Here is a 72,089-nt window from a genome sequence, read left to right as displayed (position 1 = left end):
GGGAGGAGCAAAATACATAAAGGTGATTGAGAGGTATAAACTTCCAGTTATAAAATAAATAAGGAAGAGAGGTGAAAAGTACAACATAGAGATTAAAGTCAATAAAATTATAATAATGTTGTATGTTAACAGCTGGTGACTATACTTCTTGGTGTACACTGAGTATAGAATTGTGAAACCTCTGTGTTGTACACATGAAACTAATATAACACTATGTCAACTACGCTTCCGTAATAAAAATAAAAGTAATAAAAATACTTATCTCAAAGAGTTATTTAAAAAAAAGAATGTTATCTCACATTTTAAACTTTAGAAATGAGAGACTTTAATCAACTAGAAATTGAAAAGTCTGTGTTACAAATTGATGAGTAAGTGATAAATATTGTAATGATTAAAACAGTTTCTCAAAAAGAAATAGTCCTCACAGAATGGTACATTTTTTAACAGGGACATACCTGTATTAACATACCATAATCATCCAAAGTCCTTAATCTTAGGTTCACACATTCTATGGGTTTGGACAAATGTATAATGACATATGTCCATCATTATATCTATAGAGAGTATCCATATATCCATAAAGAGTATTTTCATTGTCCTAAAAAAATCCTCTGTGGTCTGCCTATTCATCTCTCCCTCATCTCATCCCTGGCAACCACTGATCTTTGTGTCTCCCTAGTTTTGCCTTTTCCAAAATATCAAAAAGTTGGAATCATGCAGTTTGCAGCCTTCTCAGAATGGCTTCTTTTACATACCAAAAATACATGTAAGGTTCTCCCAAAAAGTCTTTTCATGGCTTTATATAATTATTTATAAAGCTGTTAGAAACATCTGTTTACAGTTTGTGTGTGTGTGTGTGTGTGTATGTGTGGACATAAGTGTTCAACTCTTTTGAGTAAATGCCAGGGAAAGCAATTGCTAGATTATATGGTAACAGTACGTTTACTTTTGTAAGAAATTGCCAAACTCTTCCAAAGTATCTGTGCCATTCTGCATTCCCATCAGCAATGTTGGAGAATTTCTTTTGTTTCTTATCCTTGTCAGCATTTGGTATTATCAGTGTTCTAGAAATTGGCCATTTTTGTTGATATGTAGTGGTCTCTCATTTTAATTTGCATTTCCCAGATGATATATGATGTGGAGCATCTTTTCATACACTTATTTGCCATCTGCACATATTCTTTGGTGAACTCTCTCAGACTTTGGACCACTTTGAGTTGGGTTGTTTATTTTCTTATTGTTGAATTTTATGAGTTCTTTGTATACTTTTTAAACAGTCTTTTATCAGATGCATCTTTTACAAATATTTTCTCCCAGATAATGGCTTGTTGTCTAATTCTCTTCATACTATTTTTAACAGAAAAGATTTTAATTTTAATGAAGTCTAGCTTATCAATTATTTCTTTCATAAGTCATGTCTACACCAGTGTTTTTTAAAATTACAGATGTTTTCGGGGCGCCTGGGTGGCTTGGTCAGTTGAGCGTCCGACTTCAGCTCAGGTCATGATCTCACTGTCCGTGAATTCGAGCCCCGCGTCGAGCTCTGTGCTGACAGCTCAGAGCCTGGAACCTGTTTCAGATTCTGTGCCTCCCTCTCTCTCTGCCCCTCCCCTGTTCATGCTCTGTCTCTCTCTGTCTCAAAAAAAAATAAATGTTAAAAAAAATTAAAAAAAATAAAATAAAATTACAGATGTTTTACACTAGTGGATATTGAAATCATTTATTAAATCACAGTAAGAATCTAAAAAGGAAAACATTAGATAAATAATTTCTTGTAAAAATGGTAAGCACTGTTTTGGGAAACTTACTTTTATTATATATAGATATAGATATATACACATACACACATCCCTACCAAAGAAAGGTGTGATGAGGTATAGAAAATATAGTGTTTACTATAGGTTGCAGGTGAAATATTTGAAAACATATCTCAGCATTCACAGGCAAAACATAGATATTTATTCACAGAAAGGCATAATATGGGGCCTGGCACTGAATCCCCCACCAAGGTGGTAGACAGATGCTGGTCAGCAGACAAAACTTATAGCATCTAAGTGGGCAAGTTTGGCATTTTCTAGTCTATTTTTTTGAGTACCATGCATATACATCCATCCATGACCACTGGAACTGCTGTACTGTCCACTAATTGGGCTCTGAAAGAATCCTACTTCCCACAGCAGGTTAATTAGCTATGGTCCCCATTAGTATACTATTTTGGTTTCCTTTTAGACTCTGACTTTCTATCTAAATGTCACATATTTTATATGACCCCCTTAGATCCCACAGCCTGCATTTCTATTGCTTATTCATAGTTGGCTTTATCTGTTCTTGACCCATTCTGGGATTATTAATTATAACATGGCCATTTCCTCAGCTTTGACCCAAGTCTCTTAAGAATTCAATACCCATCAATGTCTTCCCGTTGACTCATATGTACTATAACCAGGAAAAATTTTACCCTCACCAACTGTTGACAATTGCTGCTCTACAGAGTTGCTCTCTCACACTGAGATACTAAGCACGATTTTCTAGGATTGTGGTCAACTTCATTCATAGTTTGGGTAAGTAGAATGGAGGTTCGATATGAAATAGCACAATTTTCCTGATAAGTTAATGTGTGTTAGAAACTATAATTCATCACCTAGAGGAGACTAGAAAAGGCAAAGCAAAGCAGGTAAAGTGAGTGTGTGCTGGGTAGTGAGAGAAGAGGTAGAAAAGGTTGGCTTCTGGAACCTAATCAGAAAGGTACCAGAACAGAATTTTACTACTCTGAGTTGAACCACACTGCCATGTATGGTACAGGTGGTTAAGTTAGTGGTCCCTGGGTTCAGGAGTTCTGACGTGGGGTTTTCTCATATGAATGGCTGCCTATAGGAATATTTTGTGACTCAGAGGAAGTCTGAAAATTATAGATCAACTTAACAAGAGCCTACAAGTCATCACTTGAATTAGAACTACAGATCAGACAAATATGAAGCATGGCTCCATATCAAAGATTAATTAACACTACATTAGAACTCCCTACCACTTCCTGTCTCTGCCTAAATTATACCAGTTTATGCCAACAACAGACACTGATGTAGATCATCGATTATTCAATTAAAAGACTCAATTATGTTAGAATTGAGGTGGGCAGAGTGGTGAGAGTGGGAAGCATGGACCAACTGGAACAAGTCAGGGACCAGTGACAGAGAGAAGACACATCTGAAATGAGTTACCAAGAGGGTGGATAGGTGGAATAAAGTTTAGTGTTGGCTCAAAGCTGAGAGGCAAAGAAGACAGGAAGGAGGGTCTGTGCTCAGACTCTAGTTGTTCTAGGACCAGAAATGCTTATGAACAACATGCTGGGTCCAATATCACCTTGTTTTAATATCTTGAGCAGACCACTTATCATCTTATCAGGCCACTAATCATATAATGAATGCAAAGGAAGGTGGGAACTGAACTAATTAATAAGTCAAAGATCAATAAAGATAAGAGCAATCCTGGGCAAACTAGAGGCTGATAAGAGAGTAGAAAAGGCAGATGCTGACATCTTATACTATTCCACTATTAGAACTGTGGACTCCCTGGGAGCACCTAAACTACTGTTAGAAATATTCAGATCCAGATTAGGTAACTGGGGAAGATGGCAGCATAGGAGGACGCTGGGCTCACCTCGTCCTGCTGGTCACTTAGATACCACCCACATCAGCCTAAATAACCCAGAAAACCATGAGAAGACTAGCAGAATGGACTCTCTGGAGCCAAGCATAGACAAGAGGCCCATGGAAGAGGGTAGGAAGGGCCCAGAAGTGGTGTGTGCTATAGGGACTGGTGGGAGGGAGCTGGGGCAGTGGAGGGGCAGCCCACCTGGCAAGGCAGAGCCCCTCAAGTCTGGCCTGCAAAAGCAGAGGAGCTGGACTCCATGACTTCTGACAGCCAGTGGGACTTAACATCTGGAATGTGAAAAGTCAACAGCTCTGCTCTCAGATGATGGGGAGGGCAAGAGGACACCGGGAGGGAGAGTTATTGAGCCCCAGAAGACAGAGCTCAGCTCAGCGGGGGAACAAAGGCCCTGCTGGCAAGCGCCATCCCTTCTCCCATCCCTCTAGCCGACATACCAAAGGGAGCCAGTTCCCATCACCAAACTTGCTTGCACTGCACAAATACCTGACGCTGTGCTTCTATGGATCCACCCCTCCGACGGGCCTGCCTCCCTGTGCTGCAGGGCCCCTCCTGCAGGGGACCACCAATGGCAAAGTGAGCTAAGCCCACCCCTCCCACCCCTGTGCACATTTCGGATCCACCCCTGCTAATACGCCCTTGACCAGATCCCATCGAAGCAGCACCACAAATCTGGCAGTGGGCAAGCAGCCCAGACAGGGGCCACACCACTCTATAGTGAGTCCTGCCCCTGGGAGAGGGGAAGATAAGGTACACACCAGTCTGACTGTGGCCCCAGTGGTGGGCTGGAGACACACATCGGGTCTGACTGCAGACCGGCCCACCAACACAAGTTACTGCAGACAGCACAGGGGAAGTGCCCTGCAGTTTGGAGCTACCACAGGGACTACCCAAAATGACAAAACAGAAGAATTCTCCTCAAAAGAAACTCCAGGAAGTAGCGACAGCAAAAAATTGATCAAAAATTATTTAAGCAATATAACGGAACAAGAATTTAGAATAATAGTCATAAAATTAATTGCTGGGCTTGAAAAAAGCATAGAGGACAGCAGAGAATCTATTGCTACAGAGATCAAAAACTAAAAAATAGTCATGAGGAACTAAAGAATGCTACAAATGAGGTGCAAAATAGAATGGAGGTGTCCATAGCATGGGTTGAAGAGGCAGAAGAGAGAATAGGTGAATTAGAAGATAAAACTATGGAAAAACAGGAAGCTGTGAAAAAGATTAAAAAATCCAGGAGTATGAGGGGAGAAATAGAGAACTAAGTGATGCAAACAAATGGAACAATATCTGTATCATAGGAATACCAGAAGAAGAAGAGAGAAAGGGGCTGAAGGTGTACTTGAACAAATCATAGCATAGAACTTCCCTGATCTGGGGAAGGAAACAGGCATTGAATCTAAGAGGCACAGAGAACTCCCTTCAGACGTAATTTGAATCGGTCTTCTGCATGACATAGCATAGTGAAACTGGCAAAATACAAGGATAAAGAGAGAATTCTGAAAGCAGCTATGGATAAACAGGCCCTGACTTACAAAGGTAGACACACAAGGGTAGTAGCAGACCTATCTACTGAAACTTGGCAGGCCAGAAAAGAATGGCAGAAGTCTTCAATGTGATGAACAGAAAAAATATGCAGCCAAGAATCCTTTATCAAGCAAGTCTGTCATTCAGAATAGAAGGAAAGATAAAGGTTTTCCCAAACAAACAAACAAACAAAAACTGAAGGAATTCATCACCAAACCAGCCCTACAAGAAATCCTAAGGGTGATTCTATGAGTGAAATGTTGCAAGGACCACAAAGTACCAGACATCACTACAAGCATGAAACCTACAGACATCACAATGACTCTAAACCCATATCTGTCAATAATAACACTGCATGTAAATGGACTAAATGCTCCAACCAAAAGATATAGGGTATCAGAATGGATAAGAAAACAAGACCATCTATTTTCTATCTACAAGAGACGCATTTTAGACTGCAGGACACCTTCAGATTGAAAGTGAGGGGATGGAGAACTATCATGCTAATGGAAATCAAAAGAAAGCTGGAGTAGCCATACTTATATCAGACAAACTAGACTTTCATTTAAAGGCTGTAACAAGAGATGAAGAAGGGCGTTATATAATAATTACAGTGTCTATCCATCAGGAAGTACTAACAATTATAAATGTCTATGCACCAAATATGGGAGCCCACAAACATATAAAACAATTAGTCACAAACATAAGCAACCTTATTGATAAGAATGTGGTAATTTCAGGGGACTTTAATACCCCACTTATAGCAATGGATAGATCACCTTGACACAGAATCAATAAAGAAACAATGGCCCTGAATGATACATTGCATCAGATGGACTTGACATATATATTTAGAACTTTGCATCCCAAAGCAACAGAATATACTTTCTTCGCCAGGGCACATGGAACATTCTACAAGATAGAACACATAGTGGGTCACAAAACAGCCCTCAATAAGTATAAAAGAATTGAGATCATACCATGCACACTTTTAGGTCACAATGCTATGAAACTTGAAATCAACCAAAGGAAAAAGTCTGGAAAACATCCAAAAGCATGGAAGTTGAAGAATACCCTACTGAAGAATGAACGGGCCAACCAGGCAATTAAAGAAGAAATTAATAAATACATGGAAACAAATGAAAATCAAAATACAACAATCCAAATGCTTTGGGATGCAGTGAAGGAAGTCCTGAGAGAAAGATACATCGCAATCCAAGCAAGTCTAAAGAAATAAGAAAAATCCCAAATACAAAACCTAACAGCACACCTAAAGGAAATAGAAGCAGAACAGCAAAAAGACACCCCAAACCCAGCGGAAGAGAAATAATAAAGATCAGAGCAAAAATAAACAATATAGAATCTAAAAAACAGTAGAGCATTTCAATGAAACCAAGAGTTGGTTTCTTGAAAAAATAAATAAAATTGATAAACCGCTAGCCAGGCTTCTCAAAAAGAAAAGGGAGATGACCCAAACAGATAAAATCATGAATAAAAGTGGAATTACAATTCCATCCCTCATGAATACAAGAAATTGTCAGGGAATACTTTGAAAAACTATATGCCAACAAAATGGACAACCTGAAAGAAATGGACAAATTCCTAAGCACGCACACGCTTCCAAAACTCAAACAGGAATAAATAGAAAACTTGAACTGACCCATAACCAGCAAAGAAATTGAATCAGTTATCAAAAATCTCCCAACAAAGAAGAGTCCAGGACCAGATGGCTTCCCTGGGGAATTCTACCAGACATTTAAAGCAGAGATAATACCTATCCTTCTCAAGCTGTTCCAAAAAATAGAAAGGGAAGGAAAACATCCAGACCCATTCTATGAAGTCAGCATTACTTTGATTCCCAAACCACACAGAGACTCAGCAAAAAAAAAAAAAAAAAAAAAAAAGAGAATTATAGGCCAATATCCCTGATGAATATGGATGCAAAAATTCTCAACAAGATACTGGCACATTGAATTCAACAGCATATAAAAAGAATTATTCACCATGGTCAAGTGAGATTCATTCCTGGGCTGCAGGGCTGGCTCAATATTCACAAATCAATCAATGTGATACATCACATTAATACAAGAAAAGAACCATATGATCCTGTCAATAGATGCAGAAAAAGCATTTGACAAAATTCAGCATCCTTTCTTAATAAAAACCCTCGAGAAAGTCGGGATAGAAGGAATATACTTAAACATCATAAAAGCCATTTACAGAAAGCCCACAGCTAATATCATCCTCAATGGGGAAAAACTGAGAGCTTTTTCCCTGAGATCAGGAACACGACAGGGATGCCCACTCTCACCGTTGTTGTTTAACATAGTGTTGGAAGTTCTAGCATCAACAATCAGACAACAAAAGGAAATCAAAGGCATCAAAATTGGCAAAGATGAAGTCAAACTTTCACTTTTTGCAGATGACATGATACTCTACGTGGAAAACCCAACAGATTCCACCAAAAGTCTGCTAGAACTGATGCATGAATTCAGCAAAGTCGCAGGACACAAAATTAATGTACAGAAGTCGGTTGCATTCTTATACACCAATAGGGAAGCAACAGAAAGAGAAATAAAGAAACTGATCCCATTCACAATTGCACCAAGAATCATAAAATACCTAGGAATAAACCAAACCAAAGATGTAAAAGATCTGTATGCTGAAAGCTATAGAAAGCTTATGAAGGAAATTGAAGAAGATACAAAGAAATGAAAAAACATTCCGTGCTCATGGCTTGGAAGAATAAATAATGTTAAAGTGTCAATACTACCCAAACCTATCTACACAGTCAATGCAATCCCAGTCAAAATTGCACCAGCATTCTTCTCAAAGCCAGGGCGAGCAATCCTAAAATTTGTACGGAACCACAAAAGACCCTGAACAGCCAAAGTAATAGTGAAGAAGAAAACCAAAGCGGGAGGCATCACAATCCCAGACATTAGCCTCTACTACAAAGCTGTCATCATCAAGACAACATAGCATTGGCACAAAAAAAGACACATAGACCAATGGAATAGAATAGAGACTCCAGAATTGGACCCACAAATGTATGGCCAACTAATCTTTGACAAAGCAGGAAAGAGTATCCAACGGAAAAAAGACAGTCTCTTTTACAAATGGTGCTGGGAGAACTGGACAGCAACATGCACAAGAATGAAACTAGACCACTTTCTTACCCCATTCACAAAAAGAAACTCAAAATGGATGAAGGGCCTGGATGTGAGACAGGAATCCATCAAAACCCTAGAGGAGAAAGCAGGAATAAACCTCTCTGACCTCAGCCGCAGCAATTTCTTACTGGGCACCTCTACAAAGGCAAGGGAATTAAAAGCAAAAATGAACTACTGGGACCTCATCAGGATAAAAAGCTTGTGCACTGCAAAGGAAACAGTCAACAAAACTAAAAGGCAACCGACGGAATGGGAAAAGATATTTGCAAATCACATATCGGACAAAGGGCTAGTATCCAAAATCTATAAAGAACTCACCAAAACTCCACACCCGAAAAGCAAATAATCCACTGAAGAAATGGGCAGAAGACATGAATAGACGCTTCTCTAAAGAAGACATCCGGATGGCCAACACGCACATGAAAAGATGCTCAACGTCACTCCTCATCACGGAACTACGAATCAAAACCACACTGAGTTATCACCTCATGCCACTCAGAGTGGCTAAAATGAACAAATCAGGAGACTATAGATGCCAGAGAGGATGTGGAGAAACGGGAACCCTCTTGCACTGATGGTGGGAGTGCAAACTGTTGCAGCCGCTCTGGAGAACAGTGTGGAGGTTCCTCAAAAAATTAAAAATAGATCTACCCTGTGACCCAGCAGTAGCACTGCTAGGAATTTACCCAAGGGATACAGGAGTGCTGATGCATAGGGGCACTTGTACCCCAATGTTTATAGCAGCACTCTCAACAATAGCCAAATTATGGAAAGAGCCTAAATGTCCATCAACTGACAAATGGATAAAGAAATTATGGTTTATATACACAATGGAATGCTACTTGGCAATGAGAAAGACTGAAATATGGCCTTTTGTAGCAACGTGGATGGAAACGGAGAGTGTTATGCTAAGTGAAATAAGTCAGGCAGAGAAAGACAGACACCATATGTTTTCATTCATATGTGGATCGTGAGAAACTTGACAGAAGATCATGAGGGAGGGGAAGGGGGAAAAAAAGTTACAGCGAGGGAGGGAGGCAAACCATAAGAAACTCTTAAATACTGATAACAAACTTATGGTTGTGGGGGTTGGGGGAGAGGGGAAAGTGGGTGATGGGCATTGAGGAGGGCACCTGTTGGGATGAGCACTGGGTGTTGTATGGAAACCAATTTGACAGTAAATTTCATATTAAAAAAAAAGAAATATTCAGATCCATATATATTTCGGCATTTTCAAGCGTGAGATAATATGCTTGCATATATTTGTGTTAGCTATTCTTTTCAAATGTCTGTGGGGACTATAAGATTAATCAAGTATAAATTAATTTAAAAGATATATTGTGATATTGAATTCATAGGAGTTTATTGCCATTAGCTATTCTCTCAGTACTTGCAAATACTGAAATATACCCACTAGCAGATATCAGAAATGTTTGATGTTAGAAAACATTCTCCATAGCCACATAGCTGAGAACTAACGCTTTAAAAGAAAAAAACAGAGGCACTATCACCCCAAAGCGAAAAAACTAGAATTGGGGGCGGGGGGGAGGGGCGTGAAGGCAGTGTGGTAAAGCGGAGAGAACTCAGGCCCTGCCATCAGATGCCTTCTGCACCATCTCCCAGCTCTGGGATCTTAGGCAAATTTTGTCTCTTTCTATGGCTGTTTCATCAGTGTTAAAAACAGAGTATTAGCCAAATGAAGAGTGTTGTTGCAAGGATTAATGACAATATATGCAAAGAATCTGGCACATAACAGCTACTCACTAAATTGTATTCATTATAGCTACTTCAAAAGAGATGGTAATTAATTCTAAGAAACAAAAGAGATTCAAAACAAAGGAAATGAAAAAATGCTAAAAATTTGATCAGAGGATTGTAAATACAGAGTCAAAGTATATAGAAATATAACTTTACTCCCGGATCTGCCACAGAGGAGGTGAACATATATTACATTTAACGTGTTGATTCCAGATGCTTCTTCAGTAGAATAAAGTAGATGGACTCAGTTTTAGGTCCTATGATTTTCCTTAAGTTACTTTTAGGGAGAATAAGACGGTCAATCCCAGATACTAGCATTGCTTGAACTACTGAGTGACTGCTGCACACTCTTTGCAGCTGTGTGATCTCTGCTTCTCCCCCACCACCCTCCTACCCAGGGCCTCAAAGAACCCACAAGGAGGGACCAAGACTGTAGCAAGTCTGGTTGCAACCACATAAAGCTCCCAGAGTTCTCTCCGATTTGCTCATGTGGATTCAGAATGAATCTCCCAGCCATTACTGGTGATTAGTTCCCCGTGTTACAAAAAAAATCCATGATTCCTAAGTACTGTGCTTCCTAAATATTATGTTGTACCCTAAATACAATTAAATAATTGCCTCACAATCACAACCCCCCTTGATTCCCACCGTGTCTGTTTGCTTACTTCCCCTCTGTGTCCTCTTTCTTTCCACACCCGCTTCTTGTTACTTCACAGTACCTGTAATTCCTGCTTACTAATAGCTGTAAAAATAATGCTGTACGATTGTACCACAACAATATTGTAAACGCATTCTATAATTTGTGTAAACTCCTACCTGTTGACTTTTATCAGGTTCCCAGTTTTTATTTCTATGAATAATACCCAGCCCAAAAAATCAATTTATATGTGTGTTTATGTATTAATGCTTTTATTTCTATTGGATAGATTCTCATTGTATAGTATATGTACTTAAAAGATAGGTTTTTAATTTAAAATTGTTTTTAATGTTTATTTATTTTTGAGAGACAGAGACTGAGCATGAGGGGGGTAGGAGCCGAGAGAGGGAGACACAGAATCCGAAGCAGGCTGCAGGCTCTGGTCAGCACGGAGCCCGACGTGGGGCTCGAACCCCCAAGCTGTGACATCATGACATGAGCCGAAGTCAGACACTTAACCAACTGAGCCGCCCAGGAACCCCTCTCTTTTTTATTTTTAATGTTTATTTTTGGGAGGGGGGGAGAGAGAGAGAGAGAGTGACTGACCACGATCAGTGGAGAGACAGAGAGAGAGGGAGAGAGAGAATCCCAAGCAGGCTCTGTGCTTTCAGTGCAGAGCCTGACGTGGGGCTCAAACCCACAAATGGTGAGGATCATGACCTGAGCTGAAATCAAGAGTCAGACACTCAACCGTCTGAGCCACCCAGGTGCCCCAGGTTTTTAATTTTAGTAACTGCTGCCCAATTGATTTCCACAAGAGCCTACAACAATGTATATTTCCACCATTAATGTCTGAAAATGTTTTTTTTTTCAATGATCTCTACCAGCAGGTGTTATATTCTTTTTGTAATTTTTGCCAGTATGATGAGTGTGAAGGAAGTTTTTCAATATTACTTTACTGTGATTTTTCTAAAATTTTTGTATGGGCAGGGGGGATGGCTCAGCTTATTTTCATAGATGTATTTGTGATTTGAATTTGCTTTTTTCTAAAATGCCTGTTTAGAACTTGTGTTTATTTTCCTAGTGGATATTTCTTTGATTATAGTTTAAGAATTTTTTCTATGTGATATTCATCATAAACTATGTATACTGCCATATACTTTGAAAATATGTTCCTAAATGTTTACCTACTGATTTTGCTTTCAAAATTTTATAGAGTCAAATATGGCTATATTTTCTCTTAAAGATACAGCATATTTTTTATTTTATAGGTTCTACCCCAAGTTCCCTAAATTTCTTGAAATATTATAATCTTTATTCTTTAACATTTAAATTATAATGTTGCTAAAAATGCTTTGAATGTAGTGTAAAATACAAAATCAAAGGCATTTGTTTTTAGATGGTTAACCATTTGGGCCAGAATCATTTATACATCGAAACAATATATTCCTACCAAGCTGATTGTCCAGCTTTGTAATATATTACAATCATGCCAATATACAAATATATTTGCCTGATTACTGGAAGGCTAAGGTAATCGTCTACTGTTTTTACTATAGAGATTGGAGGCAGCTGGTTGTTTCCAGTTCTCAACTCTCTCTTGCTGTGTAACCATACAGTGCACAGGAGTGAGTAGCACATTTCCCACACCTCACTGATATTGGGCCTGGCCATGTGACTTGTTTCGGTTAATACAAGTTGGACAGAAGTGACAGTGTGCTAGTTTCAAGTCAAGACCTTTGTCCTTCTATGAATCATCATAGGAAGAACATATCCCACATGCTCTAAGAAGAATGTGAAGACATATGGAACAGACCTGAAACCAACTTGAAACCTGAATTCAAGTTTAGCCAATATGAAGCATAAAGTAAAGACATCCCAGTCAACCCACAGATATTTGAGAATAAATTCTTGTTGTTGTAGTTTGTTATGTATCATCATGGCAACAAAATACAAGTGGTACAGTATGACTATACTATCACTTAATAGGTAACAAGGGAATCTGTACCGATTCATTTTTATGTATGTTTAGCTATATTCAGATATATATTCTTTCATAAAAACTTTTATATAAACTTTCATATTAAACTTTATCACATATAATCCAAAGGTTAAAAAAAAGAAAACCCATAAATTTAAGTTGCTATTTGTAATTATATTGCATACCTTTTCATTTTATTCAGATCCTTTTTTTTTTTCATGTTCTGTAATGTAACTTCATAGTTTTCTTGGAGTCCTTTATCACATAGTTTGCCTCTATGAGAAATGGATTATTTCCAACACAATGACACTAAACCCATATATTTCAATAATAACACTGAATGTAAATGGACTAAATGCTCCAATCAAAAGACATAGGGTGTCAGAATGGATAAAGAAACAAGACCCATCTATTTGCTGTCTACAAGAGACTCATTTTAGACCTGAGGACACCTTCAGATTGAAAGTGAGGGGATGGAGAACTATCATGCTACTGGAAATCAAAAGAAAGCTGAATACCCATACTTATATCAGACAAAGGAGACTTTCAATTAAAGGCTGTAACAAGAGATGAAGAAGGGCGTTATATAATAATTACAGTGTCTATCCATCAGGAAGTACTAACAATTATAAATGTCTATGCGCCAAATATGGGAGCCCACAAACATATAAAACAATTAGTTACAAACATAAGCAACCTTATTGATAAGAATGTGGTAATTGCAGGGGACTTCAATATTCCAATTACAACAATGGATAGATCATCTAGACACAGAATCAATAAAGAAACAATGGGCCTGAATGATACATTGCATCAGATGGACTTGACAGATATATTTAGAACTCTGTACCCAAGGCAACAGAATATACTTCCTTCTCGAGTGCACATGGAACATTCTCCAAGACAGACCACATACTGGGTGACAAAACAATCCTTAATAAGTATAAAAGAAATGAGATCATACCATGCACACTTTCAGACCACAATGGTATGAAACTTGAAATCAACCACAGGAAAAAGTCTGGGAGACCTCCAAAAGCATGGAGGTTAAAGAACATCCTACTAAAGAATGAACGGGTCAACCAGGCAATTAGAGAAGAAATTTAAAAATATATGGAAATAAAATGAAAATACAACAATCCAAACACTTTGGGATGCAGCAAAGGCAGCCCTGAGAGGAAAATACATTGCAGTCCAGGCATATCTCAAGAAACAAGAAAAATCCCAAATACAAAATCTAACAGCACACCTAAAGGAACTAGAAACAAAATACCAAAGACACCCCATCCAGCAGAAGAAGAGACATAATAAAGATCAGAGCAGAAATAAACAATATAGAATCCAAAAACAAAACACAACCAAAAAAAAAGCAGTAGAGCAGATCAATGAAACCAAGAGTTGGTTTTTTGAAAAAATAAATAAAATTGATAAACCTCTAGCCAGGCTTCTCAAAAAGAAAAGGGAGATGACCCAAATAGATAAAACCATGAATGAAAATGGAATTATTACAACCAATCCCTCAGAAATACAAGCAATTTATCAGGGAATACTACGAAAAAATTATATGCCAACAAACTGGACAACCTGGAAGAAATAGACAAATTCCTAAACACCCACACACTTCCAAAACTCAAACAGGAAGAAATAGAAAATTTAAACAGACCCATAACCAGCGAAGAAATTGAATCAGTTATCAAAAATCTCCCAACAAAGTAGAATCCAGGACCAGATGGCTTCCCTGGGGAATTCTACCAGACATTTAAAGCAGAGATAATACCTATCCTTCTCAAGCTGTTCCAAAAAATAGAAAGGGAAGGAAAACTTCCAGGCTCATTCTATGAAGTCAGCATTATTTTGATTCCAAACCACATGAGACCCAGCAAAAAAGAGAATTATAGGCCAATATCCCTGATGAATATGGATGCAAAAATTCTCCACAAGATACTAGCAAATCAAATTGAACAGCATATAAAGAGAATTACTCACCACGATCAAGTGGGATTCATTCCTGGGCTGCAGGGCTGGCTCAATATTCACAAATCAATCAATGTGATACATCACATTAATACAAGAAAAGAACCATATGATCCTGTCAATAGATGCAGAAAAAGCATTTGACAAAATTCAGCATCCTTTCTTAATAAAAACCCTCGAGAAAGTCGGGATAGAAGGAACATACTTAAACATCATAAAAGCCATTTACGGAAAGCCCACAGCTAATATCATCCTCAATGGGGAAAAACTGAGAGCTTTTTCCCTGAGATCAGGAACACGACAGGGATGCCCACTCTCACCGTTGTTGTTTAACATAGTGTTGGAAGTTCTAGCATCAACAATCAGACAACAAAAGGAAATCAAAGGCATCAAAATTGGCAAAGATGAAGTCAAACTTTCACTTTTTGCAGATGACATGATACTCTACGTGGAAAACCCAACAGATTCCACCAAAAGTCTGCTGGAACTGATGCATGAATTCAGCAAAGTCGCAGGACACAAAATTAATGTACAGAAGTCGGTTGCATTTTTATACACCAATAGTGAAGCAACAGAAAGAGAAATAAAGAAACTGATCCCATTCACAATTGCACCAAGAATCATAAAATACCTAGGAATAAACCTGACCAAAGATGTAAAAGATCTGTATGCTGAAAACTATAGAAAGCTTATGAAGGAAATTGAAGAAGATACAAAGAAATGAAAAAACATTCCGTGCTCATGGCTTGGAAGAATAAATATTGTTAAAGTGTCAATACTACCCAAACCTATCTACACAGTCAATGCATTCCCAGTCAAAATTGCACCAGCATTCTTCTCAAAGCCAGGGCGAGCAATCCTAAAATTTGTACGGAACCACAAAAGACCCTGAACAGCCAAAGTAATAGTGAAGAAGAAAACCAAAGCGGGAGGCATCACAATCCCAGACATTAGCCTCTACTACAAAGCTGTCATCATCAAGACAACATAGCATTGGCACAAAAAAAGACACATAGACCAATGGAATAGAATAGAGACTCCAGAATTGGACCCACAAATGTATGGCCAACTAATCTTTGACAAAGCAGGAAAGAGTATCCAACGGAAAAAAGACAGTCTCTTTTACAAATGGTGCTGGGAGAACTGGACAGCAACATGCACAAGAATGAAACTAGACCACTTTCTTACCCCATTCACAAAAAGAAACTCAAAATGGATGAAGGGCCTGGATGTGAGACAGGAATCCATCAAAACCCTAGAGGAGAAAGCAGGAATAAACCTCTCTGACCTCAGCCGCAGCAATTTCTTACTGGGCACCTCTACAAAGGCAAGGGAATTAAAAGCAAAAATGAACTACTGGGACCTCATCAGGATAAAAAGCTTGTGCACTGCAAAGGAAACAGTCAACAAAACTAAAAGGCAACCGACGGAATGGGAAAAGATATTTGCAAATCACATATCGGACAAAGGGCTAGTATCCAAAATCTATAAAGAACTCACCAAAACTCCACACCCGAAAAGCAAATAATCCACTGAAGAAATGGGCAGAAGACATGAATAGACGCTTCTCTAAAGAAGACATCCGGATGGCCAACACGCACATGAAAAGATGCTCAACGTCACTCCTCATCACGGAACTACGAATCAAAACCACACTGAGTTATCACCTCATGCCACTCAGAGTGGCTAAAATGAACAAATCAGGAGACTATAGATGCCAGAGAGGATGTGGAGAAACGGGAACCCTCTTGCACTGATGGTGGGAGTGCAAACTGTTGCAGCCGCTCTGGAGAACAGTGTGGAGGTTCCTCAAAAAATTAAAAATAGATCTACCCTGTGACCCAGCAGTAGCACTGCTAGGAATTTACCCAAGGGATACAGGAGTGCTGATGCATAGGGGCACTTGTACCCCAATGTTTATAGCAGCACTCTCAACAATAGCCAAATTATGGAAAGAGCCTAAATGTCCATCAACTGACAAATGGATAAAGAAATTATGGTTTATATACACAATGGAATGCTACTTGGCAATGAGAAAGACTGAAATATGGCCTTTTGTAGCAACGTGGATGGAAACGGAGAGTGTTATGCTAAGTGAAATAAGTCAGGCAGAGAAAGACAGACACCATATGTTTTCATTCATATGTGGATCCTGAGAAACTTAACAGAAGACCATGGGGTAAGGGAAGGGGAAAAAAAAGTTATAGAGGAAGGGAGGCAAATCATAAGAGACTCTTAAATACTAAGAACAAACTGAGGGCTGATGGGGGGGGGTGGGGGAGAGGGAAAAGTGGGTGATGGGCATTGAGGAGGGCACCTGTTGGGATGAGCACTGGGTGTTGTATGGAAACCGATTTGACAATAAATTGTATTTAATATAAAAATATATTTAAAAAAAGAATTGGATTATTTCCCAATTCTATTTCTATCTTGTTACTGCCTGTGAAGATGAAGCTAATAATTTCTGCCTATTAACCTTATTTCTAGCTACGTAATCAAATTTCCATATTAAACCTACTAGTTTTCTTTACTAGAATATTCGGTTTTTAAGGTATCCAGTCATGTCAGTAGGATAAAACATAATTGTATCTCTTTTTTACAGTAGTTAAATTTAGTAGTTAAATTTCACTTTATTGTCTTACTGTGGTCAATGTAATGCAAAATCTTGGTGAACATTATAGAAGGCAACATAATTCCAATTTGGATGAGGAGCTAAAGATATAAATAGGAATATAAATATACTGTTATATTAGAACTGTATTTAGGATTTAGCAATGATAAACTATGTATCATAATAGACTGCAATAAAAGAAAAAAACTTTTAAAACGCAAGATATTTCATGGTTCATCACTAAGTGTTCTACCAGGGGAGTCCTATTACTTACAAAATATCCATGTGAATTAAGCTGTTTTGTTCCTCTAGCCCTAAGATTTTAATCCTGATAATACTTCATTCAAAGCAACCCTGTTATTTGGGGCAGGAGAAAAATCAAGATGGGCCTGGAAAATGTTGCTAGGAAAAAAAAGATGCTTTTAAAATGCCTGAGGTAGTGCTGAAGACACAAAGGAACATCTAAAGGGTTTTCCAGTGGCCAGTTGTAACAATAAGCATCAAAAGGAAAATTAAAATTTTAGTTGACTGGAATAGGTTGTGTTTGGAAAAATCCATCCATCTATAATGATACTCAAGAAGAAAAATGGAAATGGAAATGTAAAAATAATTGATGAATTTATATAGTTTTAATGAGAGAATTTGTGCAGGTCTTCTGTTTAATCTAAATATACATTTAATTTTAGACAATATATACACATTTTTTTTTACCAGTCTAAGTACAGTGGACAACAAAAACTGGAAACAGATTGAATATCAGAGAATTTGGCCCCAAAAGGGGGTGGGGACACATATATATAGGCATACTTCAGAGACATTGTGCTTTTGGTTCTAAACCACTGCCATAAAGTGAGTCAAATGATTCTTTTGTTTGTTTCCCAGGGCTTATAAAAGTTATGTGTTTACTGTACTCTATTAAGTGTTCAATAGTATTACCTCTAAAAAAAAAAAAAAAAGTATATACCTTCATTTTAAAAAAAATGCTAGCCATTATCTGAACTTTCAGTGAATTGTAATCTTATTGCTGGTAGAGGGTCTGGCCTCCATGTTGATGGCTGCTGACTGATCAGGGTGGTGGTTGCTGAAGGTTGTGGTGGCTGTGGAAATCTCTTTTACATTTGTGGGGAGAGGGGCAGAGGGAGAAGAAAAGAGAATCTTAAGTGGGTTCCACACCCAGCACTGAGCCCAATGCGAGGCTGGATCTCACCACCATGAGATCATGACCTGAGACGAAATTAAGAGTTGGATACTTAACTTTATTAAGCTACCCAAAAACTCTGAAAATTTCTTAAAATAGGACAACAATGAAGTTTGCCACAGCACTGGGCTTTTCCTTTCACAAACAATTTCTCTGTAGCATGTGATGCTTTTGGACAGCATTTTACACACAGAACATCTTTCAAAATTGGAGTCCATCCTCCCAAACCCTAGTGCTGCTCAATCAACTAAGAATATTTATGTAATATTCTAAGTCTTTTGTTGTCATTCCAACAATCTTTACACCATCTTCACCAGAAATAGGTTCTATCTCAAGAACCCACTTTTTTGTTCATGCATAAGAATCAACTTTTCATCTGTTGAAGTTCTATCATGTAATTGCAGTAATTCAGTCACATCTTCAGGCTCCACCTCTAATTCTAATTATCTCACTATTTTCACCACTTTGGTTACTTCCTCCACTGAAGTCCTGAACCGTACAAAGTCATCCATGAGTGTTGGAACTAACTTCTTCCAAACTCATGTTACTGCTGATATTTTGGCCTCTTCACATTAATAATGAACACTCTTAATAGCATCTAGAGTGGTGAATACTTCCCAGGTTTTCAATTTACTTTGCGCAGATCAGAGGAATCATTATCCGTATGGCTATAGTCTTAAAAAATGTATTTCTTATCTAATAAAACTTGAAAGTCAAAATTACTCCCTGATCCATGGGCCATGGAATGGATATTGTGTTAGCAGGAATGAAAACAACGTTAGTCTTGTTTTACATCTCCACCAGAGCTCTTGGGTGACCGGGCACATTGTCAATTAATGATAATATTTTGATAGGAATCTTTTTTTTCTGAGCAATAGGTCTCAACTCTGAGGTTAAAATGTTTAGTAAACCATATTGTACACAGATGTGCTGTCATCCAGGCTTTGTTGTTCCATCTATACAACAGAGGCAAAACAGACTTAGCATAATTCTTAAGGGCCCTGAGATTTTTGTGATGGTAAATGAGCATTGCTTCAATTTAAAGTCCCCAGCTACATTAGCCCCTAACAAGAGTCAGTCTGTCCCTTGAAAGTCCCTTGAAGCCAGGCACTGACTTTTCTTCTCCAGCTATGCAAGTCCTAGATGGTATCTTCTTACAATAGAAGGCTGTTTTGTCTACATTGAAATTCTGTGGTTTAGTGAAGACAGCTTCTTTAATTATCTTAGTTATATTTTCTGGAGAACTTGCTGTAGCTTGTACATCACCACCTGCTGCTTCACCTTGCACTTTTCTGTGTGGAGACAGCTTCTTTCCTTAATCCTCATGAACCAACCTCTTGTAGCTTCAAACTTTTCTTCTGCAGTTTCCACATTTCTCTCAGCTTTCAAAGAACTGAGGAGAGTTAGGATCTTGCTCTGGATTAGGCTTGGCTTACAGGAATGTTGTGGCTGATTTGATCTTCTATTCAGACCACCAACACTTTTTCTCTATCAGCAATAAGAGTGTTTGTTTGTTTGAATTATTTATGTGTTCATTGGAGTAGCACTTTAAATTTCCTTTAAGAACTTTTTCCCTTGTATTCACAACTTGGTTAACTGTTCGGTACAAGAGGCCTGGCTTTTGGCTTATCTCAGCTTTTGACATGGCTTCCTCACTAAACTTAATCATTTCTAACTTTTGATTTAAAGTGAGAGATGTTACACTCTCCTTTTACTTGAACACCTAGAGGGCATTGTAGGGTTATTAATTGGCCTAATTTTAATAGTGTTGTGTCTCAGGGAATAGGGAGGACTGAGGAAAGGGAAAAGGAGAATAACAGCTTGTTGCAAAAACAGTCCAAACACACTTATCAAAAGTTTGCTGTCTTACATAAGCATGGTTTATGGTGTCCCAAAACAATTATAATAATAGCATTAAAAATCACTAGATCAAAGATCACCATAACAAATATGATTTAAAAAAGTTTAAAACATTGAGAAAATTACCAAAATGTGACTCTGAGACATGGAATAAGCACATGCTGATGGAAAAATGGTAACAATAAACTTGCTAAACAGGGCTGTCACAAACCTTCAATTTGAAAAACAACACACACACACACACACACACACACACACACACACACACACAATATTATCTGCAACATGCAGCAAAGCACAATAAGATGAGACATGCTTGTATGGAGAAAATTTTACATTTCTTCTGAGAAATAAAAAACTAAATGAAACAGCATGCCGTATTTCTTGATAGGAAGACTCAATACCATAAAAGTATCAATTTTCCCCATTTTACTCTATAAATGTATTACAACCCCAATAACAATAAAGGTAGTTTTATTTTTGTTGAGCTTGGCAAATTAATTCTAAAGTTCGTAATGAAATTACCCTTAAAATGAAGAAGAATTTTGGAAGTATATTTCTAAGACCTTTTAAAACAAACTGTTAAAACAAACAGTAAGTTTAAACATTTAGAAAGTGCCAGAAAAATATGCAAATCATGGGGACTTCATAAATGATAAAGATGGAATTTCAAATTAATGGAGGAAATTATTCATGAGTGGAATTGGAGAACAGGAAAAATATTTGGAAAAATATAAAATTTGATCCCAAATGCACCAATTACATTCAAATAAATGTTAAAATGTAAACATTAAATTTAAAACTTAAATCATAAAATTGTTATCTTATAAATAGCCTTTCTCAAGTTAAAGAAATTCTTTCTTTGCCTGGTTTTCTGGGCATTTTATTTGTTTGCTTTTTGTTTTTTAATAGATGCTGAATAATTTTCAGAGTTGTTTTTATTTTTGTTTTGCCTGAGATCAACCAAGTTGACTTTTTCACTTTAATATATATTAATATGTGAATGATATTTCTAGGTTTTATCTGAACTATTCTTCATTTCTGGGATAAATGAAACTTGGTTGTGGTTTACTAAAATTTTAATACATTTTATTAGTTGGTTTACACATATTTTCCTTGGAAATATATCTATGATCATGACAATGAGTGGCATTGATCTCTGATTTTTGTTTTTCATAGTGAGTTTGGCTTAGTTTCAAAGTCAGACCAACATAAGAAACAAAAAAATCTCCTTTTTCTATTCTCTAGGAGAGTTTGTATAAAATAAGAATCAATTGTCCACTGTTTGGTAGAAGGCATATATATAACTATCAGGATTTTATTTGTTCTTTATGGGAAAATTTTAACTTTTGATATGATTTCTTTAATAACATTGGGACTATTCTGGCTTTCTATGTTATCTTGAGTAAATTTTGGAAAATTATATTTTTCTATGTAATTGTCAATTTCATCAAGTTCTGTACTCTTCCATAACTGCTGTGAAACAAAATATCTCCAAACATAGTGGATTAAAACAACACAATAATTTATTGTGCTCACTAATCTGCAATTTGGGTAGGGTTTAGTTGGATGGCTTGTCCACACGGCATTATCTGGAGAGGCTAACTGAAGCTAAATGGTTTGCTTCCAAGATGGCTCACTCACACGGCTACTAAGCTCTCTGCTGGGGCCTGAGCCGGGGCTCTTGGACTGATGCCTCCCTTATTCTCCATGTGGACATCTCACAGAATTGCTTGGATTTAATAAAGCAAAATGGATTGGTTCCAGGCATGAGTGTTCCAAGAGACAGCAAATGGAAGCTGCCAGTCTCCTACAGTCTGAGTCTGAGAAAAGGAGAACACTATTATTCTCCAATTCAGTTGGTCAAATTATCATAGAGTCTATCCAGAATTAAGGACAACAGACGTAGATCTTTTGATAGGAAGACCAAGAAAATTTTATTCTATCACATTTACTCACATAAAATTATTTTTATAGATTTATTATCCTTTAAGTATCCTGTCCGTAGTAACATTTCACTTTCATTTTTATTAGTGTTTATTTATTCTCCCCACCACCTTTTTTTAAATTCTTTCCAGTTAATTTTTATCTTACACTCTTTTCATGGAATCAAATTTTAGCTTAGTTGATTTTTTATAATTCTGCCATTTTATTACTCTCTTTTTTATTGTTTTATTTCATGTATTTTTCTGAGGTAAATTCTGCCACTATTCTTATTTCTTCTTTTGGATGACTTTTAACACAAGCATTTAATAAGGTGATATATTTTCCCACATGTTCTCTTTAAGTAAATGCAGAAAAGGGATACCATAACAAGCCTGTATGCTATCTTTTGAAAAACTTCTTACAAATCTGGGCCTTGACTAGTGTAGAAGAACGTGGATTTTGAGAGTGTTCCCACCACTAATTGATGAGTGGCTCACTGTGCCTAAACTGTGCAAACAATATGGCTTATTCTGAACATTGGCTTTCATCATTTGGGTACCTGCCAGGCAAGGGGTACCTATGTAACTAGTTCACAATAAAAACCCTGATTACTGGGTCTCTAATGAGATTCTCTGATGGTCAACATTTTATATGTATAGTCAAAATAACGTTAAGTATGTTCTGCATGATTCCACTGTGAACACATCCTTGGAAACTTGCTCTTGATATCTCTTGCCCCAACTTTGCCAATTATACTTGGTACGGTTTGTTATAACAAATCATAGCCATAAGCACAACTATATGCTGAGTCCTGTAACTCTTCCTAATTACTGAAACTGAAGGTCATCTTGGTGGCCCCCAACATGATAGCATTTTAGCTTCATTCTACATATTTTGATATACAGTTTATTCCTAACCACTCATTACTTTCTATTTCCCACTATGATTTTTTTTTCTTGGACCCGTATTTATTTGGAAAAAGATTTTAAATATGGATTTATAATCTTTTTCAAGTATTTTTATTATCAATTGCTAATCTAGTTGCATTGTGGTCAGAGAGCTGAAAGAAGGTATGATCTTTCTGATATTTTGGAGACTTGCTTCCAGGCCTACTATACATTCAGTTTTCATAAACAATGCGCATGTGCTTGAAGAAAAAAAAGTATATATTGTCAAATTATTACTTGGGGTCACCAAAGGCCAATGATGTTATGAATCAGGCCTACAAAATAAAGACCCCATATGAGCTACTATTTCCCACTTACAATGCCCTGTGCATCTCTTTTTCCCTGCCCGTTTCTGACTTACACTGTTTTATAATAAAACCAGTAATCTAGGAAGCGAACAGAGGGATTTTCCCAGATACAAGTGTTCTTTCTTCTTTCACCTCTGTTATCTTCCAAAGCCACATACCACTCTTGTCTCCAGAGCAGTAAAAAGATTCTGCTCCAACTGTCTTCAAGATATGACAGGGCTCTCCCACAGTAGAATCTAAGCTAGAAATCTTAGGGCAAGGAATTTAAAAAAGAGATTTGCCATGCTCGCTGTCCCTGAAAACCAGGGTAAAACATAAAAGAGTAGGGATTACTCCAAGGTGGCCTTGGGAAACCTCTGGCCCCCACACACTCTAGCTCCAGCCATCCCTCTAGGACGGACTCAGTGTGAAGCACCACAGGGCACCCCAGCCCATGCCTACTTCAATGCCAGCTGTCCCACTGGGTGCCCTCAGTGCAGAGTGCCTTGGGATACGTTGGCCCATGCTCACTTCACCTCCAAACGCCCCACAAATGTGGCCCCAGTACAACATACCCCAGGACCCTGGGACAGCCTATGCACCAGCTCCTACTGTCCCACCATGGCAGCCTTGATGCAATACACCCCAGGAATGGCTGGTGTGCACCTGCTTCAGCCCCATCTATCCTTTGACAGCATGGCCCTATTTGGTGTACTCTTGAGAACTCTCCCACTCCAGTCCCAGACAAAGTTGGCCCAGACACAATGCAACCTAGGATGCTCTGCCCAGGTCTGTGCCCTCTCCACCTGCAGCCAGATACCTGTCAAAGCTGCTAGGCACAAGAAGTCTATGCAGAAAATACTCTTATGCAAGGCTACCCCCATGAAGCCCAGCAGAAGTAATTCACAGCAACATACACAGAAAGGCAAACAAAATGAGGAGACAGAGGAATGTGTTCCAAAAGAAACACAAACTAAAACCCCATTAAGGAAAAAAAAAAAAAAAACTAACAAAACTGAGGTAAGAAATTTGCCTGATGAAGAGTTCAAAGTAATGGTCATAATGATACCTCACGAACTCAAAAGAAGAATGAAGAAACACAGTAACAACTGCCACACAGAGTTGGAACATACATGATAGAACCAGAGCTAAAGAATAAAATACCTGAAATGAAAAATACACTACAGGGAATACAAGCATTAGATGATACACAAGAATGGATCAGCGATAGGGAGCATAGAATAGTGTAAATCACCCAATTAGAACAACAACAAATTTAAAACACAAAAATAGGTTAAAGGACCTCTAGAAATCAAGCATACTAAACTCCCATTATAGGCGCCCCAGGAGAAGAGAGAGAGAAAGGACAAAAAAAACTTATTTGAGAATATAATGGCTGAAAATTTTCCCAACCGATGGAAGAAAACAGACATCCAAGTCCAGGAACTGCAGAGAGTCCCAAACAAGATGCTCACCAAGACATGTGATAATTAATATGGCAAAAGGCAGAGATATAGAGAGAATCTTAAAGACAACAAGAGAAAAATAAATAGTTACACACAAGAGAACCTCCCTAAGACTATGAGCTGATTTTTCAGTAGAAACTTTTCAGGCCAGAAGAGAGTGGAAGGAAAATTTATAATTCATAACTGAACAAGAAATAGAGTTTCCCAAACAAGCAAAAACTAAAGTAATTCATTACCACTAAATTGCCCCTATAAGAAATGTTAAAGGATCTTCTTTAAGCAGAAAAGGCCATAACTAGAAATTAGAAAATACATAAAAGAAAAAAATATCACTGGTAAAGGCAACTATATGGTAAAGAGAGTGGATCGACCACTTAAAAAGTTAGTATGAAGGTTAAAAGACAAAATAGTTAGGGGCACCTGGGTGGCTCAGTCGGTTGAGCGTCCAACTTTGGCTCAGGTCATGATCTCGTGGTCTGTGAGCTTGAGCCCCATGTCGGGCTCTGTGCTGACAGCTCAGAGCCTGGAGCCCGCTTCAGATTCTGTGTCTCCCTCTTTCTCTGTCCCTCCCCTGCTCATGCTCTGTCTCTCTCTCTGTCAAAAATAAATAAATATTAAAAATTAAAAAAAAGACAAAATAGTTAAATCAGCTATAACTACAATAAGTAGTTAGGGATATACAAACTAAAAACAAGTATAAAGTATAATGTAAAAAAACATAAAACTTGTGTAGAGGAGTAAAAATGTAGGGCTTTTAGAAACCATTTGAATTTAAGTGACTATCAGTTTAAAATAGGCTGATATATATTTGGTTAATATATATGAACCTTATAGTAACTACAAACCAAAAACCTGTAATAGATACACAAAAAAATGACAGCAAGAAACCTAAACATAACATTTAGCGAAAGTCACCAGAGGGCCAAGTAAATAAATCAGAAATGAAAGAGGAAAAGTTACAACTGACAATATAGAAATATAAAGGATCAAAGAGAACAAAGAGACTATCATAAACAATTATACACTAACAAACCAGAAAACCTAGAAGAAAGCGATAAAGTCCTAGAAAGACACAACATTCTAAGATTGAATCCCGATGAAACAGAAAATGTGAATAGATAGATTAAAAGTAATGAAATTGAATCAATAATTTAAAAACTCCCCAAACCAAAAGTCCAGGACCAGATAGCTTCACATGTAAATTCTACCAAACATTTAAAGATTGAGTATCCACTCTTCTCAAACTATTCCAAAAAATTGAAGAGAAAGGAGTACGTCTAAACTCATTCTTTGAGGTCAGCATTACCTTGATATCAAAACCAGAAAAAGACACCACAGAAAAGAAAATTATAGGCCAATATTCCTGAAGAACATAGATACAAAAATCCTCTACAAAATATTAGCAAACCAAATTCAACAATACATCAAAAGGGCCACAGTATGATCAAGCAAGAAAGGTTCAACACCTACAAATCAAAGCACATTAGCAAAACCAAAGATAAAAATTATGATTATCTCAATAGATGCAGACAAAGTATTTGACACACTTCAACATTTATGATAAAAATTCTCAACAAAGTAAGTACAGAAGGAACGTACCTCAACATAAAGGCCATATATGACAAATCCCCAACTATCGTCATACTCCTGAAAGCCTGAAGCTTTTCCTTTAAGATCAGGAACAAGACACTCTCACCACTTTTATTCAACATAGTATTGGAAATTTTAGCTTAGCAATTCAGCAAGAAAAAAAAAAAAGCATCCAAATTTCAAAGGAAGAGGTAGGGGTGCCTGAGTGGCTCAGTCAGTTAAGCGTCCAGCTCTTGGTTTCAGCTTAGGTCACGATTTTGTGGTTTGTGAGTTTGAGCCCAAGTGTCGAGCTCTGTGCTGACAGTGCAGACCTTGCTTGGGATTCTCTTTCCCCCTATCTTTCTCTCTGCCCATCCCAACCTTCCTTTCTCTCTCTCTCCCTCCCTCCCTCTCTCTCAAAATAAACTAAAAAAAAGGGAAGAAGTAAAACTGTCACTATTTTCAGATGGCATGATACTATATATACAAAACACTAAAAACTCCACTAAAAGCCTGTTAGAACTAATAAATGAATTCAGTCAAACTGCAGAATAAAACAACTTACATACATAAAGCAATAGCATTTCTGTACACTAATAATGAGCAATCACAAAGAGAAAAAAACAATCCCATTTACAACTGCATCAAAAAGAATAAAATACCACAAAATAAGTTTAACTGAGGAGATGAGAAGCCTGCACTTTGAAAACTATAAGAAACTGATGAAAAAAATTGAAGAAGATGCAAAAAGAAAAAAAGAAAGATATTCAGTGCTGGTGGATTTGATGGATTGGAAGAATATTGTTAAAATGTCAATACTATCCAAAGCAACCTAAACATTCAATGGCCTTTTTCACAGAATTAGAATAACCCTAAAATTTGTGTGGAACCACAAAAGAGCCTGAAGAGTCAAAGCAATCTTGAGAGGGAAGAACGATGCCAAAGGTATCATGCTCCTTGATTTCAAACTATACTACAAAGCTATAGTAATCAAAAAATTATGGTACTGGCACAAAAACAAACACATAGCACATAGAACAATGTAATAGAATGAAGAGCCCAGAAATAAAGCCATACCTATATGATTAATTAATGTGGGACCAAAAGAGACACAGATATACACTGGGGAAAGGAAAAGTCTCTCTAGCAAATGGTGATGGGATAACTGGACAGCTACATGCAAAAGAATGGAATTGGACCCCTATATTGTATCATATACAAAAAAAAAAATAAATTCAAAATGGATTAAGGACTTGAATTTACGACCTGAAACTATAAAACTCCTAGAAGGCAGTGAGCTCTTTTACACTGGCCTTAGCTTTATGATTTTGAGCCAATTCCCAGGCAAGGGCAACAAAAGCAAAAATAAATAAGACCACATCAAACTAAAAAGCTTTTATACAATAAAGGATATCAATAAAATGAAAAGCAACTTACGAATGGAGAAGATATTTGCAAATCATACACTTGATAAGGGGTTAATCTACAAAAATACATAAGAAACACAAGTTAATCATTATAAAATAGCCCAATTAAAAAATGTGCAGAGGACTTGTATAGACATTTTCCAAAGAAGACATACAGATGGCCTACAGGTACATGAAAAGATGTTCAACATTCCTAATTATCAGGGAAATGCCTGATAATCACAACCACAGAGATATCACCTTCCATCTTTCAGACTGTCTATTACCAAAGGACAAAAAAAAAAAAATGTTACTAAGGATGTGGACTAAAGGGAACCCTCTTACATTGCTGGTGGGAATGTAAATTGGTGCAGCCACTGTGGCAAACAGTATGGAAGTTTCCTGGAAAAAATTAAAAAATAGAGCCACCATATGATCTAGCAATTATACTTCCAAGCACATATCCGAAGAAAATGAAAACATCAGTTTGGAGAGATACATGCATTGCTGTTTGTTGTAGTATTACTTACAATAGTTAAGATATGAAAGCAATCTATGTGTCCATATATAGATGAAGAAAGATATGTGTAGGTACACACACACACACACACACACGCACAATGGAATATTAGCCATAAAAAAACAAAATCTTGCCATTTCCAACAACCTGAATGGACCTAGAGGGCATCATGCTAAGTTAAATAAGTCAAACAGAGGAAGACAAGTACCATATGATATGTGGAATCTAAAAAATAAGACAGACACACAAACAGAAACAGATTCAGAGATACAGGGAATAAACTTTTGGTTACCGGAGTGGGGGAGCAGTTGGGAAGAAAATGTAAAATAGGTGAAGCAGATTAAGAGGTACAAACTTATAGTTATGAAATAAGTAAGTCATGGGGCACCTGGGTGGCTCAGTCAGTTGGGTGTCCAACTTTGGCTCAGGTCATCTCACGGTCCATGGGTTTGAGCCCCACGGCAGGCTCTGAGCTGTCAGCACAGCTGACGACTTCTGATTCTGTGTCTCCCTTTCTCTCTGCCCCTCCCCCACTTGCACTCTGTTTCTCACACAAAGAAGAAATGATTATAAAATTTTAAAAAGTATATATATATACATATAAATAAGTCATGCAGATCTGATGCACAGCATAGAGTATATACTTAATATTATCGCAATAACTTCAGCTCCAGATGATAACTAGACTTATCATGAGGCTTATTTTGTAACGTTGAAAAAAACATCCAATCGCTATGATGTACACCTAAAATATCATGTCAATTATACTTGTATTTTTTAAAAGTGGGGGTGAAGAAGAACATAAAGCGCACACAAAAAACAAAAACATAAAAGAAGACAAAACCCCATAAGATGCAGTACAGTATGCCAAATGAAAGACAGCCCCTCTTATAGGCTTCATAGGCATCGAGCGTATAGGGCTTGGAGAGCTTGGTTTGGTTCCCACTGGAACTTGTTCACCAAGGTTGTATAGGACACAACACCAGCAGGTGTCAATGCCCTTAGGTAAAGCTTTTTAATTCTGTAGTTGGAGTAATCTCCACTTTTACTGATTTGGGGCTGCCTTATTCATCAGTTAATGAGACAGAAAAGTTATGATCATTTACTATGATGAGAGATTTATCATTTTCTTGTAATTTTGTTAAATTTATATATTTTAAACTCATCCAGTTGCCTACAATTTTAGATTCACTATATCTTCCTGGTAAATGAATGTTTCATCAATATGTAGTGATCCTATTCATCTCTCATACTTTTTTTGGCTTTGTGTCTATTTCATCTGAGACTAATATGGGCATAGCAGCTTTCTTGGAATAGTATTGGTCTGGCATATCTTTACTCCATCTCATCAATTTCAATCCTTCTGTGCTCTTATTTTTTAAGATGATGCTTTATAAACAACACAGAGCTAGATTTTGCAGTCGAGTGCTCTACCCCTGAGATATACCCCCAACACAGAGCTAGATTTTGTAGAATTTTTATTCAGCCTGAAAATTCTTCTTTTACATAGAAAGTTTGTATATTTACTAGGATGACCTATTTGCTTCGATTAATTTCTGTCCTATTATTTGTCTTATTTTTCCTTATTTTTTTCTCATTTCTTGCATCCTTTTAAATTGAATTTTTTCATTGTTGTTGTTTTCACCTTATTCCTCTACTAGTTTGGAAGTTAAATATTTTACTTCTATTCTTTTGCTATTTCCCTTGACATTTCAATGGGCCAATTTAATTTCTAGATTTAAACAATATATTATCCCTTCCCAAATAATGCAACTGGATTATACATTTATAACAATGACTGCTTTCGTAAATTATGTGCTATTTTTCCTGGTGCTTTAATTCTATCTTTTCTAATTAGCAAAAATTAGTTATTACTATTGCTGGTGTTGTTTGGAATTGTACTCGTGTTTTTTCTAATTAAAAAAAAACCAAAAAACAAAAAAACCTCGTAAGTAGCACATCTTCTACCTGTCCAGGTTCTGAACTAATTAAAAGATGAGCAAGCAAATGGGAAAAAAAGTATGCCTGACATTTGAGAATATGGTTTAAATCTGTGCACCAGAGAACTTAACGATACTGAGCCACAGACAAGATAAAGTTACCCACAGGCAGTGGTTACTACTGTGCGCCTCTCTCTGTGTACGCGGGAGTGCTTCCCTGTAAACATGGCGGGCGAGCAAAATGGAACATGTGCTTTGTGCAAACAAGTAGGCATCTGATCACCAACATTATAAAGCCAATCAAGAAACCAATCAGTCTACAGCACCAATGCTTTTATGTTAAGTCCTTTAATTGCAAGTTTGTAATTAGTGCAAAAATAGTCTGTTGTGTCCACTTTTTAAGGATTTGAAGCACTTACATGAAATTGGAAGTTTCTAACCTTTAAAATATTTGGGGAAAGCTGATTAGCAGGTTTTTATAATTTATAACGTCTACATTTTGATGTATTCATTGCACAAGTACTGCATACAGTTTTAGATAAATTTTGCTAAATAAATGTCTAAGTATGGTGAATGCAGAATTGGATGAAGTGATAAAAGTAGTATGTGACTTTCACATGCAAAGTCCCTGGGACATTTAAAGATCTTGGCAACTATTCTGTTAGTCAAACATACCAAATACTATTGAGTATCTTTGAAAACAATGGGCATCTCTGTCATATGCATAATTTTAATGGAAGGACAGAGTTTTTAAAACGGATTTTGCTGTTTATTCAGTTGTTTGCTAAACTATTATTATATTTCAGTTAACTTATGAAGTTTCCCTTCAAAAGCCAACTTTATGTAGAGTTTATTTGAGGTCTTTCTGCATAATCTTACCACATGCTCTTTTATCTATTCAAATTAGTCTATGATTTTTTTTTCCTTTAATGTATTGATATAGTCAACTATCTTGGCAGATTTCCTAAAATTAAACTACCTTTGCATTACTGAAATTATCCTTATTTATTCATATTGCATTTTATATTGATCTACTGACGAATGTTACTTGATCATTTACATAGAGAATTTTTCCTTCTATATTCATAGGTGAAATCTGCCTACAGGGTTTTTGTGACTCTTCACCAGGTTCGGTAGTAAATCTTCTCAGTTCGTAAAATAAATTTGAGGAGTTTCAGATTTAGTTAACATCAGAAATGTCTCATCTTTAGGGGTGCCTGGGTGGCTCAGTCAGTTGAGTGTCCAACTTCGGCTCAGGTCATGATCTCGCAGTTTGTGGGTTCGAGCCCTGCATCTGGATCTGTGCTGACAGCTCAGAGTCTGGAGCCTGCTTTGGATCCTGTGTCTCCCTCTCTCTCTCTGCCCCTCCCCTACTCATGCTTTGTCTCTCTCTCTCTCTAAAAAAAAAGAAAGAAAGAAAGAATAAACCCAACAACATTAAAAAAAAGTATCTAATCTTTAAAGGATTAGTAGACCTTTAAACCAGCTGTAAACCATTTTGTCTTAGTGTTTGTATTGACGTTTATTTTTAAATCTTAGATCTTTAATTACCATTCCAATCTCTTCTAGGAATATTTCATATTTTTTTTTAATTTTTTACATTTATTTACTTATTTTTGAGAGACAGAGATGGAGCACAAGTAGGGGAGGGGCAGAGAGACAGAGGGAGACACAGAATACGAAGTAGGCTCTAGGCTCTGAGCTGTCAGCACAGAGCCCAATGCGGGGCTTGAACTCACAGTGAGATCATGACCTGAGCCAAAGTCGGATGCTTAACAGACTGAGCCACCCAGGCACCCCAATATTTTCTAATTCTTGATTCAACTGGTTATATTTCTTCTGGTTCTTCAAATTGCACACTGTTGAATTACGTATAATATTCCTTTAATTCTTGTCATCTCTGCTACAATCATTTCTTATTGTTCCTAATTTTTTATTTAATTGAAATTTTTCTGATTAAAAAAAATTAACATTTATTCATTTTTTTTGAGATAGAGTGCGAGCAGAGGAGGGACAGAGAGAGAGGGAGACTCTGAATCCGAAGCAGGCTTCAGGCTCTGAGCTGTCAGCACAAAACCCTATGTGGGCTCGAACTCACAAACTGGGAGATCACAACCTGAGCTGAAGTCAGACGCTTAACCGACTGAGACACCAGGCACCCTGATTGATGTGTTTTTTTTTAATGTTTATTTATTTTGAGAGAGAAAGAGCACAAGCAGGGGAGGGACAGAGAGAGAGTGAGACACAGAATTCAAAGCAGGTTTCAGGCTCTGAGTTGTCAGTACAGTGCCTGATGCGGGCTTGAACTCACAAACTGTGAGATCATGACCTGAGCCGAAGTCGATGCTTAACTGACTGAGCCACCAGGCACCCCTTTATAATGTTTGTTTTTGAGAGAGAGAGAGAGAGACAGAGAATATGAGCAGGAGAGAGGGACACACAGGATCTGAAGCAGACTCGAGGCTCTAAGCTGTCAGCACAGTGCCTGACGTGGGCTCAAAACCCCAAACTGCAAGGTCATGACCTGAGCCAAAGTTGGACGTTTAACTGACTGAAGCACCCAGGCACCCATAATTTTTTGTTTTTTATTTATTTTTTTTTAATATGAAATTTATTGTCAAATTGGTTTCCATACAACACCCAGTGCTCATCCCAACAGGTGCCCTCCTCAATACCCATCACCCATCCTCCCCTCCCTCCCACCCCCTCATCAACCCTCAGTTTGTTCTCAGTTTTTAAGTCTCTTACGTTTTGCCTCCCTCCCTAACTTTTTTTTCCCTTCCCCTCCCCCATGGTCTTCTGTTAAGTTTCTCAGGATCCACATAAGAGTGAAAACATATGGTATCTGTCTCTTTTTTTAAAATATCATCTTTTTTTTAAAAATTTTTTTAACATTTTTTTTGAGACAGAGAGAGAGAGCATGAACAGGGGAGGGTCAGAGAAAGAGGGAGACACAGAATCTGAAACAGGCTCCAGGCTCTGAGCTGTCAGCACAGAGCCCAATGCGGGGCTTGAACCCACAGACTGTGAGATCATGACCTGAGCCGAAGTTGGACGCTCAACCGACTGAGCCACCCAGGCGCCCCTATCTGTCTTTCTCTGTATGACTTATTTCACTTAGCATAACTCTCTCCAGTTCCATCCACGTTGCTACACAAGGCCATATTTCATTCTTTCGCATGGCCAAGTAGTATTCCATTGTGTATATAAACCACGATTCCATTATCCATTCATCAGTTGATGGACATTTAGGCTCTTTCCATAATTTGGCTATTGTTGAGAGTGCTGCTATAAACATTGGGGTACAAGTGCCCCCATGCATCAGTACTCCTGTATCCCTCGGGTAAATTCCTAACAGTGCTATTGCTGGGTCTAATTTTTTACTTGTTAATATATGCTTCACTCTCTTTTTTGTTCAAACTCCAAGGACTTTTTAAAATTCTCTTTAATTTCATTCACTTTTCTTTTGTTATAAAGGCATTGAACACTGTACATTAACCTCTGATCAAGCTTTTGCTATGTCCCTTATGTTTGCTATATTGTGTTTAATTTCATTGCCGTGTAAATGGTTCAGAATTTTAGTTTTGAAATTTCTTTTAACAAAGGCTGGATAAAAGATTTGATTTTTAAATAAATTTTTAGTGATATTTTTATTTTCTTTTTCTAATTTTTATTTTTATTTAATCAAAGATATAGCCTGCCATATGTCTCCTTTTTAATATTGTATAATGTTATTTTATGCCAAATACATGGTAGATTTTTTTTTATATATTCTAAGGGCATATAACAATTATATTATCTTTTTAAAGGATGTTAAGATGTAAGTGTACCTATAAAAAGTTTTGATAACTATATTATTTAATTCTGTTTACTTTTTTCTAATAAGTTTCTATTATCTAAAAGGCTTCAATGAAAATATCCAACTAAAACAGTTTATTTTTATATATGTTTTTGTGTTTCTAATACTTTCCCCTACATATATTTAGATGTTGCTTGGCCATGAAAGATTTATGACTTCATATCTTCCTTATAAATTATAGCTCTAGGGATCACAAAATTTGCTCTTTATCCTGTTTAGTCTTTTTATTCTTAGATTTTACCCTGTTTAATATTCATACTAAACCCTAGTTTTCTTTTTATTTGCATTTCTTAGTATCTTAGCCTATTCCATTATTTTTCAACTGTCGTTATGATTCTTGTGAACGATATGTAACTGGATTTTGACTTGCAACACAATATTATAGTAGTGATCTTTTTTTAGAGAAACTCCCTTTTTGTATTTTTCCTAGTTATACTGAAATATAACTGAAATAATAATGTGTAAAGTTAAGGTGTACAACATAATTATGCGCGCACACACACACACACACACACACACACACACAAACTGTTAAATAATTGCCAATACTTTTAGTTAACATCTATCACCCCCCATATTTACAGTTTTTTTTTTCTTGGGATGAGACTTTTTAAGATATACTCTCTTACCAACTTTCACATATACAATACAGTATTTTTAACTATAGTCACCACGCTGTACATTACATCATTACATCTCCAGAACTTGTTCATCTTATAACTGGAAGTTTATACTGTTTGACGACCTTCACCCATTTCCCCCATCCCTCTCCCTCACCTTTAGCGACTCCCAATCTGTTCTCCATTTCTAGAAGTTGCATCTTTTAGTAGCTAAAATCAGGCCCCTTACATTTAGCGTATCCATTGATAGACTTTATTTCATTCCGTATATCTCACTTTATATTTATTTTGCTATTTTCTTGACTAGCTTTTTTCAAACTATAACTTCTTCCCTTTACAATTTGTGAGGTCTTGTTTTTTTTTTCTTTTCACTAGAGTTTACCTTATTTCCAAATCCTCATATTCAAATACATTTTCTATTATAAATATACCAACTATTTAACTATTCTTTTCTCACCAAGGTGCCCTGTCCCCCCCTCAACTTTCCAGTTCATGCCAATAAAACAAGACCTTCAGCATATTTTATCACTCACTTCCTCCAATGTCCTAGGTTATGCTAAAATAGTTTATTTGTAGTTCAAGTCTCTTCTCTTACAGTACCTGTGACTGAAATATATCTTATCACTTATTAGGAGAAAGATCCTAGATATCTTTGTTTTGCTACTTCATCATTTTTCTATTCTTGAGGACTCCGATTTGAGCCATTTGTTAGAATATTTTCTTGAGTATTTTCATCAGATTGTGTACATAGGTGATATATTCTCTATTCACAACTACTTGTCCTTTATCATAGCCGATGAATATCTTGGCTGGGTATAGGATTCTCAAGTTATAATCCAATGATCTATTTTCTTAGTATAATTTCACCTTTTGCTTCCTTTCATTATTAAAGAAATCCAAATCAGTTGAATACTATTTTTTTTTCCTTGCTAAGTAACCTAAATCATCCAAGCTTATAAAACTTTGTCTTTGGAGTTAGGGATTTTACCAAGGTATGTCTATATGTATCAATTTTCTTATTCATCTTGACTGGAATTTAGTGAGCTATTTCAATCTACCTACTGAATTCTTTAGCCCAGGGAAATTTTCTTCTATAATTGCTTAATTATTGCATTTTCTCCATCTGTTTCCCCATTTTTTTGTCAATCCTGGGACTCCTATCCTTGGTATATTAATTGTACCTATCTCCTTTTGAGCGGCGCCTGGGTGGCTCAGTCGGTTGGGCGTCCGACTTCAGCTCAGTCACTATCTCGAGCCCCGCGAGTTCGAGCCCCGCGAGTTCGAGCCCCGCGAGTTCGAGCCCCGCGAGTTCGAGCCCCGCGAGTTCGAGCCCCGCGAGTTCGAGCCCCGCGTCAGGCTCTGGGCTGATGGCTCAGAGCCTGGAGCCTGCTTCCGATTCTGTGTCTCCCTCTCTCTCTGCCCCTCCCCCGTTCATGCTCTGTCTCTGTCTCAAAAATAAATAAAACGTTAAAAAAAATTAAAAAAGAAATATCCTAAACCACAAGATTTACCTTTCTTTAATCTTTTCTCCTGGTTTGTAATCACTTGATTTTTCAGACCACTAATTCAAGTTTCAACAATGACTTTAACTACAATCTTCTGACAATGTTTTTTAAATGGAAAAAAAAAATACAGGAAAGACAAGTTATCTTATCGGAGGATTGGTATAGGAATACATAATACAGTGTGATATAAAACATATGGCAAATGGTATTGCAAAGGATTTTCAGGTAATTCTCAAGATTCAATACAAAAACTCCAATCTTGAGAAACTGGAATACCGAGGCAAATTACTAAGAAATCAGCTTATGTGAGGGGTATATAACGAGAAACCAATAATCAAAGCTGAGGAAAACGATAGTATATTGAAAATGAGGCAGAAAACCTTCATTAATATAGGGGCCAATGTTCAAAATTAGGTTAACGAGGAAGCTCAACTTGTTGCTCTATATAAAGGATTAATTAGTACTCCATAATGACTGCCCTATGAGGACAACAAAATGATGACAAGTACCCGGAGATCTGGGGTAGCAGGAGTGTGAGAATTCAACTGCCCCTGTCTGCTTCTAGAATAAAATTGCTGCCTAAACCCCATAGACTAATGAATTTAAGGTTTGGAAGGGAGATGAGCAAAGGCAGTCCCTTATTTATACCATCAAGTACATTGGTTGTTTCCAAGTGAGGATATGGGTTACCATCCATACAGGAATGGGGATAACTCTTGCCCAACAATTCCAGTCTTCCCTGCACTTTCTATTTATAGGAAGTACAAGCTGAAATAGAGGGTTCCATCTCTATGTATGTATAGATCAAGATTGGACAGAGAAAGCCAAATGATCACGGGTATAGTTCACAGAACTTTTAATGCTGTTCAATGGAATGGGAGGAAATAAACCACCCAGGGTGGGAAGAGAACGCACCTGTCGAGAGCAAGAGTTAAATGGTTTGCGTGAAGAAAAGTTGGTTGGAGAAGAATTTAAGTGTCATCAGCATTAGCAGAACGGTCTAGGAAAAGGGAAGGTAAAAAGAGAAATCTGAGAAACAATTTGGAAAAATCATCATTACCTTAGGTATTTAGAAAAATTCTGAAGCCATGAATACCAAGCCAAGAGGCGTGTTTTTGCAGACCATCAGCCATAGAGAAAACAGAAGGTCAATGTACTGACGGAGTAAAGATGGATTTTCTCATCCATCTGACAAGTATATGCTTCATGTGTTGTGATCTGAGGCTGTCTCTGGGGTTTTGATCAGTTATGAATGTTATTTCATTATATGCAAGACCTGTGGGTGGTAAAAATCCTATATAAATGATTGGGATTACCGCAACGTGCACCTCACAGCTGCATCCAGTTTGTAAATAATTGAACACCATCTTTCTTGCCACGGCCTACCTCCCAGATGAATTTAATACAGGATACAGCAAAACAAACTAAAAAGTTAGATCAATGTAATTCTATCTGGGCTGGTCATCATGTGAAGGCCATCTTGTAGTGAAGAATACTTAATGACACCTGAAACAGTAGTTCCTCGGGTCAACAAGCTCAATAAGGAATCGCTCTGTTATTTCCTTTCAGGAGTGATTAAAATAGCACTTGAGTTCTTGAACATACTGAAGAGCTTGTAAATGAAGCAAACAGATGTCTGGTGAAAAACAAGGCAGGGCACACTCATACAGGGGTCAGTGTCTTTATGGTGAAACCAAATCCCCTCAGCAAACTCATGAAAAGTATTCTTTCAGATGGAAGAATTCTGATTTTGTGAGGGAGCTTTCTTTCCATGTGGCTTGACTGTAACTTCCACCTAATGTAAGTGGATCAGTCTTAAGTATATCACTTATATTATTTGCATCCTCATGAATAGTCAATCAGAGCATATATCTTACCAAGCATTCATTCACTCAAGAATTACTTAATTGAGGCAGCTGTGTGGCTCAGTCTGTGAAGCGTCGGACCTCGGCCTAGGCCATGATCTCCTGGTTCGTAAGTTTGAGCCCCATATCAGGCTCTGTGCTACAGCTCAGAACCTACTTCCTGCTTCAGATTGTGTCTCCTCTCTTTCCCTCAAAAATAAACATTAATTTTTTTTAAAAGCATTAATTAAGCACCTACTCTGTGAAAGTTTTAGCCTCAGTGGATGAAATAAATTTGAGTGAGATCTAGCCTTGAGAAGCACACAAACAAGCCAATATCCACTACTCACTAGAATATTCTATATTGTGATACGGTTCAAAGATCAAGTATTTTAAGTCCATTTTTGTTTCATTTTATTTGGAAGCCAGAGAGAGATTAGAATAGACTACTCTGAGGATGTGATCACTGAACCAAACTTTTTAAGAAAAGATTTATATAAGAATAAGTAATATAGAGAGAAAACCCAGGGATCAAATGAATGGAGAAATGAGTTACAGAATTATAAAACTTGAGGAGACCATGAGGGAATATTTGATTCAGGTGATATGTAAAATATCTTGACCCCAACTAATCTCTCTTCTCTGAATTTTGGGATACTTAGTATTTACACTATTTTGCCTTGTTTTTCATATACTTGTATGGCTTAGTGGGCCCTTGAAGACAGGAATAATGTCTATCTTTCAATTCCCACAGAAAGTGCTTAGTAAGTGGTTGGACAGCAAAACTGTTTATCAGGTAAAAATAAATATATATCGAAGAGAATGGTCTTAGAAATGGGTGTGAGGTACCTCCTATTACTTTTTGGTTTTTGCACATTGTAATAAAAAGATTTGATTTCTGCATCTCTTCATTCTCCTTAGTTTCTTTTATCCATTTTATTATAGTCCTTAAAAATGCACATCTCATTACTTTCTTCCATTTTCATGTGACATGACATCATTTCCTTCATGCCCCTCATTAGATTATTTAACGTGCACATCTCATTACACCTTTCCCATCTTGCATCTCATTACACCCCTTAAACATGCACATCTCATTACACAGTCCTTACATATCTCATTACACGATTCCATTTTTGTGTCTCATTGTCATTTCATTTCTGTATTTTATTACATTAAAACCTAGTTCCCATTATATCTTACATATTTTGAAAATTTATATACTCTCCCTGCCTTCTTTTATGCATCTAATTATACTGCCTCTCCTTTATGTGACCAGCTCATTACACTTTTCCCTTCACCCATCTCATTTCAGCCCCGAAGGATGCCCATCTTGCAGGACACTTCCTGAGACAGCTCGTTAAACCACCTCACGTATTCACCTCATTACAGCTTTTTAACATATACGTCTTATTACATAGAACTGTTCATGAATCTCATTACAATCTTGGAAGTACGTATCTCACTATTCTCTTTTAACTTACACATCCTGTCACCACATCACAACTACACATCTCATTAAAATGTCTTTTTATTATTTTACTATACCCCTTTATTATAAATGCCCTATTTGCTATTTCAGTATTTCGTTACATTGTTGTATTTCTATGGTTAATGAAAATGACCATTTCTCTTTCAAAAAAAGGGGTTTTCTTCAATACTATTTCCTATGTCTTTAAATTATTATGCTATTACGTTGATGCCTCTCAAACGGGTGCCTGGGAATGCTAAAAAAGATGCAGTAAAAATAAATTTAAATAACTCTGGGTTAGTAATAAGTTTATAAGCTTACATGAGTTAATAGAAAATTAACTAATTACACTTTAAACTTGCATTCTTAATTCGGGACTTCTTGGAGATTTTTATATGCTATTCAGAATGATGAATATTCATGGAGCTCTCGCCTGTAGCCTTTCTCCAATGAGTCAGCCACACAGTCTAGCCACAGGCTGTATGTATTAACTGCTCCCAGAACTTGTGTCCTATAGAGTGCAACTTCAAGTCTGCATTAGGGTATTTCATATACATGCATATTTAGATTCCCATCTATATACAGCTTGCTAGTCCCCACTATTTCTTTTAGTTGCAGCCCTGCATTGCTTTCTACAACTACTGACACTTGCACAAGTGATTCCTTGATTAATGCCTCAGCACAGCGTTTCCCAAAATGGTGGGTGGCAAACCCACTTGAAGACCTTGGTCAAAGTACAAAGGCCCTGGACCCATCCTTTTTCAACAAGCCCAGACTTTTGTATTTTTTATTAGCTCTCCAGGGGATTCTGATACAAAGTCTGGGAACTACTGCCTCTTTGAATGTTTACTGTGTCATGTTCTATGTGAGAATACATAAAAATGTAAGAAGACCTAAGTCCTGATCTAGACTTGTAACATTTCAATGGTGATGGCCGCTTGCTTTCTCCTGAGCCACTGCACCAAAATAGGCAGCTATTTTCTCCCAATGAATTGGCCTGCTTATCTAACTGCGAGCAATACATTGAAGCAACAGTAGGCCCCCTTATCTGCAGGGGATATATTCCAAGACCCCCAGTAGATGCCTGAAACCGTGGATATTATCAAACCCTACATATACTATGTTCTTTTTTCTCTATGTCCATACCTATAATAAGGTTTAACGTATAAATTAGGCACAGTAAGACATTAACCACAATAATTATAAAATAGAACGATTATACTAATGTACAGTGATAAAAGCTATGTGAATGTGATCTTTCTCCGTCTCTCATTCAAAATAACTTATTGTGCTATACTCACGCTTCTCCTTCTTGTGATGGCAGGAGACAATAAAATGCTTACCTGCTGAGATGAAGCGAGGGGAAGGACGCAGGCGCTGTGACGTAGTGTTAGGCTACTACTTACCTTCTGATAATTGGTCAGAAGGAGGATCACCTGCTTCCAGATGGCAGTTGACCACGGGTGACTGAAGCTTTGGAAAGCAAAATTGCAGATAAGGGGCGACTACTGTATTTACTTTTAGGAGCACAAGCCTTGGCATAAGATGGACCTGAATTTGAATCTCCTTTCCATCAATATCTGTTGATCTTGAGTAGAACACATTCTACCCAAGATGCACTCTCTGAGCATCAATTTCCTCAACTGTAAAATGAGGTAATGATACTTTCTCATATCATCATTGCTAAGAATAAATGAGCTTAATGCATAGAAAATTTTTATCCCAATTACTGTTATCCACAAGTCTATTTTGACCGTCATAGGTCACATTGAATTCACTGCCTTTTGAAACTACTACTGTCTATCAACTAATCCTCAGGTAACAGAAGTAAATGGTTAAAGAAAGACATAACTTACCTACATGGTCGTTATGGAAGATCATAACCTAAACTCCTCAAGTTTGCCTGCATACTACGCAGACCTGAGAATACATGATAAATTACCATCCTACCAGATGATAGAAATCCAGAAGTTACACATTCATACATGCAGTAAAATGGTATGGAAGTGACAACGATACTTCGGAAAAGCTCTCTCTCTCCACCCCCAAGGTGACACAGGAAAGCTGAAAAAGAACCCTGGTGGAGTGAATCTCAAACGTGCCTGCTCATTGAAATCAACTGAGGAATGTTAAAAACGACTGCCTGTATCTCCCCCACGAACACATTCTTAACAAGTTTTTTTTTTTTTGATGTTTATATATTTTGGGGAGAGAGAGACAGAGTGTGAGCAGGGAGAGGCAGAACCCGAAGCAGGCTCTGTGCACAGAGCCCCATGCAGGGCTCATGAGATCATGACCTGAGCCAAAGTCGGACACTTAACCGACTGAGCCACCCAGGTGCCCCTCCCACTAACAGATTCTAAATTAACTGATTTGTGAGGAGGTCTGGACATCCGAACTTTTATAAGCACCTCAGCAATAAAGCTGAAGAACCACTGCCCTTTCAATTCAGAGGACCCTATGGTTCTCTTCGTTTGAAAGAGACAGTTAGCTTAAAATCTATTTTTATATGATCAGCCTTTCTACATATTCCCAGCCTGGTGGTGTCCTTTGGAAGCAGTCTTTCTCCCTAATTATTCTGGAGCTCTTTTACAAATTCTGGCACCAGCCCCTGTTCTTTCTCAGAAGTTATCTGGTCCTATAATATGGTATTTTCATGATTTATAGGAAGGAGCAACTTTCTTTCACTGGCCTCTCAGTTCCTACCCAGCACCTAGTATCCTGCAGGCACATACACCTTACTGAGTAATTATTGACCAACAGTCTAAACCCCGCCCTTGATCAGGTTTGTAATTAAGTACACAACTCAGAATTGGCATACTTACTAATTCTACAAGAACCAGAAGCAAAGTAAAATTGGGACTTACTTTCTTTACAGATTCCAAACTCAAATTGAGAAAACGTTTTCCACTACGAGATGTACGTGTTTTTGGAAGACATCTCCATTCTCTGAGTTCCAAGCATCATTTTGGAATAATTCTAAAGGTAAAATGTCACCTCCTATGAGCCTGGAGTTCTCTCTTGTCCAGGAAGACAGACTAACATCTGGGAAAAGACAAAAGCCCCGAATAGGAGTTTTGTCTCTGTATTTATTGAGCTCACAAGATATTCCTACGTGGTGAACGTGAAGAAAACAAGTTACACGTGTGAACGTGGAGAAAACAATCAGACAGTAATCATTAACTTGTAATCATTAACTTGTGTGTGTAAGAAGCAAAGGGTCTGGGGGGCAAGTGGAGTTTGTGATCTAAGTATAGTAGTATATTGGCAGCAGATGGAAAGTCGTTTCCGGCAGGTGATATAACAAGTCACTAGTGATCCCATTATAATATCTCACTAGCTAGCCTCGGGCACGTTCACCCTGTGGTGATGGCTTTCCACCCTAAGCTTTTTTCTAACCCATTTATATAAGTAGAACCTATTTCTCCACAGTGAAGTTGTGTTTTCTCTTAATGTTACGATTATATTATATCTAATTAGGAAAGACTTTGGCAGAATAAAAGCTACAACATTCATTTTGGAGAAATGAAGGAAAATAGAAAAAAATGCTACAACACTTATTTTGGAGAAATGGTAGCAGCATTTTGATTAAAATCATGAACAAGGTAAATACATTTAGTAGTCGATCCTCATTGAACATAGTTGTGGAAATTCTAGCCAATGTAATAAGCTGAAACACAAATAATAAGTATGCATAACACAAAGGTTTTCAAAATTATTACTATTTGCAAATGATGTAATTTCCATGGTGAAAACCTAAGACATAAAACTTTGTGTCTCATGATTGGACTGCTACAATGTCAATATACAAAAATAGGGGCTCCTGGATGGCTCAGTTGGTTAAGCATCCGACTCTTGTTTTTGGCTCAGGTTCATGATCTCACGGTTTGTGGGTTCGAGCCCCGCATCAGGCTCTCCGCTGACAGTAGAGAGCCCGCTTGGGATTCTTTCTCTCCCCTCTCTCTCCGCCCCTACCCAATTCATGCTCGCTCTCTCTCAAATAAACTTTAAACAAATTTTTAAATAAAAAAATAATTATACAAAAATAAATATGCTCACTGGCTATCAGCACTATTCAGCCCAAAGAATACAAAGAAGTCAATTTTCTATGACAGTTTAAAATGTAAAGTATTAAATATAATTTTAACAGGAAATGTGAAGCACTTTTGTGTTTGCTGGCTATAAAGCTGCTAAGCCATTGGGTTTCTGTCTTACCTATTTACTCCTCTCAGACCATATGAATTTAATCTTCTTGTCATGGGATTTCCAAAAACTAAATAACCCAAGGGTCTGGCACTTAAACAAGAGGAATCACTTAATGTAATGGAAAGCATAAAGATTACAGAATAAAAGGCATATGATTTGTGTAAGTAAAGATGGGCCCCAGATGTGGAGACTTGATAGACTGTCCGTGTCTCACTTGGAACCATTCCTGGGTGTTCTCTTCCTGCCACTGCTAAATATTGCTATATGTTCCAGTATCCATAACCCAAAACGCAGCCAAGTAAGAGAACTGGTATCCTGATTGCGTGGTGAATTTGAACCCATAATCTCCAATTCTAGTGACTGCATGAATTTGAGTGCAGTGTAGTGAGTGGGGCCATTCATAAGTGCACTTGCTCTCAGCTTCTTTGAAACTTATGCTGGGACTGTACTTCCCAACCCATTTGAAGCTAGGTAAGGGCATGCGACTCTCTTTGACCAATAAAATGTGAGTAGAAGTAATCATGTGTCGCCCCTGGATACAAGATCTAAGCGAGTGCACTATGCACCACCTCACCACAGAAATAAATGAAGATACATGTTGAGAAGGAGCTTCCACTAGCCTGAGTCCCTGTGCAACCGTAATGTCCAAAATCCCCAGCCAACCCAGAGTGAGGGAGAAATACTTTTTGTGTGAGTGAAGAAATAGTTTCTAATTATGTTAGGTCCCTGACATTTGGAATTTTTTGTTACCACAGCCTTATGTTACTACGGTCTGACTAGAGAAAGTCCATTTTAGGGTTTTTATAGAGCTAGAAGGAGCCACTGGCCATGAATTCATTAGCGAGTCCAAACACGGAAGGATTACTACCAATTGATGTCAATCAAGAAAAAAGAGGGTGCCCAGCTACTAGTTTGATTTTAAGCAGCATGGAAAAAATCTAACTCTGGACATCGTATTGTCACAATGTCATCAAAATCAAATGGGACGGGAACTATTAAGATGAAAGTATTACTTAGTGATCTGAGCATTGTACAAAAATAACTGACTTTTTTCCCTTATTCTTTGGCTGATATATCACCTCTGTATTTCTTTGGATTGACAGACAGTTTCCTCTTGAAAAACTGCGGCTCATTTGCCCTTCTGGAGTAGCTAGGTGAGAGGTTTGTCACACAGGGAGACGCAAATGGCAAAGAGACACTGGAGAGCAGGAGACAAGGAAAAAGGAGGAGGAAATATAAGGGAAATATAAGGGAAAAGCGAGCATGAATTTTTCTGGAGGAACAAAGAATGATTTCAATTTAATAAAAATGGAAAAATAGGGACAAAACAAGAGGCAAGACCGAATAAATGGGGGCAAGGAAAAGATAAAAGCATAAAAAGATGATTAAGAAGAAAACGAGCTAAATGAGAAAAAAAATGTTTTTTTTAAATTATGGAATGCTTGCATGGTTTTCTAAGTCCCCCAAAGATTTTTTTTTCTAATGAGATGAATACAACTGATATAATGCTATTCATAAATAACCAGATCACCTTCTGCAGCACAAATTGCATTTTCAGCTGACTAGTTTATAATAAATAAATATTCACCAAAGTGCACGATTCTTTAGATTGGGTCATTTAGAAACTTCCATTCCATTAAAAGTAAGTTTTATTTCCTTGACAAAGGCCACTAGCTGAAACGTCAATTGCCTGTCCTAAGGGATGGCACCTGTAAGTAAAATAAACATATTTTTAATGGAATAGATGGTCAAAGTGACCTTATCTCAAGATAGCATGCACTTTGGTGAATATTTATTGTTGAATTAAAGAGATCCTGGTACAAAAGGACAGTAGTTCCTTTTCATTACCTTTCCTTGTTATATAAAGACAAAAAATTTTTTAAATGCTGAAATTGCTTTCAGAATTTACCAATCATTGACTGAAACACCACACACATAATAAACACCATGAATAATTTGAAATAAATCTGCCAGTTCAGATTATAAATATGAATATGATGCTAAAATTAATCGTACATCCTTCCAACCAAAAATTCTTTTTCCATTTATCACTGATACCTTTATTTGTTCCTCTACAACATTTAATTGGTTTGCAATATATTTTCAAACAGTAACAACTAAAATCTAAGGTTATTACTGATGTGAAACTGAAATGTCAAGCTACATTTTTTTAATTAAGAATAAATTTAGAGATATGCTGTATTTTTAAGTTCTTAAGTCGGCAAACAAGTCTATACTTACATTGGACCTAGGTGGAATGTTTCAACTGATGCCAGATGAAGATAGAGTAGTTCATTCAAGTGAGTGAAAATTTACCAAATCCCCACTGAAAAAAAACTGCCAGACATATTCCAAGATGTTTTTGGATGTGTTGAAGTCGATTTGCAAAATCTAGTACTTTCCAATTGGGAAGGATCCTTTGAAATTGTGTGACTAATGTCCTTTATTTTCAAGATTAATATATTAAGTCCCAGAAAGTTCAAAAGTCTTCACAAGATTCATACCCTGTAATATTTGTAGAACTGGAACTACAGCCTTGATTTTTTTGTTGAGGAAAAAAACAAGGTTCTCCCTTCAAGTTCTGTGCCACTCTGTCTGAATCACAACCATTGCCATCAATTTTCCTACTTCATGCCCCACATTACACAAAAAGACTTCCTGTCTAACCTATGTGGAAATTACCTATTGCTACTTTTAAAAATCATACCAAAACTTAATGTCTTAAAAGAACAATATTTAGGGTCCATTGAGCGTCTGACTTTGACTCAGGTCATGATCTCAGAGCTCGTGAGTTCAAGCCCCGCATCAGGCTCTGTGCTGACAGCTCAGAGCCTGGAGCCTGCTTTGGATTCTGTGTCCTTCTCTTGCTCCTTCCCTCCCCTGCTCACCCACTCTCCCTCCCTCCCTCTCTCTGTTTCAAGAATAAACAAAACATCTTTTAAAAAAATTTTTTAGGGGTGCCTGGGTGGCTCAGTTGGTTAAGCATCCGACTTTGGCTCAGGTCATGATCTCGCGGTTTGTGGGTTCGAGCCCCGCGTCGGGCTCTGTGCTGACAGCTCAGAGCCTGGAGCCTGCTTCAGATTCTGTGTCTCCCTCTCTCTCTGCCCCCTCCCCCACTCACACTCTGTCTCTCTCTCCTTCAAAAATAAATAAATTTAAAAAAAATTTTTTTTTAAAAGAACAATATTATCTCTCAGAAATTTGGGAACAGCTCAGCTGGGGGATTCTGGCTCTGGGTATCATGTGAGGTTCAATCAAATGTGAGCTGGAGCCAGGTGACCCACCTCCCACAACTACTCTCCTCTCAGGGCTGGCAGGTTGCTGCTGGCTGTTGCCCAGAACCTCAGTTCCTCTGTGCAGAGGCCTGTTCACAGAGTGGCTGAGAATGAGAAATCAAGAGACCAAAGCCGAAGCTTCATTTCCTCTTGTAGCCTAGCCTCAGAAGAAGTACTGTCTCTTTCACCGTATTCTATTTGTCACACAGGACCAATCCTAACATGAGAGGTAAAGATTACACTCAGGCATGAAGACCAAGAGGCAAGGAGGATTGGAAACAAAGTTAGGGTCTGACAACCACTGTCTGCCCAGGTCTTCAGTGACTGATGTCACTCCCACATGCAAAATATATGCATCCAACTGAAAGGGCAACAAAATCCGTAATCTAGTATAGCAAAGAGTTCTTCTCAATCTTAAGACCTGTGAACTAGAGAAGACATCCACCTGGATATGTGTGCATACACACACACACACACACACACACACACACACACACACCATCAATGGTGGGGGAGAAATGAGATGACCAGTGTAGATCCGTTCAAAAAAAAAAGAAAACGGGAGATACATAGGAATCACTGGTTGTTAAAAAATTGTAAAATGCAGGCAGTCATGTGTTGGCAGTTTCTTGGTTAGGCCTGGGCTATTCTCTAGGAAAGGCCTTTCCTATTCTCTAGGAAAGATCTTCACAGCTCTTGTCTCTGCCTTCTGGGCTCTTTACCCCACTCTCTGTCACATGGCCCTTGTTTTCCCATCACAAATGGCCAGTGTGTTTAGATGAATAATTTTCTCAGCTTGTTTCATGCCTATAGCAGTTCAGAGGTCCAAAGGCCTCTTTTCATTTTGTATTATGTGTCCCTTTTAATTCAAGGAGACAGTGTTTACCAGAGTATAAATCTCGTTAAAACCTATGGGCATCCTATGAAGCTACTGGCTTCCTTCCCTTAGACAAAATCCACACCCACACACTAAGTTCGTCTCTACCTTGAGGTTCTTGGAAACCTCCTGTAGCCCAACACCCTTGATACTTATAAGAGCCCTCTAGTTTAATAACAGGATCCATGAAATACATCTGTGAGATTCTTAAAGGAACCTATTTCTGTTTGAGGTACCACTTCATTTGTTTATTTTTTTTTTACTAAGTCCTCAGTGTATTCGAATGCTTTATTTATTTATTTATTCATTTATTCATTTATTCATTTAACGTTTTATTTATCTTTAAGAGAGAGAGAGAGAGAGAGGAGGGACAGAGAAAGAGGGAGACACAGAATCCAAAACAGGCTTCAGGGTCTGAGCTGTCAGCACCGAACCTAATGCAGGGCTTGAACTCACAAACTGCGAGATCATGACCTGAGCTGAAGTCGGACACTTAACCCACTGAGCCACCCAGGTGCCCCTTGAGGCACCACTTTAAATCTATTTGAGGTTATAATAGAGTTTTTCAGTCTTACCCTCGGTTGCATCTTCAGACAAGGAGTTCTCAAAGTGTGGTCCAAGGACATGTGGGGGGGGGGGTGCCTCAAGACACTCAGAGAGCCCACTAAGTCAAAACTGTTTTCATAGTAATATGACATAATTTTATTTTTCAGTCTTATTATCTTACTATCTTCTACATGTAGAATTTTCCAGAGGCTGTGATATCTGCCAGCTGCCTTCTATCATGTTAAATGTTACAGAAATGTGTAAACATGTAAAACAATGACACTCTTCTATTTTGTTTTGAAAAATGCATTTTTGAATAAAAACATATTTGGTTATCATATAATGTGTGTTATTGTTTCAAATTAGATTTTAATTCTAAAATCACATATCACACACATAAAAAAAGCATCTCAGGGTCCTCAGTCATTGTAACAGGTGTAAAGGGCCCTAAGAATGAAAAGTTGGAGAAATAACCACTTTTGATTGTTTTGTTTACAAAAGAGCATATCTGTTCAATGTATTGCTTACATCTATTATAAAATCTCTCTGCAAAGAGCACAAACAACAGCAGCAAAAAATAATTAGACAAAAGAGGGGCATCTGGGTGGCTCAGTCAGTTAAGCAGCTGACATTGGCTCAGGTCATGATCTCACTGTTCATGAGTTCGAGCCCTGTGACGGGCTCTGCGCTGACAGCTCGGAGCCTGGGGCCTGCCTCGGATTCTGGTCTCCCTCTCTCTCTCTGCCCCTCCCCCACTCACACTGTGTGTTTCTCTCAAAAATAAGTAAACACTTAAAAAAATAAAAAAACTAATAATCAGACAAAAGAAACACAACATGTCCTGTGGAAAATCACGTGACAGACTGCCTGACTTAAAGATGAGTAGGACTCTGGAAGGTTCTTTGGTAAGATAATTGTCTCCAGCATTCAAAATTATATTTTTTCTATAGAGACAACATGTAGACCATAAAGACCCAGTGATGAGTCTCTCACATTGGACCCAACCGACAATAGGCAGTTCCTATCTGATGATCTTCTCTTCTTTTGGCTGAGGAAGCAAGATCTCACGTGGTTACAACAAATATGGATAGACCTTCATACACAAGCCCAGACAACTAATCAGGTTAGAAGGAGTCGGTGCAATGCAAACCTATTCATCCTGTCTATGCTGTAGGAAACATTTTACTGGGATAGTTGAACTAGTAGTTCAAACCCTCTTAATATCTGAATCAGAACAATTCACGGTTTAGTCTTCTCAACCTAGCCAAAAGCCAACAAAAAACTTAACCAGACTTTGTTATTAATACGATATCATATGCTGTTTTAAAGTTCTGAAAAGAAGTCTTTCCAAAGAAAGACTTTTTTTTTTGTTAGTGCTTAAGGTTTAAAATCAGATATTAAATAAAGTTGATTCTCAAGTAAGATTTCAATACTGTTAGGTGAAACATTGACTATCTTAGCTTCCAGATCATTTTGTGCATTCAAGAAATGTCTGTCACTTCACTTTAGTCCCATGCTCAATCATTTAGAACAAAACACAACACAACAAAAATCCCAATCCATTCTGCCAGCTCAACAAAAGGCTTTGTGTGGGTGTGTGTTAGAAAGTAATTATGAGGTTTTTATTTCACTAATTATTCTTCAGCCTTTGAAATGTCAGTGTAGGTCAAAGTAGCAGCCAATGTTTTGAACCAGATCTGAATTCAAATAAGGAGGCTACTGCAGGAAGGACAAGGAAAAGAGTCAACAGTAAAGTAATTTGATGTTATGAGCGACGGAGAATGAGACTCGAGGTCACAGGAATTTAAAGTTTCCAACCAGAGCACCTCAAAAACCCCAAAGTGTCATGTAAAATTTATATTATAGATATGACATGATTGAAAATGCTTCCATATCCACACTGCAATGATGTTCTAAAGAGTTATAAGTTGAGACTTATGAGTTTATATTCAAATTTTTAAAAATTACAAAATCATATAGAGCTTTTTTCTTCTAAGTAGCCATTTTGAGAGCTTATAAACTCATGCCAAATATTATATAACTACTTCAAATATTTTCCTTAATTCTCCTTTAATAACTATTTTTAAGCTGGGGCACCTGGGGGGCTCAGTCGGTTGAGCGTCCAACTTCGGCTCAGGTCATGATCTCACAGTTCATGAGTTCGAGCCCCGCGTCGGGCTCTGTGCTGACAGCTCAGAGCCTGGAGCCTGCTTCAGATTCTGTGTCTCCCTCTCTCTCTGCCCCATCCCCACTCATGCTCTGTCTCTCTCTGTCTTAAAAAATAAATTAAAAAAACATTTAAAAAATTTAAATATTTTTAAGCTGATTTTATGAATTGAGGTTGGATCTCATTATCTTATAACAAAATTTCATTTTCCAAATATTAAATTGTGGCACTTCCTAACTTCAACAGAAACTAAGCACATCCTCTGAGAACATGAGTAAGGCAGGCAAATTGTTCCTTATAATAACTAATATGCATGAACATGCTGATTTTTTGCTAATAAATGATCTCAGGAAGGTTAGTAGACTTAGGTGTAGTGCTGATTTCCCTGACCCCAAGTCCTCAGGACCAGCTAAGTTTACACAATGAAAGCAGACCAGATTGGAGTAAAGTGATTCCATTCATTTCAGTCATGCTCATGACTGATACCCAGTGTCATGACCAAATTGATCACACAATGGTCTCCATCAATCTTTGCAACAGTAGAATTGAGCAGATTAGTTGTGCTGTGGCCTGTTCATTTTCCCTTCTATAGATACAGCTCAATCTGAGAGGAAAAAGAAGAGCAAGTTAATTGAGGATAGAGAGTTCACTTTGATGGCTTATGAACATCACCCCAGCTTTACTCTTTGTTCCCATATTTTGATGTCTGGTGGGTCTAATGTGTCCTAGCCTCTTGCTTCTTCATGTGTGGTCCCCAGACCTGCAACCTTGGCATTACTTCAAGCCCCTTCCCAGACCTAGTAACAGAGCCTGCTCTTAAGAAGACCTCCTTCCACCACAGTGATTTCTCTACACTTTAAATATAAGAAGCATTGGTCTGCTTCTAGCTACTTTGAGAGTTAATTGATTTCTCAATATTAAGCAAACGCATCATTTACAAGAAGATCTGAGATTGTCTATATGGCTGGAGACCAGGAAGGATGCTTAAGGAAAATATACCAAGAGACTAAACGAAGAGTTCAGAAAAATCTCTCCAAAACTGACCCACAGCATCACCGTCACTAGAATCTGAACTGCTTCTGGAACAGCAACACTCTCTGCAGCTTACTCTGACTTGCTTAGTTCCTGACACTCAAGCCCAGCACTGTCCAACAGAAATGTAATCTGAGCCACAAAATGAGCCGCAGACGTAATTTTAAGTTTTCTACCAGCCACATTAAAGAGATCAAAATAAGCAGGTAAAATTAATAATATATTTTAGGATGCCTGGGTGGCTCTGTCGATTAAGCACTGAAACTCTTGGTTTCAGCGCAGGTCATGATCTCACAGTTTGTGAGATCGAGCCCCAGGTCGGGCTCTGCACTGACAGTGTGGATCCTGCTTAAGATTCTCTCTCTCCCTCTCTCTCTCTCTCTGCCCCTCCCTTCCTCATGCTTTCTCTCTCAGGATAAATAAATAAACTGTTAAAAAAATAATAATAATAATACATTTTATTTAATCCACTATATACAAAATACCAATCAACATTTAATCAATATTAATGAGGTAGTTTACATTTTTGTACTAAGCCTTCAAAATTTGGTGTGTACTTAACACTTACAGCATATCTCAGGACTAGACATTTCCAATGCTCAATGGACACATTTAGCAGTGGTTACTATATTGAATAGGATGGTTCTAGCCCCAAAACCACAATTGTAACTTAGTCCGTCCTCCCTACATCGTATGGGTAGTATTTCAGAGCCCATACTTTTTTAATTGCTTGTAATCTGGTGCATGATTTAGAGATTTCTATTATGTCTCAATTTGTTGTGCATGTGTGTGTGTGTGTGTGTGTGTGAGAGAGAGAGAGAGAGAGAGAGAGAGAGACAGTGAGAGAGAAAGAGAAGGAGGAAGAGAGAGAGAAGGAGAAAAAGAGAGAAAGAAAGACTTATTTTTGTCCAATTGGAAGCATGCCCAAGTAATGCGCTATGGCTTTTCTAAGATATTAACTCTTCCCAGTGAGTTCTGCTCCTTTCTAGCTTACTAGATTCAGTTGTAATCTAGGTTAGTAAATTAGGTTAATAAATACTTTCTCTAAAGATGTTCTCCTTGCTTATCCCCAGACAACTCAGTATAAGGAGAACTCAACTTTTCCAGGCATCCCATTGTAGATTTGGTAGCACGGAAGCTGGGCTTGTCCAACTCTCAATCTCTTTATCTGTCAAAAGGGAAAATAATGGAGTTTCCGATGCAAAGATTAGTTGCGGCAATGCACAGACTCTCCAGTGCTGGCACACGCTAGAGGTTCGATAAGTGCTATTTATCATCATTTTTAATCCCCCTTGAACCTCAATAATAGCCAAGGAACTAAAGATAATAAGGTGACCTGGGATTGTAAGAAGAATGATAAACTCTCATGTCAGAGCCACCACCTACCTTCCAACACTAAACCAGTGCCTCCTGTTCTAGGTTTTTGTTTTAACTACTGCTCTTTGGTGGTACTAATTTTTGTGTTAGTCAAAATACTGTAGGTTCAGCAGTGGTTAACAAATAAATAAATCAATAAAAGTGCCATCTCAAGGGTTTAATACAACAAAGGCTCAATTTTCATTCAAGTCACAGCCTGATATGTGTCAGGTGGCTTTCTCGGGTGATGGCCCTCCAGTTGGGGACTCAGAGATCTAGTCTATTTCCATATTGTTTGGCTGACCTCTTAAACACCTTGGCCCCCAAGATTTCTGAAAAAGGGACACACACACCATGGATAACTGAGAAAGGTTTATGAACAGGCCCAGAAATGGCTTGCATTTCTGTCCATAGTCCATTGACCAAAACATAATCAAATAACCACAACCTAACTGTACGTCTTCCTCTATGATCAGAAAGGCACCTATGAAACAGAATTTGGAAAACACACGACACTGTTTTTGACACAGGTTGGTATTTTGCGCATTTGGAGCACAGAATGCAATATTTTAAAAAAAGCAGTCCTCCCAAATGTCAGGGTGCATATGGTGGGTTAGGCATGGGATGGAAGGAAATGATTCAAAGACATACGGAAGGAGAAAAAAATGACAGCCCTGGCTTGTATGTATATAACAGTCAAGATGCGAAATCAAGGAAAAAATGCAAATTTATCTTCATTTAATAATGTCTGATGTTTATTTAGCACAGTACAGTTCTAAAAGTTAGACGGTACTTTTAAATTTCTATAAATTATCGTACTCCATCCACAGAGCCTTGCAACATAGGTGGTGCTTTTTCCATTTTACAGATGAGTATGAGCTGAGTAAGGGCAGGTTCGGTGACTGCCATCCAAGGGGTCTAAAGCCAAGGACAGCCTTCTGCCTGAGTGCCACAGGGCCCTAGAATCCAGTCTCTCATCCAGGCCAAAACCCCTCCCAATGCAGTGGCAGATGTTCCCCAGACTCTGAGTAAACACCAGTGAAACAAGTTCGCTGTGTCATAAGGCTTCTTTTCCACTCTCAGACAGTGCCAGCTACTTAGTTTGACATTGATTATTCCTTATTCTGCTTTGGCGACTATAGAAAAGACTAACCTTTTTTTTTTTTACATCATAATTTAATAGTTGGAGACAATTATACCTGTTCCCCACCCTGAATTCTTTTACAACCTATCTTTTCAAAGTTTCCTCAATGACACTACCAACTTTTATTGCCATATCCTATTCTGGTTCGTTAACATCCCTTTTAAATATAAATTCTTTTAATGTTTATTTATTTTTGGGAGAGAGAGTGCAAGTGGGGAAGAGGCAAAGAGAGAGGGAGACACAGAATCCGAAGCAGGCTCCAAGCTCTGAGCTGTCAGCACAGAGCCCCACGCGGGGCTCGAACGCACAAACTGTGAGATCATGACCTGAGCCAAAGTCGGATGCTCAACTGACTGAGCCACCCAGGCGCCCCTAATGTTTATATTTGAGAGAGAGAGAGAGAGAGAGAGAGCGCACGGGGGAGGAGCAGAGACAGAGGGAGACACAGTCTGAAACAGGTTCCAGGTTTCAAGCTGTCAGCACAGAGCCTAACACAGGACTCGAACTCACAAACTGCGAGATCATGACCTGAGCTTAACCGACTGAGCCCCCCAGGTGCCCCAAATGTCAACATCCCTTTCAAAGCTTAACACCCACAGTTAAAATCAGCATTGCATACGTGATCTGAGGTTGCTATCTTTCTTCAGCAAGGGGAATGGGATGCACGGCACACCCTGCCCTTCATGCCTCCTATTCTGAATGACTCTCTCTTACTGCTATACCCTGCTCCTTTGAACCGACCACCTCCCTGAGGGGTTCCATATATTGTGAACTGCCTGATAATTTCAAGTAGAAATCTACAAATGGGTTCCTCTGTGGTAATCTTCAACCCTGAAAAATATCTAAAACACTCAATAGTCACCGATATTTGCTTGAAAACATTTTACCAGATAGTCTTTACTGCACTCTGCCTTGTAAGTTATAGGAAAGCGTGAAAGGTAATAGAAATGCTTATACATTTCACTTTACTTTTTTCATTTTCATTTTATTTTATTTTACACTTACTATGGGCCAGAGTCTGTGAGGTTAGAATGGAAGACAAATCAATCATGGTGCCGAGAGTCTAGTAGGAAAGACAGACATTGCTCAAATACTCATGTAAGTAAATGTAAAGTCACAAATATAGTTCTTTGAAGGAAAAGACCAAGTACTTTGAGAAAGCACAAAATGGACCAGTTCTAAATTGTGGAGTAATCTCTTAAAAGGTAGAGATTTACGATCTGAGTAATGACTAAAAAGTTGAACCTGGATGGTTGGTTCGCAAATCTCATGCTCTATCCATTATACATTCTGCCTTGCTAATGGAAAGTGAAGAGACATCCCGGAAAAACCTGTCACATAATGGGATTTCTAGCACATGTATTTCTAATGATAAATAAGGGACCAAACAATTCATGTTTACCCTTTGAGAAAAAAATCCAACAGAGATTATTTTTAAAAGAAACCTACATGCTGCGGCACCTGGGTGGCTCAGTCAGTTAAGCGTTCAACTTCGGCTCAGGTCATGATCTCACAGTTTGTGGGTTTGAGCCCCACGTCGGGCTCTGTGCTGATAGCTCAGAGCCTGGAGCCTGCTTTGGATTCTGTGTCTCCCTCTCTCTCTGCCCCTCCCCTGCTTGTTCTCTCTCTCTCTCTCTCTCTCTCTCTCTCTCTCTCTCTCTCTCAAAAGTAAACATTAAAAAAATTAAAAAGAAAAGAAAAGAAACCTGCATGCTGAGAAATCAGGATGGTGCAAAGGGCTGGACAGGAGAGGTAACACAACTTGGAACATTGTTTGGAAAGGCTTCCAACAGTCTGGGTAATTATTAGGACATGGAAAACACCAAAGATGAGATTTGAAGATGCAAGATATGGAAGACATGTGCAATGCCTCAGAGGAAGGAAAGAGAAAGGATATATCCTGACCCTCAGCTCCCAGAAGGAATACACACACCTTAGGATAGGGTTGATCTGCACATGAGAAACTTACTCGCCTTTTTCATTACAAGAAACCAGATGTAATGGACTTGGGAACGCCAATGGCAATGTGGAGTCCACCTCACGATATGAGTTCTTCTGTCCTCCCCAGATCAGATCTTTATGTCACATTACTTCTGTCTGAGTAAAGTGAGTTTCTCAAATGCAGCTTTTTCCAGTTAAAGAAATAAGGGGAATGGTTTTCCAATGTGCTTTAATGTTTTCAAGAAAAAATTGGATTTATGCCTTGTAGAAAACACATTGGTTCGCTGCTTCTGAAAGGTCTTCCCTTGACTTAACATAGAGCTTGGAGCATGTTAACATTCTAGAGACTTTAGAATAAACATAAACTTCTCTAATGAAAGTTTATACTTGATCTCTTTCTCAGCTGGCATTTTTTTTTTTTACAAAGCAAAATAATAAAATTCAAATCTGCTGTTGTTCAACCATTCTGGATTTTCCAAGAGCCGTGTTAATAAGTAAGTACTTTAAATGGAACTGATAACAACATGTAAGTCTCTTAAAGATAGTAGAAACCTCAGAAAGGTGTCTCATATACAGTTTAGCTATGAAATTGGGTTGCTACAAAGCAAGCTATTTCCCACCTTGAAATTCTAGCCATTCTCCACATTATTTTTCAAAGTCTGAGGGCAATTCAATTTTACATGGCATTTTCAATGGGATTTTAAAATGTACTTCTGGAGTAAAAATATTTCTGTATCATAAAATCATTATATAGCATTTTCTTTTCTGTCCTTTAGTATCTGGATTTATTTCTCTTTTTCTCAATTCCTAGATTAGGCAGAATCTCTATCTTTTCTATCAAGGACATTTCAACAAGATATAGATTTCAGGATTATTTGGTCTATGGTCCTAAAAATGCAAAGAGCTCTGTTTTAATGTATTTGATTTTCTTTAGAGTCAACATTCCTTCTTGCATTTAAATGTGATGATGTAAATCAGAGCTGACACGATGAGCTCTGTCTGCAGCTTTTGCTTGGTCCCAGCATTTATGCACCTCCTGTGCAGATTCCAGCACATTCTACATTGTTTATCCTAATCACTATTACACCAAGTGAATAAACACGGTTATAGTTTACATGTAAAGCAGCTTCTGCAGAGAAAAGATACATGATGATTCATGATAACAGGGAAACCACAAAACCCCAGATGTTCAGATAGGGTTTATAATGGAGTTGTGTGTTATGTTCAATTTTATGCAGAAAAATGAACAACCTTTAAACTGCACACAAAACGGTTCACATGACATCATTTTAGAGACCAGCAGTGTCTTTCAAAGTCCAATAGTTTGTCCTCCAGCTCCGGAACGGAACCACTGTTTCTTTCGTTAAACACCGAATGGAGTTGTTAGCTCGCATATTAGGTCTGTGTTGCATGAACAATATGCATCTTTGAATACCTGCCTTACACTCAGCCCCGTGAGATGCTCCCACTCGGGAAGACTTCCGGGAACAGCAGGTTCTCCCTTCCTGGCTCATCTGTACTCTGAAGTGCACGCTTTCTTCACAGCATATGCTCCTGGAGTGGAAAAGCAATGGAATCGGTCTGCCTCTGCCGGCACTGAATTCACCTTTTCATTCCCTTTGCCCTCCCTTCCTCTGACCTCCCGACTCCCCTTTCCTCTTCTTTGCCTCCCTCTCCATCCTTATACCCTGACCCTTTTCCCTCTGTCTTTTATGTAGAAAGTGTAAAATTGAATGTTTATACAAAGATTATGTAATGCATTTCCATTGTGCTTCTGGGAGATGTGCTTTGTCAGGCCAATATTACTATGCAGCTCACAGAACCACAGACATTTTTTCCCCCCGCTAGGAGAGAATTAGAGATAACCCCGTGAAGTGGTTTCCAAATTATATTTTAGCAGTGGCATCTCAGGTTTAAAGGCAATTCTACATGTGATCACAATACATAAAATGGGTGAAGGTAGAGCTTCTCTTTGAAACAAAGAAGTAAGGAGCGCACAGAGGCCCTCCTCCTCATCCCCCTCTTGCCTTCAAGGATCCCCAGTCTCCTCAGGAAACAACTGAAAAGCCTTGATATCATGCTATCTCCTATCTGAGGACCAGAAAGATCAAATACTTTATCCCAGGTAACATACCTTTTGAGTTACAAGGACACAAGCACAACCCAGTTTTCTGTAGCTGGGAATTATAGGTGATTTTGCTCTTATGTTAATAAAATGGGAATTCAGAGCTGATGAAAACACAGAATGACCTCAAGTGAAAAATGGAGTTGTTATGTAACTTTAATAAACATTTATTTAACATTTATACCGTGCTAGGCAACGAACGGGTATTACAAATGTAAAAAGAAAAATTCATTCCTTCAAGATGCTTAGAGCCCAATGGCTGGAAAGATGCATAAAACAAAACAACAACAACCTCAGAGTTTCAGAAGAACAATATACAGAAAGAGCCTTGAATCTTCTCTGTGGAGTGATGGAAACTTGACAGGCAAGGTAGAGTTTTATCGGGGACATGGAAGACAGGAGCCGGCCAAGAAAAGGACATTTAGGCAAAGGATCCAGCATGTATGAAGGCATGGAGGAAGAAAAGGGGATGGCTTCATCCAGGGACTGTAAGCAGCTTGGTGGAGCATCTAACTTGGGAGGGGAGTGTTGGGCAATGAGGTTGGAAAAGCAGAAAGAACCAAATACCTGTTTACCTTATAAGAAACTGGGGAGAAGAAGATATAAGATTTCTGAGCAGGGAAAAATGATATGCAAGTTAGGAGGATGCAAATCAGGGCTGTGACAGTGAAGGTGACAATGAGATACAGAGTCAAGAGGACTCACAGTGGATGATGAGTGAGAGTAAAAGATAAGATAGGGCCAGATTTCCAGTGTGAGCAGTTGGGTAGATGGTTGTCAATCTCTGGACAGAGAATATAGAAAGGAGATCACATTTTAGGCTCAGAGAAAATGACAATTATTTTGGTTTTGAACATAATGAGTTAGAGGACAAGATTTGGGGTCCTGATGAAAAAGTCTCATGCTTTTAGATAAAATGCTAAGAAGAAAGTCAAAGATTTTTAAAGGGGGATGGGGGAGACCAGTGGACAATGCCAATTTATATGTAGTAACTAAATCCTTGAAGAAGGTTTCTCCAGAAGACCATAATTATGAAAAAGATAAGAGAACAGAAGAAAGAACCCTCAAGGACTCCCAACATTGAAGTGATAGGTATACAATGAACGTCCCACAATGAGGCTGAGAAGGGGCCACTAGAAGTTTAAGAGAACCATCCTAGCAAGAAAACTTTCATGGAAACCAAACCAAATGAGGAAAGAAAATCATGGGACAGAGAGTGGCCAACGGTGATCAATTCTATAGGGAAGCCAAGTCAGATGAGAACTGAACATGGCTGGCTGTATTTGGCTACAAGGATGTTGTCTGCGGTCTTTGCTGGGCAGTTTAGCAGAGTGACAGGGACAGAGGCTGAAGTCTAGCGTTCATCGTCTGAGAAACAAACGTAAAGTGAGAAGCAGGGATTTCCATTGTAGGTTGTTGTTTCAAGAAACGTTCCTATGAAGGGAAGGGGAAATATGGGGTTTTGTACAAGGAAAATGGGAAGTAAATTAATTTCCTTTATGAGAGAAACTCAAGAGATATCAATGGAGCTGGCGAGTTTGAAGATCCAAGAGAGGGAGAAATGGCAGAAGGAGAACTGCCCCCAAGGAACTGCGAGAGGACTCCCGGACCCTGGAGGCAGTAATAGCCCTGAACAGGTAGAAGATGGGTACAAGAGGAGATGTTTCTAAATAGTGGAGTAGAAGGGGTGCCTGGGTGGCTCAGTCCATTAAGCTTCCAACTTCAGCTCAGGTCATGATCTCATGGTTGGTGGGTTCAAGCCCCGCGTCAGGCTCTGCGCTGACAGCTCAGAGACTGGAGCCTGCTTCTCATTCTGTGTCTCTGTCTCTCTCTCTGCCCCTCCCCCACTCACACTCTGTCTCTCTGTGTCTCTTGAAAATAAATGTTAAAAAAAATTTTTTTTAGAAGAATAGTGGAGTAGAATCCAAGTGCTTTCCGCAGAAAGCTAAATGCTGGAAGCGAGTGAGAAGGTAGCCAGGACAGAGTTTGGAGATAGAGGGAAGTTTGGGAGAGTCCCTGAATACAATGGCTGAGGGCAAGAAATGCACTGAGAGGGACGTGCACAAAAATTGCCCATTAATGTTGAAATATAACTGAGCTTAGAGACATGAGTTTCCGATTCCAGTCTAGTTCTCGGCAGATGTCCATTCTGAATCCTCGCCCTAGGGGTTGGGAAATGTGGCGACGGTATTATGAGATGCAGTTACATTAGGCCCACGTGTCAAGGGGACACTGGAGCACGTAAGAAGGAAAATGTGCATTCTGAAAACTTTCAAAGTTATCGAGAGGCTCAACATCCCGTGTGTAGATTTAATCAGCTTCCCTAAATTCCATCCCATCTTCCCATGCCCTTCGGGCAGAGACACGCTACATTTTTCCTCTTGCTACAAGCAACATACCCCCTACTACTTTGTGTTCACTTTCAACTTCACTTTCCACTTCTCGGTGTCATTAGAATGGGCAACAGCAATGGGCGACCCTTCTGTCTGCCGGATGATTGTGTCTACAGGGGCCATTTGCAGTCCATCAGAGGGCAGGTATGTCCTCTCCACTCGGGGAAGATTATCCCGTACACATAATCACCGGCACTCCCTATCCCGATACGGTCAGTTAATAACAATCTGTCTTTCCAAAGACCTCAACGAATTCGGGAGCTGTTGCCTCACAGAGCGTTTTCACCACTAAAATTGCTCTTAGAGATAGTGGGGGGAAAAGAATCAAATTAAGTCATTTCCCTCCTACCCTTTTGCTACCTACTTGGAAATCATTAGTACAAATGATAGTTACCCTAGCAATAGCAATGCAATCAAAACAACCACATCCATCTCAGTGAACCATGTCGCTGGCTTGGCTATTCCATTGGCTGCTAATTAACAGTGACACACATTAATGGCCCCAGCAGCGGGGTCAGCACAGCATTAGCAGTGCTGTAATGCAGGCAGAAATGATAGATATGAAAGTCTTTTCTCCAGCTCCAAAGAAGAAGGGGGGAAATGAAAGTCACTTGACAACAGATCTCCCATGGAAGCTGCTCTAAAGCAGCAGGCTCCCTGAATCTGAGAGAAGAAGAAAATACCGAATGAAAACAAGTCCCTGCTTCTGGATGTCTGAATAATTGTATGTGTAATTCAAAAGACTGCGAACTTAGTCTCGAACAAAGTAAAGGAGATCACCTCCATGTGGAGTCTGGAGGAGGGATGGCAGGTTCATGGTGGAGCTAAGCTTTTGTTCTGAAATCTTTCCTCCAGTCCTTCGGTTCGTTTTTACTGAAAAACACAATGAAAAGTAAAATTAAAAAACCCACCGACGGCTCTCCACCACACCACAACTATAGCCTGAGCTGTGTGACGGTAGAATCAGCAGCTGTCCAGAAAGGGGCTTTGAGGCCTGTCTTAAAAGAAATCTCCCTTAGTGTTCTAGAGAGACCGAAATGGATTCTTCAGGAGCTCCTCTAAATTTTTTCAGTGTTTATTTATTTTTGAGGGAGAGAGTGAGGGAGCGTGAATTAGGAGGGGCAGAGAGAGAGGGGGAGACACAGAATCCGAAGCAGGCTGCAGGCTCCGATGTGGCTGTCAGCACAGAGCCTGACGCGGGGCTTGAACACACGAATCGCAAGATCATGACCTGAGCCAAAGTCCAACACTTAACCAACTGAGCCTCCCAGGCACCCTCAGGAGCCCCTATAAAGGAACAATCGCATTACTTGGCCGAGGTTACCCAATGCTCTAGTGCCCTCCGGCTTTGTAGGGTTCTGAGCAGGAAGCAGGTGCTCATCAAATACTTGTCTACTAAATGAGTAAATCTACCCCTGATTTTTATCCACGTCGTCCTGACTAGTCAGATTACAGTTTGCGCCTATCCTTGAGCAATGTCCAGAGAGGCACAAAGACAAATCTGTGATGGGGCTGACGGTTAGAGGACATGGAGTTCAGGGAACAGCTGGGGAGGGAGGACAGGAGGGTTCAGGGTAACGAAGTACAGCTTGAGGGCCTCAGGCGCCTGTCAGGAGGAAAAAAAAATGAAATGATAAGGGGGTGTCGGCGAAGACAAAGGTGTCTGCCTGGAAACCTCAGAAGGCAACCTGGGAGCCTCCCTCTTTTGGGGAGGAACGTGAATCTAGCCCCATACTCTGATGCTTCTCTTTTCTGTTGCCTCTTCCCCTAGTCTCCAAGGGAAGCAGACTGTGTTTGTTTGTTGTGCACGGCGCTGCAATACACAAACAGATTGACATAAATTTATGCCAGCCTTTCTTGTTTAAAAACATGAATTATTCAAGAAATATTACAATATTAATTAGAAATCATTAAAATACGAGTGTTGGGGGAGGGAGGAATGAGATAGTGCATTAGCAAAATCGCATTTAGCCCAAACATAAAGTGTGCCAAAGCCGCTTAATCATTGTTTTGATAGTCAAAATACCATAACACCAGTTTCGCAGAACGGGGGAAAGGAAGACTCTTGGAAGCTTCTGCTTCCCGTTATTATTGGCGAGATTAATTATTTATGGAGCTCCGGCAGTGTACTGGGTGCTCCAGAAGACACAAATAAGAAGAGGTTTCTGCCCGAAGGGCATAGGAGAGAAATCAGAGCAGCACCAAGTTCTGACACACACACCCAGCCGGTGATTAATGATCAAGAGGACGAGGGGATTTTGCTTTGACTTTTCAGTTTGCTCAGTGCTTTGAGTTTTCAGCTTTCAGAGGAATCACAAAGTGAACATAGTTCCTAAAGAATTCCATGGAAGACGTAAGCTTTCGGGAGCCCTATAAGTGAGAGAAATGTATACATCCGGAAGCTTAGTGTCCATTTGCAAACTATGGAGGGCAGCAACAGTGAACCAGGATATTGAAAGGCATTCATTGTATTGGGTAAAATAGGTCTGGAGGGCTCCCTGGTGATGGTGATTATTTCATATTTTTTACGTGTCCACAAACTACAATTGTTACACAAAAGCACACGTGATAGAAATTCTGCAAATCATGAAGGTTACAACCTGGTGAACGTGTATTATCATGTACACAAATACAACCCTGGTGCCGACATACGGTGATCATTTAAGAAAGGGACCTCAGTGTGAGTGATACAACAGTGCGTGTGAAAGACAAGATCAGGAAACATAGTGAGTCAGTTGATCTCAGTTTTTAGAGGGGCCATTTTGACCGTGAATTAACTATTTCATGGTGGTAGGGAATCACTCCAAGGCTGTTACATGGAACACAAATAGGATCCTTGTGACCTTAATTGATTACAATAGCTTCCACGCTGCACCAGAAGAGGTTGAATCAATGAGCAAGTGATTATCACACCCTGCAGGATATGGGCAGGAAAGAGCGAAAGCAGGCTTGCAGAGAGCCGGTTTTGGAAACTAGTTCCACCTTTTGCCCCATTTGGCTTAGTTCATGCCCAGCAACAGCCTGTGGTCATGCCCGAGCACCATCAGCACTGACTTTAAGGTGTGAAGATGGGCATGGCAGAAGGAGCCACGGAATCTTTCAGTCATACCCAAATTGACAAGACCTTGGAAACTGCCAAGGACATTCGGGCTATGCTGTTTCTCCCTCATTTAGAACAAGAGCCTGTTCTATTGCACGATAAAGAGCACCTAGTCTACGGCTCCCAGACTGTGGGGACTTTGTCTTATTCCCTCCCCATCCCCATCACAGGTCAATCTCCACATATTCAGAAGAAGAGCTGGAAGGTAGGGTTTGAAGCCCTTATGGCTGGAGTACAGAGTCAGGAAATCAAATGGGTCTAAAAAGAAAGAGGTAGCAGCTGAAGAAGGAGAAGTGAATCCAGAAACAAGGAGACACAAACCCGGAAAAGCCAATCTCAAATACAAGTTGGGAATCTAGACCCGCAGTGGATCAAAGTCTTGGGAACGGCAACAATCACAAAGGAAGAGACGAGTGAATTCTCCAGGGCCTGCTCCAACTGGCTTTTTATTTCTTTTTGCAATTCTCATGGGTGTCTCCTCTCAGAGTGCCTTGGTTGCTGAGGGAGCCTTCTGACAGACTGCATAGGCCCTGGGATGCTCAATAAATATTTGTGGGGTGAATGACTCAATGATTTTAATTTCGGTTCAAGTCCATCTAGGCACCAGCAGATGTTCAGGGAATCTAAATTAATGTACTTCCCACTCGACGTATATAAATTGACCGATATTACTAACAGGATGTGGAGACAGGGTTGGAACAAATGTGACTATTTATAAAAATCAAAGCTAAGTGAGGCAGTTATAGAACCTTAGAAGTTGGGTCATTTTCCACACTCATTAAGCAGCCTCCAAACAACACTTGGCTTGTAGCATTTGCATTGGTTCCTCGCATATTGCCCAGTATTGCCATATGTCCCTTCCCATACTGACACTTTTATTTTTCTTGTGCATCTGAACCCTTTTTCTCTCCACTTGGCTAAGACGAGGGAATCTGCGATCACTCTGAGTTCAGGTCCAAATGTATGTTAACTAACTCTCTTTTTGTCATTCTCAAAATACACACACACACACACACACACACACACACACCTCATAGTCACACAAAAGGAGAAGTTAGTATATTAACTTTTTCATTAGATACACATTGTTTTTTAGGAATGTTGCCTTTAACTTCTGGGAGTGGAAATAGGAGTTATTTTTAAGGCTACAATAATAGCTGTAATAATAGGCCAGAAAAACAACCAGCAGAATAAAATAAAGGTGAGAATCCATTTGGAAGAAAATATGAGTATGATGGGATACTTGACCCCACAAACATGACCTCAATAGCTGATCAAAAGCATTGTGCTTTCCAAATGATCAGGATGCAATTTAATATAGTAGTAACTGCCCAGGTTACAAGATCAACTGTCACAGTCTGAATTTCTTTGAGTTCATGTTTACAAGCTCTGAATATCTCGGCAGAATAAAAAGCTCAAAAACAGCATACCGCCACTTGAAGCAAAGAACTTAGCAAATGCTTCTTGATTCATTTATTAACTGACCGGGCGTCCAGGTTGAATTCAAGTGCACCCTGCTAAGGCTCGGTCTCCGCTACAAAAGCAAAGTACGGGGAAGAAGCGGTAACAATAGCGACAAAACTTGACTCAGATGGTCATGCTCCAGTTAACACGATGGACTAAACCTCTCATCCCATGCCTATATCCTCTGGGATGGAATGGAGGCCAAGAAGAAGTGTGGCACCTCTCAAGAGGGAAACTTTAAGATGAGAAGAAATATGTTTGTATGCCACGTATACACATACTCGGCACCGTATTCTTCATAAATATACTCATAAAATGCTCTTAAAAGTTAGGTTTTACTTGAAACTGTGTAGGCATGCACCAGACTGATTCATCAGAAACCCCTAGGATCCAACAGGATCTAGGATCTTTTGGGGAAAGGAACCATACCCCAAAGTACCAGGACCATCTGAACTAGGGTCAGCCTACCTGAACTTGAGAATCCTCAGAGCCAACACCGCACCACACCTTTGAGAATATGCACGGTGCCCTCAGGCCCTGTGGGTTCCAGAGCAAAATCAAGAGGGAAGGTTGCTGTCTCCTGGCCAGAAAAGCCACCCTGGGCTGCCTACCTCTTACTATGTTATTAAAAACAAAACGAAACTCTCTTCAAAAAAGGTGGTCGAGCAGGCTGGAGGCAGCGGCCCTGCAGCAGACACAGAGATGCAGATCTTTGCGGAGACCCTGATGGGCGAGACTATCACCCTTGAGGCTGAGCCCATGACACCAGTGAGAATGTCAAAGCCACAATCCAAGACAAGGAGGCCATCCCGCCTGACCAGCAGCGTCTGCTTTCTGTGGGCACACAGCTAGATGATGGTTGCACCCTCTCAGACTACAATACCCAGAAAGAGTCTACCCTGCACTTGGCGCTTCACCCGCAGGGTGGCACCACCGAGCCTTCCCTCTGCCAGCTGGGTCCAGAAATACAATTGCGACACGACGGTCTGCCGCAAGAGTCAGGCTCGCCCACACCCTGCGCTGTCAACTGCCGCAAGAAGTAGAGCCACACCAACAACCTGCACCCCAAGAAGAAGGTTACATAAGGCTCATCCACCGGCCCTTCCTTTGTCTGCAGGGTGACATCTGGCCTGAGCCCCAAGGCCCGTGGGGCTCAATAAAGTTTTCCTTTCATTGCAAACCAACCAACCAACCAACCAACCAACCAACGAACCTCAGGAAATCCACATCTCGCCTGGTGCAAAAGCTCTCACACGTAGTACACAGTTTCAGTCAATCCTGGCCTCAGGGAAGACCCACGGTGCCCTAGATATGACTAGAGCAGGACACTAAGGACTTTCCATCATTCTTCTCTAGACATTCTTTTCCTCTCCCACTATAGCCTCAATGCATAGATTTCTAAATGTTGAGAGTCTGGATTATGCTAATTAGAAATAGTTTATGCCAGGGCACCTGGGTGGCTCAGTCACTTAAGCAACTGAGTTTGACTCACATCATGATCTCACGGTTCGGGGGTTCCAGCCCTGCATCGGGCTCTGTGCTGACAGCTAAGAGCCTGGAGCCTGCTTCGGATTCTGCGTCTCCCTCTCTCCCTGCCCTTCCCCTGCTCACACTCTCTCTCTCAAAAATAAATAAACATGAAAAAAATATTTGTTTAAAGAAATAGTGTATGCCACAACATAACCTGGCAGAGTCAAAGGGCAACAGGATGCCTGTATTTGAGTGTGTCAAAACTGTAGCAAGAGATTGTTCTTTCCATTCTGTCATCCTGTGGAAAAATGCTCCATAGTGACCATGCACAGATGTGTTCAGATGTCTGGTCATCCTAAATCCTTCCCTTTGAAAGCCTAGCATGATGGCAACTTCTGCAACCTTCTGGATAGGGATACTTTATATACTGCACTGGTTATCACAACATAAGGTACAATTTACTGCAGCAGGAAGAAAACAACCAGGGGTCTCAAGATGAAACCCTCATTCCAGTGCATTTTAATACTTACTGTTTTTAAAGCATCGGGGAATCTGCATCTTGCCCACGGCAAAAGTTCACAGAAAATATGATTACACTAATATCAGTGCCAGGTGTGGTTGTCGTCTGCGGGCCAAGGAGCAAAGGCCACATAGAGTCCTAACTGTCCGTATGAAAGGCTACACCTCCCTAAAATTAAAGCCAAGAAACCAGAGCAGAGGAGACAAGTAAATATCCCCTTTCCCCGTGGCACCTCCTGCCTAATGGGAATCGTAGTTAATGATCTGAATCGAAAGCGAAGTCTTGTTTTATGGAATGCTCACTCTTTGTTAAGCAAAGCTGTTTGGGCGAAGGACCATTCTATTGATTTAAAAATTGATTTCTTTTTTTCCCCCTTCATATAACTAAAACATGGCTCACAAATCACAGCTCTTTTATTCTTCTGGCTACAACCTAGGCTGAATCTCTCCCAACCTACTCACCGAGGGATGTCTGATGGAGGAAGTAGGAACATTTGGACAGAGATTGTTCAAGATTCTATTAAAGGTTTCAAGTGGCTTCCTTTGAACATTTGGTAATTTATATTTCGAGTCCCTTGGTGTAATTATTGTAATTATCATTAATCATCAACTTCCAGACCCAATCGAAACACAGAACATTGGAAAGGTCAAAGCAATGGAGAATTCTACCAATTCTTCACAGAAGATACGAGGCATTAACATTCTGATGCTCCACTTGTGTGACAAAGATTGTAATGAAAACAGAAAATAGCAAAAGATTAATGTGTTCTCATGATAAGAATCATCATAAGGAAAAGAGAAAGTGGAGCAAACTTAACCCACTCCTGTCACAGAGGCATGGTGATGAGTGGGGTTGAGGCTCAGGGGCGGGCTGTGGCAGCTGGGCCTGACCCTGCCGAAGAAGAGCATGCCTTCCTTCTCTTGTGGAGTAACAAAAGATAAGAAACGAGCTCAGGAGCACAGTAGGTCACATTTTGAACAATTCAGTGGACTCCTGGTTGTCTCTCTGGCTCCTTCCCTAAGTATCTGGCTCCAGATCAGATCACTCACTGGACCTTCGAAGCCATATCACAACCACCTGCTAGACATCCACCTGCATGTTCAAAACAGGACTCATCATCTCTCCCCCGAACTGAATCCCTCCCCGGTGGACAAAATAGGATAGTGCTGAAACGTCAGATTCTGGAGGTGTCCACACCTGTATTCAAATCCTGGTTTGGGCACATAATACATGATCCTGGGGAAGATGCTGGCCTTTTCCATGCCTCCATTTTCCTATTTGTAAAATGTGCTTAATAGGATCTGCTCCACAGTGTTATTTTAAAGATAAAGTGAGGCAATATACTTAAACTACTTAGCACATAGAAAGTGCTCAATAAATGTCAGCTATTTTTACAGTACAATCCCTTTATTATTATGAAGTCCATCTGGTTACTTAAGCAGAAAAAAGATAAGTCTGGGAATTATACTGTATTTCTCCATCTCTGTCAAAATGGGACCAAATTCTGTCAATTGTACTCCCCTAATGTCCCTCAAATCTTTTCTTTCGATTTTCATTGCCTCTGCCTTGACTCAGAACCTTACAACTCTTTCCAGCATGAATTTCATTATCGTCTTCCTGCCTCTATACTTGCCCCATTCTAAGCCATCAGCCACACGGGAGCCAAACGCTCTTCAAAAGCACATATCATAATGTCCTTCTCCTGCTTAAATTCGCCTGTGGCTTTCCAGTCCTGTAGCCTCAGCTCCGATTCTGTAGGAAGGCACATGAGGCCCCCATGATCCAACCCAGACTCTCTCCTTTCCACCCGTCCCTTCTCTTGGACACCTCCACATTCCCCATGCCCCAGACATGCCCCATGTCCTGCAAGCCCAGCCTAGGCCTCCCAGGCTTTCTCACCTCTTTTGTCAGTTGCTGTTCCCTGCATCTGAAATCAGTGTCCTCCTACATATGGTCAGTCACTTTTCTCTTTTTTTTTTTTTTTTTAAGTTTATTTATTTATTTTGAGAGAGAGCGAGAGAGAGCACAAGCAGGCGAGGGGGAAAGAGAAACCCAAGGAGGCTCTGCACAGGCAGCGAGGAGCCCGATGCAGGGCTCAAACTCACCAACCGTGAGATCGTGACCTGAGGCAAAATCAAAAGTCAGACGCTAACCGACTGAGCCCCCCAGATACCCCTCTGGCCAGCCACTTCTAATCCTCGAATGACTCAGCACGGGCGTCACCTCTCACAAGCTTTCCCTGAGCCTCTTCTCCCTCACATAGTGTTAAATGTCCTCACAGCACTGAAAATGCTCTTCTGCCAATATTGGTGTTGGATTTTATTTTACGTAGGTCCCCATCCCCCACTGGGCCCTGAACTCTTAGAAAGCAGACATTGTTCTCTCATCTCTGTGAAGCTGCTTCTTAGCCTTGTGTGTAGCACGTAGGAGATGCACAAAGAATTCTCTTGAGTAAATTCACACATCTTTCTTGTCTCTCTTGCTCTCTACAATTATGAATGAGAAGAGAAGTGAAATAAAATTTAATTACTTCCTTTTTGTTTCTGGTTCACCATTAAGTCGGGAAATGAGTTGAAAAAACTCCTAAAGTTAAAGGGAAAATAAGGATTGTGGATGATCTACACATTTCCAGGATCATTCAGATTCTTTGCATTGGCTGCTGATAGAAGACAGTAGGGCCCACTGACATGTACCAGCAGGCTGAAGATAATTGTAGTAATTTGCTGAAATGTGTCCCCTTAAATTGCCCCTGTGTAACAGAGAAGGGAAGAGCGACATTATGAAGACACATTTTAAAAGCTAACTTTTTCTTTTTTTTTTTTTTAATTTTTTTTTTCAATGTTTTTTATTTATTTTTGGGACAGAGAGAGACAGAGCATGAACGGGGGAGGGGCAGAGAGAGAGGGAGACACAGAATCGGAAACAGGCTCCAGGCTCCGAGCCATCAGCCCAGAGCCTGATGCGGGGCTCGAACTCACGGACCGCGAGATCGTGACCTGGCTGAAGTCGGACGCTTAACCGACTGCGCCACCCAGGCGCCCCAAAAGCTAACTTTTTCATCTGAGCAGAGATGCAGGGGAATTGTCCCCTACGACTGACTAGTTTTCTGGAAGTCCATTAAGGAAGCCAGCAGGGAAAACCATAAAGAGCAGTAATTCTATTTGACAACACAAAGGTAGAGAAGTCAGAGTCCATTCTAGTACCCTACAGACAGGGTGTGCTGTCTGTCTCTCTGCCGGGGGCAAACAGCCACCATGAGAACGGTAGATGCTCTAGCTGGTCCCTCTGTTTGAAGAGTCCCTCTCTTCACTCCTACTAATGTGAGAGGGAGAAGAACTCCTCAACAGGAGAGAGTCCACTCAGAAGACTCCAGAACACTCCCTGGTACAGAGACCACAGGAGCTTCTCCAGTGGACACTCTCTGGAGCTGGGCTGACCAGGTTGGCTATCTACTGCTGGAGGCAGTGACAGTCAAGAGAAACTAAATCACGGTCAAGGAACAAGACCAAGTTTGTAGCTAGAGAGATAGTACTGAGGTCTGAGGGGAGAAACATGGTCAGAAACGGGAAACGGTAACAACATCAGAAGCCCTGAGTGGGTGTGAAATAGATCAGGGCAAGGGACTCTGGGTGAAGGCTGTGGTTGAAGCAGGGAAACCAGAGGGCAGACTTTCATGAGCTGTGGCCCGTGTAGAGTGAGGGTGGTTTGAGTTCTTAAAACAGCTGGTCAGGACAAAGCAGCAGGAGCTCTTTCACAGGAAAAGAAAAATATTAAAATGATTTCAAGTGAACCATTTTCCATAGCACCACAAGGAGGAAATGGAGGGAAATCAGTCATGAGGCTGGAAAGCAGGGGGGCATGGCCACACAAAGGAAAAAGGAAAAACTCAGAACCCCAGAAGCTACATAATGAGTGTCCACACTGGGTCAGCAGCTTTAGAGGCAACCATCCTGCCTTCATCTGAAGTGCCTGTAGGCACCTGATGAAAACCCCTGTTGGGTTCAGACAATTCCTCCCATTTTCTGTGCAATCCCATCTCACATGTGATCTGGCTTTCCCTCCTCTGTCTATCCCCGCCATACTGACAAATCCATCGGGTGGTCTCCCTTGCCTTGTAATTCATCTCCATAAGATGCTGCCTCTCAGCTCACCTCCTCTGAGCTGTGCATTCCACAGCCCTCATGCTTGTTCAGGTCTCGCATGTATTGCACCCTAACCAGGCCCAGGGCAGAGAGCGGTGTCTCCCCAAGCGTGTGTGCATGTGTTGGAGAAGATGCTCCATAAAAATCCTCAAGTGTAACAAGACAAAACTACTCATAGCTCGAGAAGGAAATGATTTATGGTCGTTGTTAAAGAAAACCAAGTTTCGAGGAGCTGGATGGCTCGCCGAGAGCCTATACGTGCATCTGATATGTAACAAAGAGTTTTCTGCAATACATTCTATGGTGTACTTGATACCAAATCCTTCAGGGAAACAAAATAAGATCTCCAGAGAATGGAAGTAAGGTGAATTCCAGGAACACGGGAAGTCCCGGGCATGAAAATGAGTCATAGAGGAATAGGATATTCATCCATAACTCCAAATGATAAGAAGGATTTGGGCTGAAAAAAGAACACACACATTAGAAATAATAGGATTGGGGATGAGGAAGTTATGTCTCTTTCAAATGGAAATTTCCAGTTGAGCTCATCAAGACAACTTAAAAACAAATATAGAGGAACACT

General features: G+C 39.3%; 1 long non-coding RNA gene and 1 pseudogene across 1 annotated transcript; one reads left to right on the top strand and one right to left on the bottom strand.

Annotated features, from left to right (window-relative positions):
- Positions 1–51,263: 51,263 nt before the first annotated feature.
- LOC132668435 (uncharacterized) lies at positions 51,264–56,607 on the bottom strand. Its single transcript, XR_009605574.3, has 4 exons — positions 56,325–56,607; positions 55,357–55,414; positions 52,951–53,019; positions 51,264–51,423 (listed from the first exon to the last, which is right to left on the bottom strand). It is a non-coding gene; the product is annotated as an uncharacterized LOC132668435 (long non-coding RNA).
- A 9,469-nt stretch (positions 56,608–66,076) lies between these two features.
- Positions 66,077–66,459, top strand: LOC132669726 (ubiquitin-ribosomal protein eL40 fusion protein pseudogene; annotated as a pseudogene).
- The last annotated feature ends 5,630 nt before the right edge of the window (positions 66,460–72,089 follow it).

The sequence above is a fragment of the Panthera onca genome, chromosome B3, assembly GCF_046562875.1.
Source record: "Panthera onca isolate mPanOnc1 chromosome B3, mPanOnc1 haplotype 2, whole genome shotgun sequence".
In the NCBI taxonomy this organism is placed as follows: domain Eukaryota; kingdom Metazoa; phylum Chordata; class Mammalia; order Carnivora; family Felidae; genus Panthera; species Panthera onca.
This window is presented reverse-complemented; position numbering and strand designations above follow the sequence as displayed.